This window comes from Capsicum annuum, chromosome 2 (assembly GCF_002878395.1).
Source record: "Capsicum annuum cultivar UCD-10X-F1 chromosome 2, UCD10Xv1.1, whole genome shotgun sequence".
Classification (NCBI taxonomy): Eukaryota; Viridiplantae; Streptophyta; class Magnoliopsida; order Solanales; family Solanaceae; genus Capsicum; species Capsicum annuum.
Genome location: NC_061112.1, coordinates 134,734,800 through 134,806,888, shown reverse-complemented (window position 1 = coordinate 134,806,888; position 72,089 = coordinate 134,734,800). Strand labels below are relative to the sequence as shown.

The 72,089-nt window shown below is 33.5% G+C and overlaps 7 protein-coding genes and 1 pseudogene across 12 annotated transcripts in view; 5 read left to right on the top strand and 3 right to left on the bottom strand.

The window, feature by feature from the left end:
- The first annotated feature begins 8,953 nt into the window (after positions 1 to 8,953).
- On the top strand, positions 8,954 to 9,361 carry LOC107858238 (stigma-specific STIG1-like protein 1). The gene has a single exon (XM_016702926.1). It carries the CDS (start codon positions 8,954 to 8,956, stop codon positions 9,359 to 9,361), a length of 408 nt encoding a protein of 135 aa, XP_016558412.1.
- A 1,700-nt stretch (positions 9,362 to 11,061) lies between these two features.
- LOC107861268 (protein GRIM REAPER-like) lies at positions 11,062 to 11,827 on the top strand. The gene has a single exon (XM_016706616.2). It carries the CDS (start codon positions 11,103 to 11,105, stop codon positions 11,619 to 11,621), a length of 519 nt encoding a protein of 172 aa, XP_016562102.1. The 5' UTR covers positions 11,062 to 11,102; the 3' UTR covers positions 11,622 to 11,827.
- Positions 11,828 to 13,240: 1,413 nt separating this feature from the next.
- Positions 13,241 to 15,292, bottom strand: LOC107859613 (pentatricopeptide repeat-containing protein At5g56310-like). Its single transcript, XM_016704668.2, has one exon. The coding sequence runs from the start codon at positions 15,169 to 15,171 to the stop codon at positions 13,486 to 13,488; it is 1,686 nt and encodes a 561-aa protein (XP_016560154.1). The 5' UTR covers positions 15,172 to 15,292; the 3' UTR covers positions 13,241 to 13,485.
- Positions 15,293 to 16,460: 1,168 nt separating this feature from the next.
- Positions 16,461 to 16,922, top strand: LOC107858237 (stigma-specific STIG1-like protein 1). Its single transcript, XM_016702924.1, has one exon. It carries the CDS (start codon positions 16,461 to 16,463, stop codon positions 16,920 to 16,922), a length of 462 nt encoding a protein of 153 aa, XP_016558410.1.
- Positions 16,923 to 34,188: 17,266 nt separating this feature from the next.
- Positions 34,189 to 37,970, top strand: LOC107859612 (high affinity nitrate transporter 2.4-like). Of its 6 annotated transcripts, none has more exons than XR_007052411.1 (5): positions 34,189 to 34,272; positions 36,077 to 36,151; positions 36,272 to 36,358; positions 36,548 to 36,930; positions 37,180 to 37,697. XR_007052411.1 is itself a non-coding variant. In XM_047407072.1 (2 exons), exons 1-2 carry the CDS (start codon positions 36,300 to 36,302, stop codon positions 37,436 to 37,438), a joined length of 318 nt encoding a protein of 105 aa, XP_047263028.1. In that variant the 5' UTR covers positions 36,208 to 36,299; the 3' UTR covers positions 37,439 to 37,970. The 6 variants fall into 6 exon arrangements, 1 of the variants encoding a protein (XP_047263028.1); XR_007052410.1 differs by having other exon boundaries at positions 34,190 to 34,272; positions 36,262 to 36,358; XR_001671422.2 differs by lacking the exon at positions 37,180 to 37,697 and adding an exon at positions 37,064 to 37,140 and having other exon boundaries at positions 34,190 to 34,272; positions 36,265 to 36,358.
- Positions 37,971 to 38,049: 79 nt separating this feature from the next.
- LOC124896286 lies at positions 38,050 to 41,901 on the bottom strand (annotated as a pseudogene).
- A 14,728-nt stretch (positions 41,902 to 56,629) lies between these two features.
- Positions 56,630 to 61,635, bottom strand: LOC124896035 (the record flags this gene model as incomplete). Its single annotated transcript, XM_047407071.1, is given in 8 exon segments — positions 56,630 to 57,046; positions 57,155 to 57,481; positions 57,483 to 57,517; positions 57,619 to 58,264; positions 58,340 to 59,822; positions 59,955 to 60,089; positions 60,260 to 61,022; positions 61,212 to 61,635. Coding segments are annotated over 8 exon segments (4,230 nt in total), but the record flags the coding sequence as incomplete, so codon positions are not given.
- A 9,964-nt stretch (positions 61,636 to 71,599) lies between these two features.
- LOC107861267 (probable pectate lyase 16) overlaps positions 71,600 to 72,089 on the top strand; it is a 2,004-nt gene continuing 1,514 nt past the window's right edge. Inside the window, exon 1 of the mRNA XM_016706615.2 lies at positions 71,600 to 72,089. This exon is cut by the window's right edge and continues 233 nt beyond it. Coding sequence (XP_016562101.1) covers positions 71,615 to 72,089 — 475 coding nt within the window. The 5' untranslated portion in view covers positions 71,600 to 71,614.

The following is a 72,089-nucleotide window of genomic DNA, read 5'->3' as shown; positions in this document are numbered from 1 at the left end:
TGAAGTATTTTTTATAAAATCTTCAAAAGTTTCAAGTTTTAAATTGAAAGAAAAGGTAAAGTCAAAGGTTGTAAATAGTTGAAGCAAGTTGTTAGCATGTCAGAATATATCAAAATCAGTTGGAAAATAAAGATAAATTTTGGTATCATCTCACCCAAATATAAGTGAGCAAATTAAATTGACTAGCATTTCACACAAGCCAAGGAACCTGTAGTACTACTCAAAGTCTGAATAAGTGCACATTTAACTGATAAATTGGAAAAGGAAAACTCTGAATTTTCTGTCAACTAATTATAAGATGCAAATTCAGGTTAACGGAATTTGACTACTCGCTTCATTCATCTACGATAAATATACTTCCCGACTTAATATAATTCTGCAATTCTCAACAAATTTGATATTATTTTATCCCACCTTTCATATAAATAAAATTAGTCCAAAAATTATAATTTCGCCATAATTTAATCCTCGAAACACATGATCACTTAGTATTTCATTAAGCTTTTGTGTGTATACACGCGCGCACACACATATATATATATATCGATGTGAAGTTATAAATATAATTTTTCGTAAACTTATAAAGTGTTGAATTCCCTTTAACATAAAGAAAATTTAGAGTGGTGATAAGAATAGTTGAAAATTTGCTTTAGAGGTGGTTTTGTAGAATTTATAATTCTCTTTTTGAAAATTCCTGGCTCTAGACTTTAAAAGCCACCACAATTTTAAGGTTCATCTCCTTATTTCCTATTTTGGAAAATATATGTCAATTTTCGAACAATTTCGCTCTTTCGGTCTTTTACCAAAATTTCATGACTTTTGTTTTTGTGTAACGGCTATCGTGACAAAGACCACCATTTACAAATTTCTACTTAATCCTCTCTATAAATACCACATCATTTGTAATCTTCCTCCATCTTGATCACATAGAGCTAGCTAGTCACAATTAAAAATATACAAAATCGAAGACTCAAAAAAACAAATGAAGTCATTCACATTCCTACTTGTTCTCGTATTATCAATTGGATGCATGACCATTACTCTTTTTCCTTCACTATCTAGCCAAGAATCAGTTCTTGATGAAAAAATTGACGCAACATATCAAAGAGGAAATGATTCTTTTCGTCGTTATAATGTATACACGTGTGACAAATACCCTAGGGTTTGTGCTGCCAAGGGAAGTCATGAACCAGATTGTTGTAGAAACAAGTGTGTGAATGTTATGAATGATAGATTTAACTGTGGGAAATGTGGTAAGAAGTGTAGGTATTCAGAGATGTGCTGCGAAGGATGGTGTGTTAATACATATTTCAACAAGAGGCACTGTGGAAAGTGCAATAATTCATGCAAGAAAGGAAGCTCCTGTTCTTATGGAATGTGTAATTATGCTTAATTAATAACCAGAGGGCTAATTAATAGCTAGCAGCTTATTCACTTGCTGCAAATATATGTATTATACTTGGTGTCAAGTTAATTAGCAAAGTATGTGTTTGCGTATATGGTAAATATACATTAATTATGTTGTATTACGTGATGTAGCCACATATTATAGATATCAGCTCTCATATACATGCAGTTTTATATAGGTAAATGGTTACTAGAATAAATGATTAAGAAAACTGTTTGTGCTTTGAATTCATATACTATAATATAAAGCAGACTTATTACGGCGTTTTCTTTCCCTAAGATTATAATTACCCTTTCCATCTCATGAATTGCAAAAGATCAAACTGTTATATTCCTTCTGCGGGTACGCAGAATCTGTATAGTAGAAACAACAACTTCAACTAAAGTTCAAGTATATAAACAAGAACACAATGAAGTATATCAAATACCCTCAACACAAGATCAAAATGACCTTTCCAAGAGGTGTATTTTATTTTTCAGAAAATAGATGAAACAGAAATGAATAAGACCAAGTCGTCCGAATTCACGGACTTTTCTTAAGGAATAATTCCCCTCACTGTACCCGAAGTTATGGAATCTTCCTCCCAGGATAAAATGGCCTTCAATCCGACTATAGCGGTACCTCAAATAGGCGGATTCGTCGAATGCACAGAACGTTTTGATTGATCACACAGAATATTTGTAAAGAAAAGAAGAGAGTTTTTATTTTGAAAATTTCATTTCAAAACCTGTGAAGGAAAGCAGGTTTATATAGCCTAGCAGATGCCTTTTCGAAAAGGTGGCATTGGTTCACTTAAATGGTGTGATGTTTCTGAAAATACATGTCTGCAGCAGTTTTGCTGAAGCAGTATACCATTTCACCAAACAGTGCACCTGTTCGTAATAGTGCATCACTTCATTGAAGAATTGCATCTGTTCAATCGAAACCGAAACAATATATCAGTTCAGTGCATGCATCAGTTCAGTTGAAAAGAACAGTACATCAGTTCAAAAACAGTGTATCAGTTTAGTCAAAACATTGCATCTGTTAATGTTACTGCATGCATATAAATGGAGTATTGATCAGATTTCGTCAAATAAAGTTTGTCCAAAAAGATAGATCTCATCGATCAATCCAAATTCAAATTCGAAGCCGAAGCCAAGCGAGCGACGACGACGACGGGGTGAGGCATCTCTTATTTCTTGCCTCACTTATCATGTGGAGTAAGTATTCATCATTATAAACACTCCAAAGTTCCTTTCTCCCACCAATGTGGGAGAATTAGTGAACTTTTTAATTTTGGGAGTACACTTTCTAAATTGGTGTCTCCTCTTCTCCACAATTTTTTCTCCATTTTTCATTCACACTTCTATGAACCCAACAGTCCCCCACATGAATGGGGAATGGTTATTTTTCATAAAATTTTTACGGACAAGTATGAGATCATCAAGCAAAGACTGATTGCATCTGGATAAGTGGCTTTCCTTTTGAACTTTCCGTAGTGAACATGTATCGGATGTACTCGGTCAATCGATAGATTTGATATCTTTGAACCGTCGAGCTTTAATGTACACCTAGACAACATATGTCACACAACCAGCCTTTTAACGTTTATGATTCTTATGGTTTTGTTCTTTTCAGCCATGAACACGTCTCAATTTTCATGAGAGCTTAGAGAATAGGCCTTTACTAACATTTTCCTTGAAGCGACTTCCAATTCGTCCTCACATAGGTGATTTCTAAACATTCAATCCTGTAGATTAAACTATTTGGTAAAATCTGCCAAATTTAGATAATCATTAAAAGACTTATTACCTGAAGTTTTATCCTTGTTTACTGAACATTGTCTACATCATGAGAATGGGTTGGGTATTTGACAATGTTGAATCTGTCAGACACAACTTTGTTTGATCTCCTTGAACCTAGCTCTTGGGATCTCCAGTCTTCTAGGTAGAGTTACTGTCATACTAACTCGTCCTAGGCCTTAAACCCATTCCCTTGGATGTTCTTTCCACTCCTTCTCTAGATAGGCCTTTTATAAGTGGATCCGACACATTATCCTTTGACTTTACATAGTCAACAGTGATAATTCCACTAGAGAGAAGTTCCCTAACGGTATTATATCTCGGTCGTATGTGACGAGATTTACCGTTGTACATCATGCTCCCTACCCTACCTATTGCCGCTTGGCTATCACAGTGTATACATACTGGTGCCACTGGCTTGGGCCAATACAGAATATCTTCCAAGAAATTTCAGAGCCATTCTGCTTCTTCACCGACTTTATCTAATGCGATAAATTCAGATTTCATTGTAGAGCGAGTGATACAAGTCTATTTGGATGATTTCTAAAAAACTACTCATCCACCGATAGTAAATACATATCCACTTGTGAATTTTACTTCGTTCGATCCGTTGATCCAATTTGCATTCACTATATCTTTCAAGTACCACAGGATATTTATTATAATGTAAAGCATAGTTTTGAGTGTATTTAAGATACCCCAAAACTCTTTTCATTATCATCCAATGAGTTTTGTTGGGATTACTCATGTACCGACTCAATTTACTAATTGCACATGCTATGTCTGGTCGTGTACAGTTCATTATATACATTAAACATCTCAATACTCTTGCGTACTTCAATTGTGAGTCACTTTCACCTTCATTCTTTCGAAGTGCAAAGTTCACATCCAATGAAGTCTTGGCAATACCGAATTTCATATCCTTGAACTTGTCAAGTACTTTTTCGATATAATGAGACTGTGACAATGCTAATCCTTGTGGAGTTTGATGGATTCTTATTCCTTAGATCACATCTGCAACTCCAAGGTCTTTTATATCAAACTTGTTCTCGAGCATTTGTTTGGTTGCATTTATGTCACAAATATCTCTATTGATGATGAACATATCATCCACGTATAAACAAACAATGACTTGGTGATTTGGTGTGTCTTTAATATATATATATTTGTCACATTCATTTATCTTGAATTCGTTTGCCAACATGGTTTGGTCAAACTTTGCATGTCATTGCTTAGGTGCTTGTTTTAGTCTATAAAGTGACTTAACAAGTTTACACACCTTATTTTCTTTTCCTGGGACCACAAAATCCTCAGGTTGTTCCATTTATATTTCTTCCTCCAAATCTTCATTTAGGAATGCGGTCTTCACATCCATTTGATGGATTTGAAGATCATATACCGCCGCCAAGGCAATTAACATTCGAATCGATGTTATCCTTGTTATTGGCGAGTATGTATCAAAGTAATTAGGGCCTTCCTTCTGCTTGAAGCATTTTAGTACAAGTCTTGCCTTGTATTTGTCAATAGTACTATCCACCTTCATTTTCCTTTTGAACATCTATTTAGAACCTAACGATCTATTTTCAAGAGGAAAGTCAACCAATTTTCATGTATGGTTGCTTAAGATTGAATCTATCTCACTATTGACTACCTCTTTCTAAAAGGATGAGTTTGACGACGACATCGCTTTTTTAAATATTTGAGGCTCATTTTCTAAGAGAAATGTTACAAAATCCGATCCAAATGAAGTTGACGTTCTTTGACGTGTTCTACATCTCGGATTTTCTTCATTATGTACATTCTCACTTGATTCATCTCGAGGTCGTTTAGATCCCCCACTAGACTGTTCATGTCTAATTTTACACGGGTAAATGTTTTCAAAGAATTCAACATTGTCTGATTCAATTACCGTGTTTTCATTAATATCCGGATGTTCGGGTTTATGAACCAAAAATCGACATGCTTTACTACTTTTAGCATATCCTATGAACATACAGTCCACCGTTTTAGGTCCTATCTTAACCCTTTTAGATATAGGAACTTGAACCTTCGCTAGACACCCCCACACTCTGAAATATTTCAAGTTGGATTTCCTTCTTTTCCATTTTTCGTAAGGAATTGATTGTGTCTTACTATGGGGAACTCTGTTGAGTATATGATTGGCCGTAAGGATAGCCTCCCCCCATAAGTTTTATGGTAAACCAGAACTTATAAATAAGACATTCATCATTTTCTTCAAAGTTCGGTTTTTTCTTTCCGCAATTTCATTGGATTGAGGTGAATATGGGGCCGTAGTTTGATGGATTATTCCATTCTCTACACATATTTGTGCAAAGGGAGATTCATATTCTCCGCCCCTATCACTTCTTATCATTTTGATCTTTTTGTCTAACTGATTTTCAACTTCAATTTTATATTGCCTAAACGCATCTATTGCTTCATCCTTACTATTTAGCAAGTAGACATAACAATATCTAGTGCAATCGTCAATAAAAGTTATGAAATACTTTTTCCCACCACGTGATGGTGTTGACTTTATATCACAAATGTCAGTGTGTATTAAGTCTAAGGGATTGGAATTCCTTTCAACGGACTTATAAGGATGCTTTGCATAATTCGATTCCACAAACGTTTGACACTTTGATTTATTGCACTAAAAGTTTGGCAAAACTTCTAAGTTAATCAGTTTTCGTAACGTTTTGTAATTAACATGACCTAAACGTTCATGCCATAAATCATAAGACTCAATCAAATAAGAAGAATTCGAACTTTTATTTATTTCAACAGTCATTACATTCATCTTATATAGGCCTTCGGCCAGATAGCCTTTTCCTACATACATTTCTCCTTTGTTAATTACAATTTTTCCAGAAACGGTTACACATTTGAATCCGTTCTTGTCTAGAAGTGAAATAGAAATTAAATTCCTACATAAATCCAGAACATACAAGACATTGTTAAGTGTCAAGACCTTTCCAAAAGTCATCTTTAAGTAAATTTTTCTTGTTCCTTCTACCTTAGCCGTAGCGGAGTTAGCCATGTAGATTATTTCTTCTACTTGAGCCGGAGAGAATGACAAAAATAACTCCTTGTTGGCACATACATGGTGGGTGGCACCAGAATTCATCCACCATTCGCGAGGATTCCCCGTCAAGTTGCATTCTGAGAACGTAGCGCACAAATCATCGCATTCTTTATTGGATTCAGTCATATTTGCTTGATCCTTCTTCTTGCCTTTCTCTGGGGAACGACAATCTGTGGACTTTTGGCCAATCTTGCCACAGTTGAAGCATTTTCCCTTGAACTTTTTCTTGGGTTGATTGCTTCCTTGTTCAGCTTTCTTCCTTTCTTGGAATTGTTTTGGTCATCTTCTACAATATGTGCTTCATTAATTGTAGAATTTCCCTTTGACCTTCTTTCGGCAGCTTTATTATCCTCTTCAATACGAAGTCGGAAAATAAGATCTTCAACAGTCATCTCCTTGAGTTTATGCTTTAAGTAGTTTTTGAAGTCTTTCCACAAAGATGGTAGCTTCTTAACTATCGCTGCTACTTGAAAAACATCATTCACAATTAAACCTACAAAACAGTTTATGTGAGTATTAAGAACATTTTTAATTTGTTCAACTAAAGTATTTTCAAAGATATACCTTCTACTAGGAGATCATGTATGATGACTTGCAACTCCTGTACTTGAGAGACAACAGCTTTGCTATCTATCATTTTGAAGTCCAGGAACCGTGCAACAAGGAATTTCTTAATTCCCGCATCCTCCGTCTTATATTTTCGTTCAAGTGCCCCCCACAGTTCCTTTGATGTCTTGGTTCCACTATAAATATTGTAGAGGTCGTCTTGGAGACCATTCAGAATATAATTCCTGCAAAGAAAGTCTGAATGTTTTCGAGTTTCTACAATAACGAAGTGGTCTTTGTCTGAGGTTCCCTCGGGCACTTCAGGAGTGTCTTCGCTAGTGAACCGTTGCAGACATAAAGTGGTAAGGTAAAAGAACATCTTTTGCTGCCACCGCTTGAAGTCAATGTCCGAAAATTTTTCGGGCTTCTCTTCCGGTGCCATTGTTAGCGGAGCATTTGTGCAACTTGATGTGGCAATATTAATTGCCCCCACAGACGTTGTCGCATCTTGCATTTGACTATCGTTTGTCATTTTTCCTGTCAACACAAGACAGAAAAATTTAGTATTTTTTAGAATACTATTTATAAAGTTAATTAACTTTTCAACTTTTCTTCTTGTTTCTAGTTAACGATGAAGTTTTTATAACTCCAAATCGTCAATCAAGTCAACTTTAACTTGTGATGAAGATTTTATGTCTTCTAATCACTAGTTAAATTCAAGCGGAGTAGTAAACTTTAATCTCCAAAACCAAGTTATACAGATTCTGAAAAATTATTCCTTAAGATTGTTATATTCCTTCTACAGGTACGCAGAGTCTGTATACTAGAAACAACAACTTCAACTAAATTTCAAGTATATAAACAAAAACACAATGAAGTATATCAAATAACCTCAACACAAGATTAAAATGACCTTTCCAAGAGGTGTATTTTATTTTTCAGAAAATAGATGAAACAAAAATGAATAAGACCAAGTCGTCCGAATTCACGGACTTTCCTTAAGGAATAATTTCCCTCACTGTACCCGAGGTTATGGAATCTTCCTCCCAAGATAAAATGGTCTTCAATCCGACTATAGCGGTACCTCAAATAGGCGGATTCTTCGAACGTACAGAACGTTTTGATTGATAACACAGAATATTTGTAAAGAAAAAAAGAGAGTTTTTATTTTGAAAATTTCATTTCAAAACCTGTGAAGGAAAGTAGGTTTATATAGCCTAGCAGATGCCTCTTCAAAAAGGTGACATTGGTTCACTTAAATGGTGTGATGTTTCTGAAAATGCATGTCTGCGCATCTGTTACTGTTAACAGCATGCATATAAATGGAGCCAGAGCCGAGCGACGACAACGGCGCAAGACATCTCTTATTTCTTGCCTCACTTATCATGTGGAGTAAGTATTCATCATTATAAACACTCCAAAGTTTTCTTCTCCCACCAATGTGGGAGAATTAGTGAACTTTCCAATTTTGGGAGTACACTTTTCAAATTGGTGTCTCCTCTTCTCCACAATTTTTTTCTCCGTTTTCCATGTATAATTTTTAATAGATCTTTAATACCAACTCAAAAGGTTTATCTTTTGAATAAAATTACCTTATATATTGCGAAGGGCTAGACATATCTTTTATGAAAAATATAAATTCTATTTGGAATTCTGGTAGTTTGATTTAATTTAGTTACAAAAGTCGCACAATTTTTTTTGTTCTCGTTTCAACTGCTTCTTAGTGTTCTAGTGAGTTGTGCTTAACATGGTTAGTTAAAAATTAAAATGGTGAAATATTTTTTACACAAAAATCCAAAATATATGTAATTATGCATCAACTTCTGCTACTTTCTAGATATATACCAATCTGGTTTTTTATTTTTTTTGGGTGAGCCACAATCTTTCCATCATAGAGAATGTTGTTCGTGTTTTCTTCATAATTTAATCAAGAACCTTAATACAACCAATTTCTCCATTCAAAAAAATAATCTATAAATACCATTAAACTTAGTTCTTCTCCACAACCCATCCAATATTCTTCTGGCTCATATATATATACTTCGCTCAAGAAAAAGGCACGTTAAGAAGTTGCATTTTCCCCTTAATCATGAAGAACATAACTCTCCTTTTCTTCTTCTTGCCATTTTCATGGCATTTGCTTGCAACCTTTCAGCATCAATTCAAGAGCAAACAATGTTGAAAGAAGACGAAGACAAAAATAACGAGGCTGAAGCAGTAAAAGACACACAAGAAACAACCGTTAAAGAGGCTACTACAAGTGATTCTGTTGCTATGGAAAAAATTCATTTCTGGAAAATTCATGAGAGAATATTTGGCAGCAAAATTATACCATGCAGCAAGAATCCTAAAATATGCCTTGCTAAGGGTAGTCCAGGGCCTTTTTGTTGCAAGAACAAGTGCGTGAATTTCTTAGTGGACAAAGAGAACTGTGGACTTTGTGGGATAAAATGCAAGTTCAATGAGATTTGTTGCAAAGGATTCTGTGTTAACGCTTTGTCTGGAAAAAAATATGCAGGACATTGTGGAATAATTTGACATAACAAATTAGGTAAGGCAAGAAAGGCAAGGGTGAAAACATCATATTTTAGCTATACAAATAAATGTGTGTGAACAAATAAATGCCGAGATTAGGCATGTAAACTTATTACAATTATGTTCTATACTCCAAGGGAGCCAAATCCCTATTCAATTTCCTATATTATTATATACTGTGGTAATTAAATGATGGAACTAATTAATAAGGAACTTTTATTTGAAGAAAGTGCTCACAACCTTTTTGCAATCTTTAGAGAAACCCCCCCCCCCCCCAAAAAAAAAAAAACCCCAACCCAACTACACCTTCGCTTCCGTCCTGAATTTGCTATGATATTATGGAAAACAAAAAGGAAATGTAAGCATTTACTTCTAGAGTCTAGAGGAGTTTAACTTTTATATGTAGATAGAGTAAAAGAAATTTTCACAATCAAAATCACCTAAAAAATAAATGATTGGTAATGTACTATATAATAAGCATCGTTTGGTTGGATGTAGTAAAGATATATATATATATATATATATATATATATATATATATTATTTAAGGTATTATTTAATTTTTGTATGGTAGAATTTTGAGTCTTTGTTATACAACCTATTCAATATTATAGAGCGTATAACTAATACATATAAAGTCATGGTATTAACAATACAAGGGTAACTAATGCATGGACAAACATGATTAAAGACAAATCTGCCTTTAGTATACTAAATTAAATTATGAATAAGAAATAATCTCAACATAACTAGCATCAATATTACTTATCACAGTATCACTAATATACTCTATTTAATAGTATTCTTGTGAACTCTATCAACGACCTCTAAATGTATAAATTATAACCTGAAAAGTTGAACAAGAAAATTTGTCACAACAGATTAAAATATAGGGATAGATGATAGAAGTAAATTCTTTAATTTACAATGGTAATGCATTTAATTAAGCTAAATTCTTCCAAGTGTTTTTAACTTGGGGAGCAGACAATTAGTGGGTCAATTAAATATATGTCACAATAGTATAACTCCGACCCCTCCCCCCACCCCAAAAAAAAAAGTTACAATAATGTAGTATATTATTTGGCAAGTCAAAGTGTACACGCTGAAGAAAAAAGGTGGAGTATATACCTTTGGCACTACAGTGCTTCTATACCTGATATATTACTCCCTCCGTTCCATTTACGTGACATTCTTTGATTTGAACTATATTTAATTTTTTATTTTTTTTTTAAATTTACGATCTAAGATGATCTTTGAATAATTGTGTGATGTATGTTATTTCATTAAAGGTAAAATGGGAATTTTAAAGTGGAATAAATTATAGCAAGATGATATTTTTTTTTAAATAAACTAAAAAGGAAAGTGTGTCACGATGATGAAAGGATTATTGTATATGTAAAAGTCAAAACGTCAAAATTAAACCTTGCCTAACCTAAAACTGCAGAAACTCTTATGGCTGCCATTCACATAGATTTAACAAAACAAAATGTTGCTTTTACTATTAAATAGAAAGAACTAATTTGGAACACATTGTGTTCAAGGAAGTGCCTAATTTTGGTAAACTATTTGACTTCACATGTACGTGCCCGTAAACAAAGACCACTCCACTAGAAAAACAAAAGTCAAAACAGTTCCTCTATGCAATTCATTTTTCCTCTATATATACTCTCTCAATTCCTTCTCCAAATCCCATCCAAACATTTCTCTCAATATCTACACACATTTCATAACATCACAAGTAGCCATGAATTGCTTGAAAATTTTCCTTTTGCTAGCCATTATAATGGTTTCAGCAACTATACTTTCGGCGGCTTCATCAGTCGATAAATTAGAAGAAGAAATGCCCGTAATAGATGACAAGAATAATGAAGTTGACGATATGGTTGAATCATTTGAAGCCCCTTTGAATGAAACTGATGAAAGTTCATCATCCATTCGAGGGGCTAGTCGTTTTCTTTTAGCACATGAATCTCCTTATTACAAGTCCAAAATCATAAAACAGCGTATGACATGTAACAAGAACCCTAGAATATGTCGTGCCAAAGGTAGCCCAGGGCCATTTTGCTGCAAGAAGAAGTGTGTAAACGTGTTTGCGGACAGGCATAATTGTGGAATTTGTGGGAAGAAATGCAGGTACAATGAGACTTGTTGTAGAGGGAAATGCGTTAACACTATGTTTCACAAGAGGCATTGTGGAGGTTGTGGTAACAAGTGCCAGAAAGGAAGTGCTTGTGTCTATGGAATGTGCAGCTATGCAAATTAATTAGAGGATCCATGCATGGAGTAGGGAGGACGATCATTAAATTATTTATTTGGTTCTCTAGATATTACTGTTCAAATTATATCATTTGATTGTAGGTGGTGATTCATTTTATTGCATAGCAAATAAAGGCTATTCCATATTAGTTGTTTAAGTTGTTTCATTCTTCCATTGTTTTAAATAAAATTGTACACTTAATTATTGTTATAAAAGGAGTTGTTTCTTTCTTACATCTTTTTGAATTTTCTTAATTTCTTGGAAGTATCATTTTATACCAATAGTTGTTCAATAAATAATTATCAATGAGATAAAAAGAAATAAAGCTACCATATGCATGGAGGTTACGTTCATGCAATAAGCTTTGTGTTCTTCTTTAATTATATGTTGGATGACTAGAAGTGTTACGTTAAATTGGATTATTATCTCTCGATATATAACCGAATGGATATGGGCGTGAGTCAACATTAAACGTTAGTTCATACTGTGAGAATTTCCCAATCGTATGGACAAGCATATTGCTCCATTTCACACCTATATAGGACAAAAGTTGGATATCTAAAATATGAGTAATATAATGTCATGATATTGTGACCGCTCGAATTGTAATCTCCCTTAAGATCAAGATACAGACATGAATTCTTTAGCTCAAGATTTTTTACAAAGATAAACTCCAAATCCGATCCATAATCATCATTTTAATTAGGATGGGTCTTCTCCTCATTTTCTGTTGTCTTCATTATTTCCTCATATTTTTACTTGGATGAGAAATATGTGTAATTAATTTTTTATACGGAAATGCAAAACATAATCATACATCAACTTCGCCTGCTAATTTCTAAATCTCTACCAGTGTTGCTTTTTGGGTGAGTCACAATCTTTCCATTCATACATAGAATGGTTGTCATGATTTCTTAATAATTTAATCAAGAACCTTAGTTCAACCACTAGCCCCATTCAAAAAGAAATTTATAAATATACCCTTTCACGTTCATTTCTTCTGCACAACCCGCATATATATACTTCCCTACAAAATTAAGGCACGTTAAAAAGTTGCATTTCCCCCTTTATTATGAAGAACTTAACTCTCTTCTTCTTTCTTGCCATTTTCATGGCATTTGCTAGCACCCTTTCAGCATCAATTCAAGAGCAAACAATGTTGAAAGAAGACGAAGACAAAAATAATGAGGCTGAAGCAGTAAAAGACACACAAGAAACAACCGTTAAAGAAGCTACAAGTGATTCTGTTGCTAAGGAAAAAATCCATTTCTGGAAAATTCATGAGAGAATATTTGGCAGCAAAGTTATACCATGCAGCAAGAATCCTAAAATATGCCTTGCTAAGGGTAGTCCAGCTGGGCCTTTTTGTTGCAAGAACAAGTGCGTGAATTTCTTAGTGGACAAAGAGAACTGTGGACTTTGTGGGATAAAATGCAAGTTCAATGAGATTTGTTGCAAAGGATTCTGTGTTAACGCTTTGTTTGGAAAAAAATATGCAGGGCATTGTGGAATAATTTGACAAAGCAAAATTATACAACAAAGGCAAAGGGTGAAAGCATAAAACTTTAGTTTTAGAGAAATATAACATAATAATGTGTTGTGAACAAATAAATGAAGGCAAGGGGTGAAAGCATAAAACTTTAGTTTTATATATTGTGTTTAGAGAAGTACAACATAATAATGTGTGTGAACAAATAAACGCCCATTATATTAGGCATGTACGCATATGATTATGTTCTGTTTAATTTCCTATATACTCTGTGTATTTTTTTTACGTGAATTAAAGCTGTTAAACATTAGTTGAGTTATTTTCTGAAGCTAATGGTCCTTGAAACAATCAGTCAAGTTATACAAAATTCTACCCCTAGTCTTATAAGTGGCCCTCTTGAGGGTTATCAACATCAAGCAGCTCTTCATATCCCCAATAATCTTCATGCAGTACCGTCTTTGACTCCCTGTTTAACAGTGATAGAACTCTGTACATCCTCTCACACTGAGAATGTGATCTGTCTCCTGAATAGAAATAATTAACCGTGTCTTTCACCTTGATAAAGCTACCACCTGGCAACTTTTTGATTCGTGTGTCTCTCATGATCTTTCTTGCTATCCTCGCTTCACTCCACCTGCCAAGAGCAGCATATGTATTTGACACAAGGGAATAATTCCCACTATTATGCGGTTCAACTTCAGTGAGATGCTGCAGAGCTTGCTCCCCAAGTTCAACATGTCCTTGGTTCCTCGCTGCGGCAAGAAGTGATCCCCAAATCGCTGCATTAGCTTCAAACGGCATCATTTTAACCATATTTGCAGCCTCATCAAGGTAGCCAGCGCGCCCTAAAAGATCAACCATGCAACCATAGTGTCTGATGTCAGGACTAATACCATGTTTTTCTTCCATTGTCTTGAAATACAATCTGCCCTCCTCCACGAGTCCCGCATGGCTACATGCTGATAATACTGCTATTAAGGTGACAGCGTTTGGCCTAATTCCAACCATTTCCATACGAGAAAACATGTTAAGCGCTTCTCTTCCATACCCGTTGACAGCCAATGCAGAAATCACTGTTGACCAAGTAACAAGACTCCTAGTTTCCATGCTCTCGAACAATTCTACCGCCTTCTTTACATTGCCAGATTTTGCATACATATCAATAAGTGTATTGTTAAGAGACACCGTTCTGCGTAACCTGTGTTTTATAATATAACTATGGATCCATTCACCCAACTCATGCTCGCCCAAGTGGGCACAAGCTGAAAGTGCAGCTAACATTGTTACTTCATCAGGCTTGGCGCCACCTTCAACACTCATCATTTTCCGAAACACACCTATAGCCTGAGAAAACTGATTCCCTTGAGCGTACCCCGCAATTACGGTAGTCCAAGAAACCACATTCTTCTCAGGCATATTATCAAACAGGTACTTGGCAGTATCCATGTCATGAGCTTTAACATAGCCCACTATCATGGCATTCCACAAGCCCACATCCTTGTTGCGCATTTCATCAAACACCTTACGCGCATCAGAAATGCACCCAAAAGAAGAATACATTCGTACAACCGACGTTGCTACGTGTACATCATTGCTCAATCCAGTTAATATAGCTTGACAGTGAATTTGCCTAGAGGTGATCAGACAAGTTACAGCAGCATTCAACACAAAAGGGATAGAGTAAGTATCAGGATATAATCCAATGGCTCGAGCTTGTTTATAAAGGCAAATCGCATCGTTAGATAAATGTTGTTGTCGAGAGAAAATACTGATCAAAGTATTGTGAAGATCTATGTTTGGATTGGGGTTGGAAGTCAAAATTGAATAGGCATAATTGACAAAGCCAAGGGCGGAACATGTATGGAAGAATTGGCTTAAAATGAAGTTGTCTTGATCTAAACCATGGTGTATCATGAAGCCATGAGTTTGATAAATGTGATTTTCGTTGGAACAACTTTTAAGCAACCCTAAAAATGTGTCTTGTAGATGAACACCGGATTTGTGGTAGGAGTTATTGGAGTTGGGTTTTGGTAGAGCATGAACAAGTTTACAGGATGCCCGCACCATTTGCTTCTATGGTGCTTAAATGATGGAACTAATTAAAGAATTTTTATTTTGGAGAAAATATGCCCACGGCCTTTTTGCAATCTTTAGGGGTCGTTTGGTTAGCAGCAAGATATCTCGAGATAATTAATTTCGAGATTAGTTATCCCATTATATATATAGAAGAAAAAATATCCCATCAGTAAGACATAAATGGTGGGATAAGTAATCTATTGATGGATTTATCCCATCAACCAAACATAAAATAAAATTTTATAATTTATGTAGAGACTATTATAACTTATATCTCATACCAAACAACTCCCTAAGAAACACCCCCGCCTCCACCCAACCCACAACCACCACTTTCTAACATGAATTTGCAATGATATAAAGGAAAACGATAAAGAAAAAGTACGTATTATGGGGGGGGGAAAATCTCTATTTGCAATCTTGAGAAAATTCCACAATAAGGGTAAAAATAAAATTTCTTTACAATGGTAATGCATTTAAGTTAAATACTTCCAAGTATTTTTAACTTGGGAAGCAAACCGTTAGTGGGTTAACTTGATCCTAAATAAGTTACGATGGTATATTATTTCTTTTGTTCTTTTTTAGTAATTTATTTTGAATTTTACACACCTCATAAGATACAATGATTAATATGAGTATTGTATCACAACACACATATTAGTTAAGAAACTAATTTTCTAAAAAGTACATTAATGTTGAGGGTAGAGCAACGGAGGGAGTATGTTGCAAGTCAAGGTGAATTAGCTTAACAAAGAAAAAAGGTTCATATGCTTTAGTGCTTCTATACCTGTTATGGAGTATATATTGAAGTCAACACGTCAAAGTTAAACCTTGCCTAAATTAAATACATAAAACTGCAGAAAGGCTTCGAACTGCCATTCTCATAGATTACAAAACAAAATCTTTCTTAATTAATTAAATAGGCCAATAAGAGCAGAATCATATGTTGTCAACTAAAATGCGAAAGGCTTTTAGTACTATAATAATATTAAAATACGACTAAAGAGAAAGTAATTAAGAACACGTGCCTTAATTTTGGTTTAACTATTTGACTTCACATATGTCGTCTTAGGTTAGCGGTGAACAAAGACCACCCCACTATCATAAAATATTGATTCAAATAATTTCTATGCAATTCACTTCCTATATATATACTCGTCCATTCCTTCTCCAATTCCCATCCAAATTAACATTTCCCTCAATATTTGCATTCTTTAATTTTCACCCCTTTACAAGTATCCATGTATTGCATGAAACTTTTCATTTTGTTAGCCATTATAATGACTGTACTTTCAGTAGCCTCATCAGTCGATAAATTAGAAGAAGAAACACCGATAAAAGATGACAATATTATGTCAGAATCATTTGGAGTCCCCTTGAATGAGACTGATGATGAAAGTTCATCATCCATTATTCGAGGGGTTAGTCGTTTTCTAGTACATAAATCACCTTATTATTACAAGTCAAGGATCATACAAAAACGAATGACATGTAACAAGAACCCAAGGATATGTCGTGCTAGAGGTAGCCCAGGGCCATTTTGCTGCAAGAAGAAGTGTGTAAATGTGTTTGCGGACAGACAAAATTGTGGATTTTGTGGGAAGAAATGCCGGTACAATGAGACATGTTGTAGAGGGCAGTGTGTTAATACTATGTTTCACGAGAGGCATTGTGGGGGTTGCAATAATCAGTGCCAGAAAGGCAGTGCTTGTGTCTATGGAATGTGCAGCTATGCAAATTAATAAGAGTACTGTTCATAGAGTATAGCAGTATTTACGGTTAAATTATTTATTCGGTTCTCTAGAAACTACTGTTCTAATTATTTTTTGTGGCAGGCAGTGATTCCTTTTAATTGCATAGCAAATTAAGACTGTCACACATTAGTTATAAAATTTGTTTCATCTTTTTTTTCGGTTGTTCATTCGGTGTCCGGTACCCACATTGGAGTCCGACTAATTTAGATTTGCGCCAGGTAGGGCCCCGTTCGAGGGTATCACTCCCAACAAAGTTTTTTCCATACCCAGGATTGAACTCTCGACCTCTGATTAAGGATTGAGCAGCTCCATCCGCTACACCACAACCCATGCTTGTAAATTGTTTTCATTCTTGTTCTCATATAATTGTAATACTGATCGAATAGAATTTGTTACTTTCTTAGTTTCCTTCTAATCAAATAAATAAAATCAAATTTTATAATTACACCTAAATTACTTTACTATTATAAAAATATAAGTGTCATCAGCAAGCAGCTCTGGGTTGTGCTCCTGCTTCAGCTGCGGCGTTACTTTGTGATTTTACTATATCATCCCTAATTAATTATTATAAATTATTTAAATATTAAAAAATTAATATTATTTAATAAAAAAATAATCATTATATTAAAAATTAATATTATTTAATAACAAAAATAAATAATAATTTATGACATTTTTGTTTCAGCTGCTTCAATCCGTAATTTTACTATATCCCCTTAATTAATTATTATAAATCATTTACACATTAAAAAATTAATAATATTTAATATAAAAATAAATAATTATTTATGACATGTCTACTTCATCTGGTTCAACTCATGATTTTGTTATATCACCCCTAATTAATTATTATGAATCATTAACATATTAAAAATTAATAAAGTAACATGAAATAAAAAAAGAAAATAAACATTCATGACATTACATATTTGTTCCAGCTGCTTCTACCCGTGATTTTAGTATATCATCACAATTTAATTTTTATAAGTCATTTATTTATTAGAAAATTAATAATATATAGTAAGAAAAATAAAAATAGACATTTATGACATGTTTGTTTTAGCTGCTTAAACTGTTATTTTACTATATCACCCTAATTAATTATTATAAGTCATTTAAGTATTCAGAATTAATAATATTTAATAAGAAAAATAAAATAGACATAAAATGATAAATTAACTCTTGATATTTTATATTAACTTGGCGTTTTATATGAACAACAACAACAACAACAAACCCAGTGTATTCCCACCTAGTGGGGTCTGGGGGGGTAAGATGTACGCAGTCCATACCTCTACCTCTGATGAAGTAGAAAGGCTGTTTCCGATAGACCCCCGGCTCAAGGCACGCGATACCACACAAACACATAGTGCATCACAGAAGCAGATTACATAACATAAATACGGCACCCATAAGTAATATAAAGCAGAGGAAAGCAGGGGAAAGCACACAGATCCGTAATACAACATGAAACACGGAACACGAAATCATGATAAGAATAAAACCCCCACCAAGTAATTCCCTACACTAGCGACCCGAACTGGCCCTAATCCTCTGCCGTAATTCGCGTCCTCCAGACCTTCCTATCTAGGGTCATGTCCTCGGTGAGCTGTAACTGTTCCATGTCCCGCCTAACCACCTCACCCCAGTACTTCTTCGGCCTACCCCTACCCCGCCTAAAACCATCCAATGCTAGCCTCTCACACCTACGGACCGGGGCATCCATGCCCTTCCTCTTCACGTGTCCGAACCATCTCAATCGTGCTTCCCGCATCTTGCACTCCACTGAAGTCACACCAACCTTCTCCCGGATAGTCTCATTCCGAACTCTATCCCCTCTAGTCAGTCCACACATCCAGCGCAATATCCGCATTTCTGCCACCTTCATTTTTTGGATGTGGGAGTTCTTAACTGGCCAACACTCCGCTCCATACAACAAGGCCGGACGAACTACCACCCTGTAAATTTGCCTTTAAGCTTAGGCGGCACCTTCTTATCACACAGCACCCCCGACGCGAGTTTCCACTTCATCTATCCCGCCCCAATACGGTGCGAGACATCCTCGTCAGTCTCACCGTTACTCTGGATCACGGACCCAAGATACTTGAACTTGTCCCTCTTACATACCTCCTGAGCTTCCAGCTTCACTACTACCTCATTCTCCCGCCTCACGTCATTAAACTTGCATTCCACATACTCTGTCTTGCTTCTGCTCACCCTGAACCCTTTAGACTCAAGAGTTCGCCTCCACACCTCTAATTTGTCATTCACACCCCCTCGGGTCTCATCTATCAGAACTACATCGTCTGCAAAAAGCATACACCACGGCACCTCCCCTTGAATACGCCGCGTCAACACATCCATCACCAACGCAAACAAAAAGGGACTAAGAGTAGATCCCTGATGCAATCCTGTCAGGACAGTGAAATGCTCCGAGTCTCCTCCCGCCGTCCTCACCTGGGTTTTCGCTCCATCATACATATCCTTAATTACTCTGATATATGCCAGCGGTACCCCACTCACCTCCAAGCATCTCCAAAGCACCTCCCTAGGGACTTTGTCGTAAGCCTTCTCCAGGTCGATAAACACCATGTGCAGATCCTTCTTCCTCTCCCTATACTGCTCCACCAACCTCCGAACCAGGTGGATTGCCTCCGTCGTCGAGCGGCCGGGCATAAATCCGAACTGGTTCTCCGAAATAGTCACTATCCGTCTCAGCCTCACCTCGACCACTCTCCCCCAGATCTTCATCGAGTGACTCAATAACTTAATCCCTCTATAGTTGTCGCAACTCTGAATCTCCCCCTTATTCTTATAGAGAGGGATCATAGTACTCCACCTCCACGCCTCGGGCATCTTTGCCGTCCTGAAAATTTCATTAAACAATCCAGTCAACCACCTTACACCAGCCTCTCCAACGAACTTCCAAAACTCCACCGGTATCTCATCCGGCCCCGTCGCCCTACCCCTTCGCATCCTGCGGACAGAGGGAGTAACATATATTATTTGAAAAATAATAGAAAGTACTATAAATTACAATAATTAAAAAATGAAAATGTGTAGAAACTTTATATAAAAAATTTAGTTAACTCTCTAAATTTTATTAATGCATATAAATTGAAATAGAAACAACAAATTATATTATCCAAAAATTATGTTAAAGGATTATAAATTACAATAATTAAAAACTTAAAATATTTAAAAATAACATGGCAATTTAAAAATTATATTAAAAATTTCATTGACTCTCCAAATTTCATCGGTGTCGCATAAATTGAAATAAAAAAAGTAACACATATTATGTGCAAAATTATAAAGTATTATACATCACAATAACTAATAACTTAAAATATTTAAAAATTATTCAAGAATTTTAATTAACTCTTAAAATTTAACAATATCACAGAAATTAAAATAAAAAAAAATAATCTACGTTGGGCCGTGTTTGCACGGGCTCTGTGCATCTAGTTTTCTTAGATATGCCATTGTGTCCAGTACTTTATTTGAAGGATTTTAATTTGAATATGATATATAAATAAATATTATAGTAATTGATACATATACTCTTGCTGTGGAGAATTTGAAGTAGAAGGAGCTAAAAAAAAAAAAAGCTACATTCTTTTCCTTTCATTTTCCTATGTAAAGATAAGTTCCTAATAATACGCCAATGAGCTTTTCACCCAAGCTGCCTAATTCTCGGGGCCTAAGAAAAAATCTCATGTAAAAAGAACAGAAGACTAAAACTAAAGTTTGAAAAAAGCCACAAAATTATATTTCTCTATTCAAACTATATAAATTTTGATCATTATTTTAAAATATATTGTTTCATTACATTAAAACAAGAAAAATTACAATTATAGTAATTTTTTTTATGTATTTTTCATTCGCTGTTGTATATTTATATTAGACCCCGACTATAAAAATTACAATCTATATTATTTTTTTATATATTTTTTATTCGGTATTCGATATCTGCATTGGAGCCCGACTATATCTAGATCGTGTTTTGCAGGGGCCATTTTGGGAGCAATGCTCGCAACATATTTTTTTCCACACCCAAAACTCGAACTCAAAACCTCTAATTAAGAACTTAGAAACCACAACCATCCCACTACAAATCATAACTGCGTCAGTATTAAAACCTTATACACTTTAGTATCTTCTTAATAGATGTGTTGAGTAGTAGTTAAAATGGGATAGAATAGTCAAGAATATCTCATAGATTAAAAGTATCTTACCTTTTATATAAGATAACGTATTCTGGTGAAATAAAATATTAAGTATGAACTATCAAATATAAAATAAAATAATTTCATAAAATGATCCAACATTATATCCCACCAACAAAACTATGCCTTTGAAGTGTGTTTAAGTAAAATCCTTCAAGGTGTTTTTGTCTTGGGGAGCAGGCAAATTCTCAAGGGGGTGATTTTGTACTTCTCTTGGCTGCCTATAAATTATCAAAACAGTTGTTAGTGTCAAATTATGTGTTCTGACATCTATAGACGTCCAAACAAGATAAAGGATACACTAGTGAGTCAACTCCTAAATATTATGCTACAATACTACTTTCTCCGTATATGTATGACTTGACACTCGAAATAACAAATAAAATATTAATAATTTTATTATATCACTCTCTAATTATAATAAGTCATTTAAATATTGAAAAGTGAATAGTACTTAATAATAAGGGTACAATAAATGTATAAATTGATCAATTATTTATTATTATTTTTAATTGAAAAAATAAAAATAAATATTTATTTTGAGTATAATGAAAGTGGACGGAGTTATTAATATATTTTGCAAGTCAAAGCTTATACCTAAACACAAAGAGGTGCATAACTAAGCTTCGGTACTTTAGTGCTTCGATACCTGTTATTATAGATGTAGAGAGAGAGAGAGTCCAAAAACGTCAAACCATTGCCTAACCTAAAACTGCAGAAACTCTTGGGGCTGCCATTCACATAGATTTAACAAAACAGATTGTTGCTTTTACAGTTTTACTATTAAATAGAAAGAACTAATTTGGAACACATTGTGTTCAAGGAAGTACCTAATTTTGGTAAACTATTTGACTTCACATGTACGTGCCCGTAAACAAAGACCACTCCACTAGAAAAACAAAAGTCAAACAATTCCCCTAGAAAGGCGATGCTTGGGTCTATGGAATGTGCAGCTATGCAAATTAATTAAGTAGACTACTGTTCATTTATGGAGTAGTAGTAAGGGCGATTAAATTATCTATTTGGTTCTACAAATTAATTCCTGTTTAATTTAATTGAATTTGATTGCAGGTAGTGATTACTTTTATTGTGTAGCAAACAAAGGATATGCCACATATATAGTTGTTTGTTTCATTCTTGTTCTCATATGATCTCCTTAATTTTGATTCTAATATGGAAATACAGTTTCATTTGTTTAATTAAATTGTAGTACTTAATTATTGTTTGAAAAGGAGTTGTTTCTTTCTATTTTATTTTTTATTTTTTTAACGTTCTTCTTAACTTCTACGAAGTACTTAACAATTTATTCCAATAAGAAATTAGGGTTGTTTGGTGTGAGATACTAAAATATATAATTTCGGGATAAAATAATAGTCCCGGGATAAATTTTTTGATGCATTGTTTGGTTGCCAATATCCGAGATAACTTATTTCGGGACTAATAAATAGTACCAGGATAGGTTATCCCACACGTGGTGGGATAACAATCCCGTCACAATTTATCCTTGAGATAAACTATAAAATGACAAAAAATAATTCATGAATTCTTTGATTATCACTTTATATATATTACTTTACTTTTTTTTTTTATATATATATATAAAATATAAGGTATTTATATAACGAGATAAGTTAGGTTTTAATGCGAATGAATATGAAACTTATCATATGAAGTTCAAATTTTTAGATGAGATGAAAAAATAAACCACAAAATTTTGTGTACAATATTTTGTTGTTTCTACACAAGTTTTCCATCATTTTTATTTTACTTTTTCTACCAATTTACTCAAATATTTTTATCTGAAAATTCAAAAAAAAAAAAAATCTAACTACTACAGGATTCATCGTTATATATATTTTGGAGAAAATAAAAATTTCAAACTTACAAATAAAGAGAAAAATCATATGAATCAAATAAATAATTTTTGTATGTTTGAGTAATGGAGAATCTAGCTAGCTATTATTTTAAAACTTTTTTCAAAACTATAGCTAATAGCATTTTTTTCAAATGATTTTACTGATATATATATATATATTACTTTACTTTACTTTACTACTATATATAAGAGAGAATGTGAGATTTTAGTAGTCCCCACATCAATTTTTTTTTTAATCATTTTATCCCTAATTTAAGTTTTAATTACTCTACAAATTCTCATTCATTTTGATAAATTTGAACAATTATATGAGCTTATTTAACGCTACAAAAGTGATGAGTAATGAAAAAATAATAGTGACACCATAAAAACTATTTATACAATAAGTCCAAAATTGATGCAAAGATTTATTATCTTTCTATTTTGTAGAAATATTTATTAATTGTACTTTAGATTTTCATTTTTCCTAACAAATTTATCAGGAACATAAATTTTTATTTTTTCTAACAAATTTATCATGGACAAGTTATTAATGTATGTTGACATTCCCTTTCTAACTTAATACATGCTTAATTATTAAATAAAAAAATATTTTTATATTTAGCTAAATATATTTGAAAATTTATTTTTTTAAAAAATACAATTTGACTCTCCAAATATTAATGATACTAAATAATGAAAAATGAGAGTAATTTTTTTCACATTTTTTTATGATGAATTTTTTTGACAAAAAATGAGATTATCAATATTTTATGAAATTTAGAACAAAAGAAGTAATTTAACATGAAATATTAGAGCTTCATACACATTTAAGAAATATAAACATAAATTTCTTAACATATATTTTTAGGAAAAAGAAACTAATAAAGTAAAAAAAAATTAGTAACGTTTTAATTTCTTTTGTATGATTTAATATGAAGGAAGATAATTAAGATAAATATTGTGAAGGGTATTTTAGTAAACAAATAATGTATTTTTACAAACGATGCATTACATATTATTTTTAGTACCACAAATCAAACAACTACTAAAAAATAATACGAGGATAACTTATCCCATACAACTAATTCCAGCATAACTTATCCCAGCATAACTAATTCCGGTATAACGGAAGCTGACATAGGGAGGCTCAAAAGAATTGATCCATATTGCCTTGCGGCCCAAACTCACTTATTACGTTCAAGTCTAATCCATTTTCAAGCTCTGTACTGGTCCACTAGAAGGACAATTAATCTTTATAAAATGAAAAAACAAAAAACGTTATGGCAACTCCAAATATCACATATGTTCTCATAAAATATCATATTAGAAGTAGACTGCAGATGGTATGAAGTTTCAAAACTCCACGTACCTCCATTTACTAGGTCCAGAAACATCACAAGTATGTTGGGCACGTCACTCAGTTAAGAACTTACACCAGTGAATTTAAAAAACCTCGTGTGATTCTGATTGTGTTAACCATATTTTTTGACGTAATTGATTATTTCTTACCTCATGAATAGCTAGACAATAATGAGTTGTTATGTTTGGCTTCTTGGAAGTCAAACTATATGAATTCTGATCCATATTTTAAATGTATTATTCAATCAAATTGACATGAGAAAAGTTATAACCTGGTTGTAGTACTTTTTGTATAATTATGTTCTTGATATCAAACTTTCAATTATAAAATATTGATCAGTTTGATCTGATCTAATTCAGTTTCAAAGACCGCTCAAATTAACTCTCGGTATGTAGCCATAACTTCCGTTGAAGATATTTTTCAAAGAAAAAAGACTCCAAATCCATAATCATTATCTGGATATACATAGGCGGATCAAGAATTTAAAATTTATGGATTCTAAATTTAAAGCTTATGTACATGTGCAACGGCTTCTCAGTAATATAAGAGGTTTAAATAAATATTTTTGGTTTCTTCCTAACTCTCACTTTTCAAGCTATAGTTCCTCGCCCTTGATTCTGGTTTTGCTTTTCTGCATTGAACGAGATTATCTCCGAGTATTATTTTGCTTTTATTTTCTACTTTCTTTGTTTAAAAAAGAATGACCTAGTTTGACCTCACACAAAGTTTAAAACCAAGAAGATTTTTGAATCTTGTGGACTTAAATTAAAGTTGTGTAGGTCATTCATTTTTAAACGGAGGGAATATTTTTTTATCTTATGTTAATTGTCCAAATATCAATTTACTCATCTTGAGCCAATTAATCGTTGAAATCGTCCCTGTTCACTACTAAAAAACTTGACTATTAGCTACCAAGGTTAATGAGGGACAAATTGTACGTAACTATTGTAAGGGGCTTTGCAACGTAGTCCCTTGCACGAGTCAAATATTTTAATTTTTAATTTTTTGTAAAAATAGAGAGGGACGTCCCTCGTTAAATTATAATGATAATAAAAAATTGACATTAAACTAATTATGGCGAGAGACTCTCTCTCGGTAAATAAAGTAACAAATAAATTAATATTCCAAAAAAAATTAAATATAATTTTATTATTTTTTTGGTTGGTACCAAAAATGCATTAATAAAAAGAAAATAAAAATAAAAAATAAGTTATCCAAGGAGTCCCTCGGCACATATAATAATTTTATGATTTTTTTTCAATGCAATGAAAGTATCTCACTAAACTAAATATGTAAAATTTAGTATTTAATAAATAACTTCATTATATATTTACCAAAAAATAATAGCAATAATATCAATTTTTTAATCCCTCAATAATTCCTTTAATTTTTTCTTTCTTTTCATACTTTTATATTACATTCTCTTTCCTTGAATTTCATAATGTACCCAATTTGTGACAAATTATTTTTTGTCTTAAAATTTGTTAAATCTTGAACACGAATAAATTATCCCCAAAAACTTATGCAATGGACAATCATCGAAATTAGCACCATTTAAGTAAAAGGTAAATCAATAAATTAAAATGTTTAAGTAGAACCGTCATAATGACGTAATTTCCAAAAAAAAAGAGAGAAGAAAATATCATATAAGAATAATGTTATTAATTATATAGGCAAATACTTTATCCATTTATGTCTACATGTCTACAATTTAAAAAATACATTTTCACATTTTTATTTGTTTTTTAACATATTAAAAATAATAATTAATATTTTTTTCATATTTCATTTTTCGCATTAATTACTTATTTTTCAATCTTTTCTAAGATCTAATACTAAATATTGATTAATATTGACATTATAATATAATACTCATATCAATCATTAATTTTTAAGGACGCACGGATCTAAAATGGAAAAGTAAAAAGTGAAATGATGGAGTATAATATATATATATATATATATATATTTATTTATTTATTTATTTATTTATTCTCCAATATTAGAAGCCACAGTGTGGCAGGTGAAGCGGAGAGGAGATCGTCGACATGTTTGCTTGCCGACCTCTCTATGATTTTATTATATTACCCTTAATTAATTATTATATGTCATTTGTATATTAGAAAAAATAATAATATTTAATAAAAAATAAAATAGATATTTATGATATGTCTGTTTCAGTTACTTCAACTGTAATTTTACTATATCATCCCTAATTAATTATTATAAGTCATCTAAATATTAAAAAATTAATAATATTTAATAAAAAATAAAATAAACATAAAATGATAAATTAAATTTTGATGTTTTGAATTAATAACGGTATATCACTTCTACATGGTTATTATGAGTCATTTAAGACATGTCTGCTTCGCTATTTCAATCAAGATATCTGGTTGACTCTCAAAATTTTTATCAGTATCGCTTAAATTGGAATAGAAAAAAATTATTATAAATCACAATAATTAACAATTTAGATTATTTTAAAATATATTTGACTATCAATGCCACAAAAGTTTGAGCAAGAAGAGTATTATAATATAGGTAACAACTTAAAATAGTAAATTATGATGTCAAAAAAGTTTAATAAATTATAATAATTAACAACTTTAAATATCTAAAAAATAATTAATTTGCTATATATTTTAAAAAATAAATTATTTAAAAATTACATAAAAAGTATTGTAAATTACAATAGTTAACAACTTAAAATATCTAAAAAATAATTAATTTATTATATATTTTTAAAATATATGTAAAAATACATTAATCACAATAATTAACAGCTTCAAAAATTTAAAAAGTATAAATATTTGATTGACTCTCGAAATTTCATGGGTGTCATATTAATAACTTAAAATATTCTTATATAAATTTCATTAATTTATAATAATATATGTCTAACTAAGAATTTATCCACTAAATAATTGAAGGTTTTAACTAAATAAAAATTACACATAACATAGAATTTTTAAGTTCAATATTGGGCCCGTGCGTAGCATGGGTAGCCAACTAGTATATGAGAGGGAGTTAAAGATGCCGGAGCAGGCACGAGATCGATATGTTTGTTTCAGCTGCTTCAACTGTAATTTTACTACATCATTCCTAATTAATTGTTATAAGTCATTCATGTAGCAGAAAATTAATAATATTTAATAAAAATAAAATAAACATCTATGAAATGTTTGATTCAACTGCTTCAATCGTAATTTTATTATATCACTCCTAATTAATTATCACACCCCTAATTAAATAATATAACTCATTTACATATTAAAAATTTGATAAAAATTTAGTTAAAAATAAATAAAATAAACATTTATGACACGCCTATTTCAACTGCTTCAACCACAATTATACTGTATCACCCTTAATTAATTATTCTAAGTCATTTAAGTATTAAAAATTAACAATAGTTAATAAAAAAAGGTAAAATAGACATAAAATAAAAATTAACTCGATGTTTTAAATTAATTGACGTCTTATATGAGACCCTCTTAAATTTTTTCACAGGTATTTTTTTAGAGTAATTTTGATAGAGGGAGTTCACTAGCTGAAGCAGGCAACAGGTCGACATGCCTGTTTCAACTGCTTCAATCGTAATTTTACTGTATCACCCTTAGTTAATTATTATATGTCATTTACGTATTAAAAAATTAAAAATATTTAACACAAACAAGTAAAATAGACATTTCTGACATGTTTGCTTCAGCTGCTTCAACCGTAATTTTACTATATGAGGTCCACATATTTTTTTGACAAGTATTTTTATAGTAATTTTGCTATATCGATTTTAATTAATTATTACAAGTCATTTAAGACATGTATGCATCGCTTCTTTCGTCGTGATTTTACTATATCACCCATAATTAATTATTATAGTAATCGAAACATTAAAAAATTAATAATATTTCATAAAAAGGGTAAAATGGACACAAAATGATATGTCAACATAAAAAATTTGATTGACTATCAAATTATATTAGTGCACATAAATTGGGATGAGACAGAGGAAAACATAAATTAACATATATTATTTGAAAATGAGATAAAAATACTATAAATTACAATGATTAAGAATTTAATATAAGTGTGTGTGTGTGTGTATTGATTGACTGTTAAAATTTTATTTGTGTCAATAAATTGAGACAGAGAGAATATTCATATATTATTGAAATTATGTAAATAATATTGTAAATCACATAATTAACAACTTAAAAAATTTAAAAGATATAAAATATTTGGCTGATTTTTGAAATTTTATCAGCAACACTTAAATTGGAAGAGAAGAAAAAATATTATAAATCACAATAATAAAAAATTTAAATTATTTTAATAATTGGTCATTTAAATTTTATTTGTGTCACATAAATTGAGATAAAAAAATTATATATATTGAGTCCATGTTAGCACGAGCTGTCAATATCTAGTGTATACACAAGTATGACCATATATAATAACAAATTAAGAACATGAATATTCTTTATTTCATCATAATAGGTGTTTGTGTTAAAATATATAATTTTGACATATAAATTTTTGTTGCCCTTATCTATTTAGAAATTTTATCAATTTTACTATTGCTAAATGTATTTTATTGTTGGAGAAATACTTAATTTCTGAACAAGGTAATTAATTGGAAAATAATTCAAATATGTCATCGAACTATTATAAATGACTCATCTACATCATTGTTAATAAAAGTTTGTCTCATCTATGCAACACATGTTATAGAAAATGTTTATTCGTGTCATTATTTTTAACGATGATTTTGCAAAATCATTTTATCATATGACCTCTAATTAGAAATCAACGTCATCAAATCTAAATCAATCAATGTTATTTAAAATTAAAATTAAAAATTAAATTCATTAAAATAAAATCTGATCCATATTGTTAGTATAAAAATTGGACTTTTTAAAATAAGAATCGAACTCATTAGTTAGATAGGGTGTAAGTCAAGTTATATTGTAAAGGATTCAACATTTAATCTTAAATTTTAATTAATATTGATTGTTTTGGATTTGATGGAGTTGACCTCTAATAAGAGTCTGTCACATGACAAAAATGTTTTATCACAAATAAATACTTTTTGCAACTATAATGATATAGAGGAACTAAATAAGCCACTTTCAATAATTCAACTATGTTATAAAACAAGAAAGAACAAGAATGGAAAGAGTAATTCTTATTACTTCTTGAGGGATGAGAGATCATAAGATTGTTAATACAATGAACAAAACCCCTCTATTTATAGGGGAAATTTACTCCTAGTCTAAGTAAAAGACGGATGCTTCAAATCCTAATAGATATCAAAGTAGATCTTGATAGACATTCACTATAATGTAAATACATTTATAACACTCCCCCTTGAATGTCTAATTGGTAGATAATGTGCCTCGTTAAAACCTTACAAGGGAAACTCAGTGGGACAAAACCTCGTAAGGAAAAAAGAGTACAACGCGTATTAACTCCCCCTAATGAGAACATCCTTGACCTTTGCATCTCGATCTTGTGCAACATCTTCTTAAAAGTTGCAATTGGAGAAGATTTGGTGAAAAAATCAGTCACATTATCAGTTGAACGAATCTGTTGCACGTTAATATCATAATTCTTTTGTAGCTCATGTATGTAGAAAAGCTTTGACAAAATGTGCTTTGTTCTATCTCCATTTATGAATCCTCCCTTAAGATATGCTATGTATGCTGAATTATCTCTGTATAAAATTGTGGATAAATTGTCATATTTCACACCACATTTTTCTCGAATGAGATGTATCATGGACCTTAACCATACACATTATCGGCTTGCTTCATGAATAGCTATTATCTCAGCATGATTCGATGAAGTGGATACGATAGACTGCTTTGTATATCTCCAAGATATGACAGTACCACCACATATGAACACATAACCTATTTGAGAGCGAGCTTTATGCGGGTCAAATAAGTACCCAACATCAGTATGACCAATACGATCAGGACTGCAATCTTTAGAATAAAACAAGCTCATGTGTTTTATCCTATTTTGATGTCTAACAAATTGACTAAAAATGCTATAGGCCTTGTAGTATTTGCAAGGTATATGAGTGCATCAATTGCACTAAGATATGGTACTTCATAACCAATCCAATTCGATATATTTCGAATTTCAGCAAATAATCTATTGCTTTGAAAACTCTCCAAGAGCTCCAATGATATTCAAGCAATAAGCTTATACAATATAAGGATTATAACTAAGTTTCCCAGAAACTTTTATATGCTTCAAGCAGTTTGAATCCTTAAAAGTTTTCACATAAGTTTTGTCAAGTGACAATATTCAACATTTCATGAGTGACATCTTCAAGTGTCTGAACTGCAAATCAAATAAGTTTTACACTTACCAAAATGCATTCTTTTATGTCACTTGATAAATGTTTCTACGCCAACATGCTTAAATAAACGTAGAATTCAGATCCTCATAATCTTTCACAATATTGCGCCAATATTGTGTCAAATATATTGATGATATATCATTTTGTATCGGTTCACAATGCGACATAACATTTGAGATCTCATCACTTCATTATTTTCAGGTACATGAACCTCTCATAAGGTTTCATGAAGTGTTATGTCGTAGGCTCTTCAAGAGCTCATTGTCTTCTTATTATGATTATTTGCTCCTTATTTTTCAAGGACTATTTCATTTGGAATCGATCAGTCTACCACGCTTCACGCATGCATAGACTTTGTCCTTTAGGAATACAAAATAAGAGCACTTGCGCTTAATATGAGATACTTTCAGCATTTGGCTTGAATTATCTTTTGGATGAGGATATGGTGATAATTCCTAACATATTTCATAGCGCTTATAATCTCCCCCTTATGTTAGGAAAACTAACATACATCCTCTACTTCTTTGAGGAATCCATCGTTGTGCATTATGGTATATTCATTAATCGTATACAGCACATCAAAATTATTAGATGGAATAATTGGTTTTCGACCTTGAACCAATTGAGGGGGAAGAAATAATCATAATTTATTGGTCCAATGCATACAAATGCTATTGCAATATATCATATTTCAGACCAATACATTAAGTTTTGTTCTCATTAACAATGGTTTAGATATTTATCGAAGACGCTCAATGCTAAACCATCATCATCAAGATGAATTATCTTGATTAAAAAATCTGAAAATTATGCTCAATTTATATTGAACAAGTAACTTTATGAATGTTAAACGTAGGTTGACCATGAATGTACATGTGATCATCTTATTGATGCATCTTTTCAACATATCATATGATAGGTGAACGGACCCTTATTCACCATTTATAATTTTCAGATTTGAAAGGATCCAATCCCAATATTAATTGGTCCAACCAACTTGTCATGAGAACAAATGACATAAACAATTATTGAAGAATCTTCTAGTTCTTCAATACATGCACATTTTCGAGATGTCACAATCGTTTATATCAATTTATGAACTTTTATTATAGTAAACTCCAAATTTATCATGACATGTACTTTTTCTTTAGTAAATTTCAGATTTACTATTGCATGAATAAATTTCAGATTTACTACTTCAGAAGTAGATTTCAAAATTATTCAACCTCTTTCGGAGGTGAGTTGTGGTACAACCACAATCAGGTGCACGTTTGCATTAATAATTTTCTCATTCCCCAGGAATGGAATATAATCGTGCCTTAAGCCTATCAAATTATGATAGATTATAACCTCTTTTAAGATTTTGCTACTTCAGAAGCAAATCGAGGCATACATATGATGTAGAGAATTTTTCTCTAGCATATTTTATAATCATATAAGTGTGTGAAAATATCATCACTTTTGATGATCATTATTATATTCGTGCATTCAATCACTTCTATTCTTTCAGACATATTATGCACTGCTACCACATACACCTCAAGAATGAAGTAAGTTGTCATATTTCAGACTTATCATGTATTGCTACCACATTCACTTCATGGAATGGAGCATATTCAATGGGTCAAATTTCATGACTTTTCACCAATACCCATTATTTTGCCTTAGCTATCACAATATCATTAATATGGTGTATTGAGATTCAAACTCAATATTTTATCCATATAAAGGCGTCTTAGGCATAAATCGGTGGGACTTGAGCCTTAATATTATCACCCCTTTTGATAATATTGTTCTTGAGGAATGAATTTAAAACATAAATGGTTCCAAACCAATTATTTTTCTTCAAATCCAACAATAATTATATCATTAATAGAAAAATACAAATAACATAAGAAATTACTAACCTTGACCTTTAGATTTATAATCTCACCTTATTTGGCAGAGTCTCGTGCTGATAACGTGTTATAAAATAATAAAGAACAAGAAGAAGAGAGAGTAATTCTTATTACTTTTTGAGGGATGAGAGATCATAAGATTGTTAATACAATGAACAAAACCCCTCTATTTACAGAAAAAATTTACTCCTAGTTTGAGTAAAAGATGGATGCTTCAAATCCTAATAGATATCAAAGTAGATCTTGATAGATCGTGATAGACATTCACTATAATGTAAATATATTTATAACAAATTGCATATTTTAGTCTTTTTATTAATTTGTTGCCTAAAATTTTTATTAGTTTTTGCTGGAAAAGCAAAAGCGGGAAGTTCTCCCTTCATTATTAAAAATAATTTCTCAAATATTTTCCTAATTCAAATTTTAATACGCTTCTAGGTTTCCCCTTTTCAACTATTTCACAGAACTGCTTCTACTTGGTGCATTCCTTCGCTCTAATGCTTCAGGTGCGTTCTCTCGTTATCTGCATTGATTTCGATCTATTTTAATTAGGTTTGCATAAATGTTATTCTTCTTCTTAATTTATGGATCCTGTACTGACTTTTGAGACCACTGATTATGTCTTCTGTTGCTTTAATGATTTGATGTTTTCAGATTCTCGAATACAATTTATTGGTTGTATATTCTCGTGTCTAGGATATTTTTGAAGGGTCCTATCTAGTTTTCTTGTAAGTGCTAAACTAGTATATTACCCGAGCGATGCGTGGGAAAATAGTGTAGCATTTTAAATAATTATAGATTTCAATGACATTCTATTTTTAAAAGTAATTGTTCATTTATTTTTAGTATAATAGATTAAATTATTTGTATTTGATTAAGAAATTGTTATTTGATTTAGAAAAATGGGAGAATGGATGTAATTAAAATGTGGATTTGAAATTATTTGACATTTAAATAGTCATTAAATTCTTATTCAATTTTTTGTAGGCATTTAGGACATTAAAAATACCATTAAATAGAATGGTAAAAAATGAAGAATTTTTTAAAAGGAGTGGCATAAATGAATAAAATTATTTATAATAATGACATAAATATTCATATATTTAACGTATGAAATAAATATTTAATATTTCTATGTTCATTGACAATTATTTATTTTTAATTAATATTAAATTATTCTTACATTAGTTATTTATAAATTTTAATATTTTCTTATTGAATGTAATAATATATATTTTTATAGTTTTATGATTAAGAAAATGAGAAAAAAAATCTATAAAAAGATTAAAGAATGATAAATCTAAAAAATTATATTAAATAATAAAGATTTATACGTGAGTGCCTGCATATTATTATTTTGTTAAAAGAAATAATATATTAAATGTTTTTTCTTCTTTAAGAAATGTTATAAATGAGTTAAATTGATAAAAGTAAAATATAAAGGTCAGGCCATACACAATTATAAAATTTATAAAAAAATCCAGTCCAAAGGATAAAATATATTAAAATAAGATTATATTCATATAGATTTTTCTAGATTTGGGAAAGTACCTTGTCAGCGTTTCTTTTTGTCCAAAAAGTTTCCTTTTCACTTTCATCACAATTTGGAAACTCCATATTGTAAGATAATTTTTAGCAAATATGTTATTATTTACTCATTTGGAACAAAAAATGGTAGCTGAAAGGTCTAAGAATTTTCTTTCTTCTTAGTTATATCGAAGTATTCCGAATTGTTTATTTTGGTTCTTTGAAATAATGCAAGCTTTTTATTGTTAAGTTTCTATAAATCTGTAAAAATAATCACCATTTATGTCGTTTGGTATCTGATTGCAGACTTTGTAATGTCTGATAAGTTCTCCTGTTAAGTTGATCTTTCTAGATTTGAACATTTAAGTGAAATCTATGGTTTATTAGTTGTTGAATTAGTTGTAGATGTCGAAAAATAAACTCCAGTCATTTGTTAGTAACTGATTTATGGTCTCTGTAAAGTCTGGCAAATTCTGCTATTTTTGTGATTTTTTTCAATTTTAATTTCAGCATGCAATTGAAATATATGATTTATGTTGTTGAATTTATAGTAGTTGTTGGAAAATAATCTTCTTTTATGTCAGATTTCGCGGTCTTTATAATGTTTGGTATGGTCTCTTATCATTGCAAGATATTCTTTTCCTCTTTAATTAGTACATGCAAGTGAAATTGGAGATCTGATGCATCTAAGCTGATAAAATATAGAATGGAACAAAATTTTTTGATTAAAATATAGAATGAATCTAACCTGTTATTGTGGTCTTAGCAATATCTAATAAGTCCTTTTCTTCCTTTGTTATTTTTATTCATTCCTGATTTGAACATGCAAATAAGATCTGAGTTTGATGCAACTGAAAATGATCATTATAAGTTGGAACGAAATGGTTAAGTTATCAAAATTTGGTGTGTTTAAAGATTTTTCAGGCATGTGTTGTACTTTTCTATTTTGTATTGAAGAATCTATGGTAGATATTATGTAATTTATATCTATAATGGTCTAATGTGTTGTTAATTGGGTTTTGCTTTCTTGTTATTGTTGTGACTGTTGGTGTTTTGATTAGCTTGGTAATCATCTATGTTGATTTATTTTTTCATGTAGTTATGATTCTACTGAAAATAGTATAATTGATCTGCAAAACTTTCTAGTATTGTGTTGTTATTCACATACGAAACAGTAATATTTATATATGTTATTTATATATCAATTATATACTAATTCTAATGAACATGGTTTTGATTTGCAATTCACAGTATCATTTATTGTGCTGTGATACTCGAGTTTTTTTAGTGAATCTTGAGATTTATTTGAGCCTTGTTCATGTAACATTGTAGTTTCTTGTCCTTCGATTTCTTTTACCTAAATTATCGTACTATTTTGTTATAGTTTCTTTTCTGTTACTATCTGATCCTTTGCATAATTATCTGCTTTCTTTTTCACTCCCATAACTTTTCTCGAAACTGCTTAGGGATGTTTTCCTTTAGCTGAGGGTATATCGGAAAAAATTCTTAACATCTGAAATACTAGTAACGATTGTGTACACTGTACCTTTTTGAGACTCTATTTTGTGGGACTGTACTATATATGTTGTTGTTTTCTTAGATTTTGTTGCCACTGTATTCCCATTTCTGATGATTATGTTGTGTGATTCTAAGCGAAGTGCTTAGTCGTTCTGATTTTGCAATAACACATATTAATATTTTGGTTTATATGATATAGTGCAATTCAAATGGAATTGTGCATGGATGTGGACATACTATTAAGTCTCATGGTTTATTTCAATTTTTCGTTTTGTTGATTCCTGCTCCTTGATTGCATTTGCTGCCCTGCAGTAAACTTAATGATTGCTAAAGAAAAATGTAATTGAGTTTAACTTGTCTATGACACGGCTATTTTCAGAGATAAAGCTTGTAGATGTTCTTGAATTGAGTTATACTTCAAAAGATGAGCCTCATCCTCGTGGAGAGATTTGTGGTAGATTTCCTATTGTTTTTGAAGGCTGTTACAAAGATTAAGTGTAGATGTACAAATCTTTTGCTTACTGATATATTTTTTTTCTCATTGATATGTGTTTATTGACCTAGTAGTTAACAGGAAGGAGGTAATTTATGATTACTATTGGATGATTACTGGTGTTATTGGAGTATGGTCACCTGGAGGCAATTTGAAGATTATTGAAAGGTAGAATCTATTTGACATGATTAGGAGAGACATCATTAGATATTTTTAGATTGAGATACAAAATAACTTGTTCCTTCCCCACCGTTATATATTAAATTATATAATGATATAGTTACATTGTTCTTAACTTTAATTTTCCCATTTTTGAATTAAGAATATATAACTTTATCAACTTTGCTCTTCTTCCAGGGTTGAATATTATAAATGCTTATTGAGGACAGGAAGAAGAATAATGTATTAAAGTTGGGTTCTCACTTGTAACGTTTGTGTCATGTCAGTATTGAATGAGTACGATGTTTAATAGCTAGATAATTGGGCTTGTTAATTGGACGACTGCTGGATGGGGGAATATGGGTGGTGGTGCTACACAACTCCTTATGCCTTTGATCTATGATAGAATTTATAAAGTTGGGGAAATTCCATTTACTGCTCGGAGAAACGCGTTATTTATTCCTGGTTGGCTTCATTTTATTATGGGAATTTTGGTTTTAACTCTTGATCAAGACTTGCTTGATGGTAACCTTGCTTCTTTACAGAAGAAAGGTGATGTTACTAAAGATAAGTAATCCAAGGTGAGTACTATTTAACGTTCACAGAAATATGTTAAGATCATCATATCTGAGAATGGGTCAAGGACATATTAACTGTATATCTCTAACAGTTTCATTTAGCTGACGATATAATATTTCATTTGTCTTTTCGTAGATATTGTGGTATGCTGCAACAAATTACAGGACATGGATCTTTGTCTTGCTCTACGGATTATCCATGGGAGTTGAATTGACTACAGATAATGTGATTGCTGAGTACTTCTTTGACAGATTTGATTTGAAGCTTCACACGGCTGGAATCTTCGCTGCAATGTTTGGTAAGGTAAACCTATTAACGCAACCATTTGGAGGATGGATATCAGATTTTGCAGCCAAACATTTTGGGATGAGAGGCAGATTATGGAGCCTATGGATATTACAAACAGTTGGTGGAGTTTTTTGCTTACTTCTTGGAAGGGCTAACACACTTCCCGATGGTGATTGTTTGGATGATCATATTCTCTATAGGCGCACAAGCAGCATGTGGTGAAACGTTTGGTATTATTAAAGTTGGCGCAGGGTGAATACATTGCTCCTCAGAAAATTGAGAATTTTATGCTTAATGCAGAGTTATTGCACAATGCTATGTCTATGGTGAACAGATAATACAATTTTTTTATGGAATCATTAAACAATGTCCATTACTTATTGTTGCATCATCACATGTGATAGGTTTAATTCCTCATTAGTAGTAGTTGTTTGTGTAAAGACAGATATCTTGAAGGAACAGGCATCAACTGAGAAAATCAAGGTAGGTCTTAATTTTCAACATTGAATTAACATCCTGTGAAATGCTTCACTAAAAGCAAACTTGTTTGGAGGTTATCATTATAGTTTCGTATTGCATTACATTTACCTTCAATTATGAGTGTGATATCCTTAGAATCTTTGCTAAATACTTGAATAAAACGTACAAAGAGAATAAGCAAAAAGGGTAAACAGTCATAAATAGCTTACATAATATCTACCTTTCTGCTATTATACTTGCTGCAACAACAAAGAACTTTTATTATCTATTTGACAGCAGAAAAAATTCAAGTCTAACCATCAACAAATTGATGATATTGTTGATCCTATTTTGCACTTTGAATCAGATTATCTTCAATCTACACTCAAATTACGATAAACTTCTTTAAACACTACATTAGTTGCTTCATTTGAAATTTTTCCTTCATCATCATATGTCAAAATCTTTAATCCCTGCCTTTTTGTTACCCGTGAAAGTGCAACATAGAGCTAGCCATGTGTAAACACAGGTTTCTTCAAATATAGCCCTAGATGAGATAAAGATTGTCCTTGACTCTTATTGATAGTCATGGCAAAAGAAACAACTATTGGAAATTGTCTTCGTTGAAACTTAAAAGGTATTCTTACATCAGATGGACTCAATGTCATTCTTGGTATGAACACTTTTTGTCCAGTCAAATTTCCTGATAGAACTTTTGCTTCAATAACTCAATTTTCTACTCGAGTGATAATTAATCTTATTTCATTACGCAGTCCTGAAGATTGATCAATATTTCTCAATAACATCACTGGTATACCAACTTTCAAAGTGATAGTATGATTTGGTATTCCAGAACACTTTATAGTGCTTAGAAACTCAGGTGTATGTACCTGATATAAACCTGTATTTGTGTCTTCTGACATACAGATTTTAGCAGAACTAAAAACGGTAGTTCCTTCATTATGATTAAGTGAAATCATGTGTTCATTGATTGATTCTACCATTTCAAAAGTAGGAGCAAGAATTCCTCTATTTTGTAGGTATGTCATATCACTACAGTGACATAAATAATCAGGATATGTGTTTTCTACAATGACAGAAATTGGGTTGTCTGAATTATGAATAAGAAGATCATCAGGTATTTGAACTTTTTCTATTCCATCAATTGAATTTTCAATTCTATCATCCCCAATCTCTAAAATCCAATCAGCAAATTCGCTTAGATCATTAAACTGTGGACTCACATGATTACCTTGTAGCCTCTTATTTTGTGTTAACTTTAGTAATTGATAGTTAGCCCACAAATAAGAAGAATTAAGCGTAGCATTAACTATATCTTGTCTGTTACCTTTTAGAATGACCGGTAGAATTTGTCTAAAGTCCCCACCAAGAACAATTATTTTTCCTCCAAATGGTTTGTCCAAATTAGATGTATCTTCAAATCTAAGAATATCTCTTAGTGTCTTGTCAAGGGCTTCAAAACAATATCTATGAATCATAGGTGTTTCATCCTAAATAAGTAACTTTGTCTTCACAATTAAACTTGCAAGATGACTGTCCTATTTTATATTACATGTTGACTCTTCAGTAGCATTTGGTGGAATCACAAATCTTGAATGAGTTGTTCGACCTCCAGGTAGTAAAAGTGATACAATGCCACTTGATGCAACTGTTAAAACAATTTGTCCTTTAGATCTTATTATCGAAGACAAAGTTTTCCAAATAAAAGTCTTTTCGGTTCTTCCATGACCATACAAAAAAAAAAAAGAATCCTCCATTGTTTTGTTCCACGGCTGTTAAAATTCTGTCATAAATAGTCTTTTGCTCCACTTTTAATTTAGCCAACAATTCTGAATGTTCCTTGGTCAAAGAGCCTTTATCATAACGCAATTCATCTAGGATGAGTTTATTGGTTATGTCTACTTATTCCACATTATAAATTGGTGTTGGCATTGTTGGAAAATCTTGAAAGATTCTTTCACAATCTTTTAACAAATTTTTCAATTTTTGCAAACACCAATTTTTCATTTCATCATATGTAAGCTCAGCTCCTGTAAAATGAACAATTATTCAAAAATTATTTTTCTTTAATACATAGTAACCTATAAATACAAAAGCTAATTATTATAACATAAACATACATGTAACATATGAATAGATTATTGATATTGTTATGTTTAAGGTATGTGTTATTAGTTAAGTCTTATGATAGTTAGAAAATCTTAATATTCTGTCATAAATGATTTTGCCTTATAAATTAAAATGATTAAAATTTTTTACTGTATAAAATAAATATACTATTAAAATATATAGAAATGTTTGATGGGTACCTGGATTTTTCATATTTCTTCTTACTTCATGGTGGATGTCATCTGATAGTAAAGTCCATGTTTTTTCTCAAACAAATTCTAGACTAGACATTGAATTTGATAATAATAGTATAACAAATAACTGTCTTAAATAAGATGGCATTCCCCAGTTACTTGCCTCAATTATGGCATCCACATATTCTTTGTCATCATCTAATAAATCCAATGCATAACACGCATCTCTGAAAGTTAGATGAACGTGATTTTTGATTGTGCATAGATCCTCGTAGCACTTTGGACCTTTAATGATATTCAACAACATCCTAAGATAATATAGCTCTCCACTTTCAGGCGGAACAAAAAATATTCTACCAATAGAAAAAGCAGAATTATCTCTTTTTTTTCATTCTTTAGTAATTTTATTCCAAACAAATTTTAGAGAAAATTCTGCATAAGTTAATTCTCTGGCTTCTGCATTTGACTTATTTTCCTCAAACCAACTTAAAAATTGTGATTCCCTTACACTTAGTTTACTGACAACATAATCAATTGGATCATTATTAGAGAAAATAACTGGTTGTTCATTAGGTGAATTGGGAATCCAAAAATTATCCAAGCTGCTTCACAGGAAGAAATATGGCGACAATCATAATACCTGTTGATTTCATCAACATTTGTTGAATCTTTCTCATGCACACTTTGTGAAAAAGCCGTTGTTACACGATCATTTTTCTTATTTATGTACTTAAATAAGTACTTTATCGATTTGGCTTGATTGCACCATTCAACATTAATATGTGCACCATATTTCAGTAGCAAATATCTATTGTGTGGCACCACATACCTGTTATCCAAATAAATATCCTCTCTCTCAATAGTTCTTCCATTCTCCCTTCTTCTATAAATTGGATATCCATCTTCATCAACTGTAGTGTTTACTACAAACTTCTTTGAAAAATGTTTTGAACATCGACCATTATGCATGCATGGAGATGTTTTTCTAGCAAAACTGCACGGGCCATGCATCATGAATTTTTCCACAGCCTTGTAGTAATCAGGATCAATATTTTCATCCAAAATTTCAGTAGAAATTATTTTATCAATGTCTCTCACATTTGGGCATTTATTATGAAGAAACAACAATATGTGCGCATGAGATAACCCTCTTTTTTAGAATTCTACAGTATATATCACTACATAAAAAATAATACATTATATATAATTTTAACTAACTAATACAACAATACATATAGTTAGAATTAGAAATGTAAGATAATAAATGAAAAAAATAATGAAAATTCTTAGTAAGAAGAACTTGTAAATAAAGATTAATAGTTTATGTACTGAGTAATACATGTTTTGTGATTAAAATTTATTATTGTAAAAGTGATTATCATGAAAAAGGTATTCTATACCTGATTTAACTGCTCCAAATATTTGCTTCTCTTTCAAATCCTTTATTAAATGATCTAACTTCATTTTGAACACCCTAGATAAAATGTTCGGACGATTTTCTGGTTGTAAGCCTCTAATCTTTAAGAATCTGATTATCTCAGGCCATTTTGGATTGCAAGTAAATGTAATGAAAAGATCTGGATATCCAGCCCATTTGCAAATTGCCATAGCATCTTGATAATTTTGAATCATGTATCTTGCACCTCCTGTGAAGTTTGATGATAAAATTACCTTTTTACCATGAGAAGAAGGATTTATCTCTCCATGTAAAACAGCATCTTCTAATCCTTTATACATTGCAACACACAATTGTTTTTGATGAGTTCTAATATACTTCAACCTGGATGATTCAATCATTGTAAATGTATCTACCAAGAATTGTTGGAACAATCTCTTTGCATTTATAATTGTTGGTACTTCATCATTCCTCTCTTGAATTTTGTATGAAAAAAATTCACGCATGCTAACAAATTTTCTTCCCCGGCTTTATTCATCTTTTCCATTCAAAAGATGTCCTCCCTATATTCATCTTCACTGTATGAAAAAAGTAATGGATATTGTAGAGATAAATATGCAACATTCAACTCCCTAATTCTTTGAAGTTGTCTAGTTTGGGTTTTAAGAACAATGTCTCTATCATATCTTGATACTTCAAAATCTCCAACCACTAAAGCTGCAACCTCTAAAATAGATAGTAAATTGTATCTTCTGCCAGCATAGTTTCGCTTTCCAATCAGTCTAAGTCTAACATTAGAGTGAGTATCTTCTTGAAATCTATCTCTTACCATTCTGAATGATTTTGTCAAAGTATTTTGCTCATCAAGCATTTGCTTCAAATCATGAACAATTTCAGCATGAAAATGATTTATGCTTTCACCCCGACTGAATAAGAACAGATGGTATAAAATTATTTCATGTTAGTTATTTTATTAGAGTATTCATAAATTTTATAAAAAAGGAATTATTCAATACTAACCTCAAAGCTTGAATTCTATTCTGTACTTCATTTTCTGTATCATAGATATATAATTGTGCAAATTTTAGAGTGGATACTTGGGGGGAAATAAACTACCAATTTGATGATAGTTTTGTCCAGAAAGTTTGAATGTTTTTGGTCCCCTTTTTCGTTTAATAGAATTATCAACTTTTCCTCTCATTGACGTAAATGAGAACATTGAATTATAAGTTCTAATATTATCTTTGAACATTTTACTTTTTGGACCTGCATAATTAAAATTTCATAAATTGATATGATTCTTATATTTGTTAGTATTATTTAAAATTGAAAAAAAAATTGTTACCTGATCCAAATAATAACTGTCTTAAAATTAGAGGACACACTTTTGATTTTGCTAATTTTATCTTACCATGAAGACAACACAAAGAGAATTTCGATCTTTTAGATTTTATTTTCTTGTTGATCCTTTCTTCATATCAAAAGTAAGCACCACAATGCTCACATTCATAAGTTGGATCTCTTATATCCCAGTAATCTGTTAAAAATATAGATAAATATAAAATTGTTTGAACTATTAAGTTTTGTTCACATTATTTTTTGCTTATAAAGGATAATATTAAATATACATACCTTTGTTATCAATACTTGCATATCCTTCATTAACCTCTATAAAGTAAAATATTAAAATCGTAGAAATCCACTTTATATAAATAGTATTTGTTTGTGAATACATTTTTATTTTTTGATTCAAGACATACCTTCATACTCATCTTCATCTTCACCCATATTATTAGATGCTGCACTTGTATTGAGATAACATTATTTTAAGAATTCAAACAATTAAATCATATTTTAATCTTAATTTAAGAATATGTATGACAAAAATATTGATTAGTAAAGACAAACCTGGTACATCACTATCACTACTGACACCTTCATCTGCAATTTATATGTTGTAAAAGAATATATTCAGTATTTTAGCGTTTTATTAAATAATGTTAATTTTAGTAATCTTGTAGTAAAGATAGCTCAATTATACCTTGAAAAATATGATTTGGCTGCGTACTTGAAGTCGATGCCAAATATCGCATATCATGTACTTGTGTTAGATAATGATACTGTTGTTTCAATGTATTAGCATGATCTAACCTCTTCATGGATGTAATATGTGATGCATAGGAACTTTGATGATATGTTGTATCTATTAAAGGCTTTTTTCCTTTCCTTTCCCTTTACCTAAAACATTTTCTTTAAAATGGTAGTATCAATAAAATAAGAATAAATACTATTATGCAAAAGGGATAATGTCAATAAATATATTAAGAAAATGTAATAGGCTTTTTTCCTTCCCTTTACCTAAAACATTCTCTTTGAAAATGGTAGTATCAATAAAACAGAATTCCTGTATGTACATAATTATGTTGAAAATAAATAAAAGTAATATTTAATGTACATCTTTGTCTCTTATGTATGGCATAAATTAAAGAAAATAAGAAAAAACAACAAATATTGATAAAGATCATACCATTATTGTTAGAGGAATATTTAGTCCATTTCTGTTGCCGTATACTTATTCTATTCTTCCTTGCAAGTTTCTTATCAATATCCATATCAATATTCATGGAATCTGAGTTTGGTATGATAAGGTATAGAGTAATATTGATAAAAAAAATAACAATTGAAAAAAACAGTGTGCTTGAAATAACAGTTGAAAAATTCTGTTGAGCAGTTGAAATGCCAGAGTGAAATGACAGGGTGGTTACAAAGTATACTTGATAAATTTTGTCAATCAGAAGATTTGAATGTTATATTTTATGTAAATTATATATTTTACCACAATTAAAATTATTAATGAAATAATAATAATTTTGCATAATAGAAAAAATCATGTATAGAATAGATGTTGAATTGTGGTAGTCTAATCATATTAAAGCAGGCTGATAAATAATTGTACGTTAATGAGTGGATTTAATATTTTATTTTTAAAATAAAATACTTTTTGGGCTGACGAAATTTACATATATGCATGGTCTGCTGCATAGACAAAATAAAAATATTATTATTTTTAAAATAATGTGATGAGTGGATTCAATATGTAGAGATAGGAAATAACTCTTAGCTTAATAATCATTCGAAAGGACAAATATTTCTGTATATTTCTATTTATTGTGTCATTATTTTGGTTTGAATAAATTTATATATATCTATAGTTTGCTGCAGGGTTCGAATTGGAACCTCCTTCAAGATCGGGTTCTAGTCAACCTGTGGCTTAACCCATAGGCAATGTACAGAGTTATGTCAGTGTTTCTAAACGTTTGTTTCATTTAATACGCCAACCATTCCCTCCTAATTATATGCACTCTTTACATAAGTGGTTATCCAATCTTCTAATGCTATTAATGTGGCACCTACGCATGCAAAAATTGATAGTAGTAAAATAACAGATGGAGTATAACATGAATCCGTGGAGCTTGAGAATAGTAACATCCTTTTAATGGGGTCAACAAATTCAGGTAATCTTTATAATTGTCACTGCTCTTATTGAGGTCTAAAATGTGGTAAAGAAGCATTTTAAAATAACATACCTTTGAAGTATGGAACTTTAGATTCTTCAATACAGAAATTCCCCTTCCCCTCTCACTTTTCTCCCGCTTTAATTTTTTTGTTTTATTTTTATTTTTTCAGAAGTTATGGTGAGGTGTTATTCACTTATAGTGGTTATATGATGCATTCATTATCCGCTTCATAATGTCAAATAACTCTATACATGTTCACTGATATGTAGATAATATTTGACTTTGTATTTAAAGTTTAAAGTCATTTGGGCATTTGAATTCATTTCATGATCTTGAAACTTCAGTTTCACCTGATCTGAAGTTTGGGCATTTGAATTCAAGGACCCCATGGTGCTGAGTGTGACTCAAAAACTCTTTCAAACTGCAGCTTTATCACATGCTAAAAGAGTTTGAGGTAATAACTATGACAGAGATGTAGGGAGGAGTGAGGCGAAAATGTTACTCCCAATTGACACATAAACCTGTCAACTCTTGTCCACACTCTCCAACTGGAACTTGGTTTGATCCTTTACTTTTGATTTAGATTTGATCCTAATACTTTTGATTCAGATTTGATCATATACACTCTTGTCTAATGATGGAGTCGTATTTCATGATCTAATGAATTATATATTTTCCTGCTGTTTTTTAGGGCCGGGAGTGTAATATATGGCAACAAAGAAGAGGGCATGGTTAGGGTGAGAACATTTAAAAATGGAAAGATCTGGTCTCAGGAGATGGACTTCTTGAACATGATGATAAATGCACTCCAATATCCGGAGATGTTCGAAACCACTGGGCAGGCTGCTCTCTCTTGTAGGCCTTGTTTGTGAAGGAACATAATGCCATATGTGCTATGCTGAAAATAGGTTAATGAAGTACCGAAGATTCTCTTTTCTATGGTCATATTTGCTGAATGGAAATGAGAAGTTTAATTGTGGATGAAAATGAGCATGTATTCTAAAATTTTACAGTTAGTCATGCTAATTTTGTACCTAAATGAACTTTTGCTTAAAAATCTGATTTTTTTCTCAGGAACATTATCCTGAATTTGATGATGAAAAGCTGTACCGGCATGCAAGATTGATAACTTCAGCAGTCATTGATAAAATCCACACGATTAATTTTTCGATTAAAATTGTTAAGACTGATACTCTCAAAGCAGGAATGAGGGTCAACTGGTAAGCCCACTGCTGTTAGTACTTGATAAAATCTATGTCATCAAACTTGTGTCTTGATCCCTAAAAAGTAATGCACTTTTGATTGATCTGACACGGGTGCTGCATCATTTTTTGGAGGATACCAGCAAAGATAGTGCAAAAAACATGGGGGAGGATAAAGTACTGAATGGATATTACCCCCAAGCTATCTGCTATAACTGTTGTTGAACTAACAAATAGCTCCCGATTTTTATTTTTCAATGAGTTGTCATGATAAACCAAAATATTGTGCATCATGCTTGTCTTGTCTCAGTTGATTTCTTGATTTCTTAATCAACCAAAATCTGCTTGATTTCTTTGAATCATAGAGGGTAAACATCTTGCAATATCTATAATTTTGTCACGTTTGCGGACATCATTTTCATTGTTTCAAAAATTCTCTTGTACAATTTGAATTTTTTTTTGTAAATAGTCTCATTTTCTATAACATCTAGCCACTTAATGGAGAAGGATACTATGACCATTGTTGTCCCCCAAACTTATGTTATAGCTCATGTGGTATCAAACATTGGAAAGAGTTGCAGGTCCCTCTATTGTCATTTGCAGCCACAGACCCCACTCTTTCTTCGCTTCAGTACCAATTTTTTGTTAGAATTTCCCCAATTATAAGTTTCAGAGGGAAGTAATAGCTGATATGGTTTACTTTTATTTTTCTAACTATAGGAAAGCCTAGATTTGGTTCAAACCTACATATATTTATTATACTATGCCTATCATGAAAATTTATAGGTTATAGTAGCATATTTGATATGATTGAACAATTGTCTACTCCGCATTAATTTTATTTTCTTTTGATTTGTCAGCTATCATGAAGGCTTTAAGTAATGGTGGAAGTTGGAAATTTTGAAATGAATAGTCTTGAATGCTATTTTTGTCAGAAAATTAACAGTTAACAGGTACAAATTAAAATTTAATATAAATATTACTTTCTGTTTATTATAAATATTACTTTCAGTACTTATGCCTTTTTGTACAAAGTGGAAGAAATTCTTAAGATGTGAAACACAATTTACATAGGTGAGAACATACATTTATTTCTCAAGAGTTAATAAACATAATAAGATTAACAAACTTATTAGGATACAAATCCCTAAATATGAAATCCACAATATCTAATTATTATCTAGATTACTATTTATATGCTAAAGTACAGAAATAATATGACAAAAGTCATTTAAATGCAGCAAATGATGGCTTCTTTTTCTTTTTAAAACATCTGCGAACTTTGTTGCTTGAGTGATGATATTTGGCATCTTCATCATCTATGATTGATTTACCCTTTTTTGATGATCCAATCCTTTTTACAAACGTCTTCAATGGAGTTAACATGTCAGTGTCAAACATGGATTCCTATTGAAAATAAAAAATTCGAAAGTTATATAGAATAATATATAATAAAGATTTTTCATAGGTATTTAGCAAATACTATATTTATCAATATGTAAAAGTAAATTAAATATGTAATTACTTTGAATTCCTTTTCTTCAACTGAAACTTGACTATTGAATTTTTGGTCCTTTACAACATAGTATAAAAATAAAATAAAACATAAGTATAAAAATACTTGTAAATAAGAAGTTTCTGATAAGAAGTTTCTAAGGAAAGTTCACATACAGAGTATATATCTGATTCTTTAGGAAAATATTTCTTGATCAATTCTTCATCATCTAAAATCTTAACAACACTATAAACCTCATCGTGGTTATGAATATTTTCTCTCTTGACAATCACCTTAAAAATAAATTTTCTTAGTAGAATATTATTCAGTTCCGTCGGATAAAAAGGGACATCATCATTGGCAGTATTCTAAAATGATATATTTGTTAGTATTTAAATAACGAATGTTTGTATTGTAATTTATATAGTATATATATATATATATATATATATATGTATGTATAAATATATATACCTAAATTAATCCTTCCTTCAATTCACTTGAGGACTTGCCAATTAGAGAAGTCGCATCAGTGTCCCATATGATCAATGAAGTAGATCCAGTATCGTCCATGACCGTAACTTGAATCCTGTACCTAAATAGTATTGTTTTTCCTTATATAAAGTTGTGTTTTAATTATGAAATAAAAAAATTATATGTTTACCTGGAAATAGAAAGGGGATCTTCATGATTGCATATTATGTTTGTGCAAAAATAAGTGTTTTCCACTTTTTTTGTCTTCTTACGACACTTGGTGCATCCAGTATAAGACTATCCATTGGCTAGGTTTAACAATTCAATAGTGGCAACTATACAACAATGAGAACCTTTCAGTTTATTTGTTAATAAAAAATATAAATTGGTAAGCATATATATATGAAACATGGGAACATGTCATACATAATATACCGTAAAGGGTTTACTAACTTCCATAATCTCCGACAATTCAGATATTGTCTTGACTTCAATTGTGCCTTTATATAATTCATCTGATACAGAGGAAGCTTGATGAGAGATGTTACTGATGGTACTTGTTACTCTATCTGACTTGCTATCACGAACAAAAAGTAATCTGTATATGTAACTCAATAAATTATTGTGTTATTTGAGAAACATATATATATATATATATATATATATATATATATATGACGGTAAAATGTATAAAATACCATTTTTTAAACTCAGCATCAGTGGGATTGATCCAAAGCTTGGAGGCGTTCTAAGTATTTCGCACAGTATAGGCATCTGTCAAAAATTTTAAATTTAGGTACGATATTCTAATTTTATAATAAGTAGATAGATGTAATTAAAAAATATTACCTTGAAATTTATGTGCTTGCATAAGTTGCATAGCAACAACAATTGTTTGGTTGTCAGAACTTAGAAGTTGTGGCACAATTTGATCGACAAATTTGCCCCAAAACGTTGCCGATATTTTGTTGTTTCTGAAAAATATTTTTAAAAATTAATGTAAAAATAACAATATAATTAGATAAATACTCTCAGAGTGTGTTTTCTTACTCATCATCTGCTAGATCGATATTAATGAACTTTCTAGAATTGCCTTCCATATTGTGAGTTTGTATCTGATCGAAATTTACAATTTTCTCAATAATGTCTATAAAATCAAAATATGTTATATTAGTATTACTGTGATTCTTAAATATGAAAAAGTTTAGGGTAATTAATTTCTTACCAAATAATTCTGTTTCGTCAACAGAAATCTTATTTATCAAATATGTGAAAGGCCGGAAGTGAAACAACGTCAACGGAAAAGATGGATCAGAAAGTGTAACTTCAGTTACACATGATCTTAGAGTAAAATTAAGCTTTAATTTATTAATTGTGGGTCGAAATTTGAAAGTATTTTTGCAAACAATAAAGTTCTGCATAAAATATAATCCATGCTCTTTGATTTCTGATTTAAATTGTTTAAGCACTGAACAACTAATAGAAGCCTGTATCCTATCACCCTGAAAACAGAGAAAAACCAAGAGAAATTGTAAACATTAATAAATTGTAACATTTTGAAACAGTAGAATAAGGTTCTAAATAAAGTTAAACATTCTGTGTAAAAATAATATGAACAATTGTAAAAAAATAATAATACTTTTTTATCCTGAAGTACCATTTCAATTGAGTAAACAGAGTCCGGATTAAAGCGATCTTTTACTTCCTCAAGCCGAACAACCATGACTTTCAACTTCCAATTCATTTTTGTGATTGTTATGTCGTTTATGAAGTCTGGCATTTTTGATAAAGTATGAAGGTATATGTAGATTATGATAAGGATTAAATGAATTGAAGTAGCTTACAAAGAAATCATTGAATTGTGGTAAGGATTGAAATATTAGAAGTTTATGAAGGAATCGGTGGTTACAATAATATTTGAAGCTTTCTTAGAGCGTGGTAAGAAAAGAGTTGTAGTGGTAAATGAAAGAATCAATGGTTTCAATAGAATATGAATTTAATTTATAGATGAAGGGAAAGAAAAAAATCGTCAGTTAAAAATTAACGATAAGAAGGAATGCAGTTTTGTATACGTAGGAAACCACAGGACAGTCATGGATAAATAAGATGATAAAAGAGTTATAATTAAATTGATTTATTGAAATAAAACAATTATCTATAAATTAATTTACATATTTGCAACCTTAGTACTTACTGAAATAAAAGAATTTATGCTATAAATGATATTAAAATATATTTATCTGTGTGGAAACAAAATTTTTAAAAGATAATATAATAATATAAATTTCTAACATATTTCTGTATTTTCAATTCAATGCAGATGAACATTATATATGATGGCATATGGTTTAATTAGGTTTCATCAAAAGCTCAAGGCATCAAAATCTGCATTTGGCTATAGTGATGCCAAAATACTCAAATTATAAGCAATTTATGTGATATAAACAGTGTATATTTCTTTTTGTAAGTTGTAGTTAAAAATACTCGAACAAAACCTTGTTTAGTTTGTGTTTGTTTTTTGCCGTAATAAGGGGCAAAATGAAAGAGCTTGGCATTGTGGAATTGTTTCAATATAAAACTGAATTTGAATTTAACAGTTTTTTGTGGATAGTTTATGGAAGTTGATAAAAGTTCAAAAAAAAATCTATCCGTTTAGTTATTGTTTCAAAATGTAGTTTATGGAAGTTCATAAAAGTTAAAAAAAAAATACATCCGTTTAGTTATTCTTTCAAAATTAACTGTTTCAATTTAAAAATAAAAATAAAATTAAAATAACTAAAAGGGATATTTTAATTTATGACACTTGGACGAATTAAATTATGTTATTTGGGTGAATGAGAGGGCTGCATCCTCTGTTATTAATAATATATAGATTCTATATTTTCTGATTGGTTAGGTTACATTTCGTTTTCTTTGAAATTGGTTCGAGATGATTTCATTTCACATCGAGATCTGAAAATATAAGGCAGGAACTGTATTTAGGTTTGTAAATTAACTCATCTATGTGCACCTTTTCTGGTTTCTTGTGTATGTCCACTCATTACAGGGAAATTTAGCCTGCAAGTTTCCATCTATGGCATAGTTGGACTATTAATGAGTATCTCTTCGATTTATGCCTACAGTTTGGAGGGAATTTTGTATGTGAAATTAGTAGACAATGAATCCTCATGATTGTTAAAGTTAGTAGATACAAATAAAAATTAGCTCTTCTTATTTTGTTAACAATTGAATAGTGCATTTAGAGAATATAACCTTGGTGCTGAATGTGAGTTATCTGATTCTTAATACAGTGAATGGTCTCACTATTGACAATCTTCATTGGTTTGTGATTTAAAATTCATGAGAGTTCATTAACATAGCCTAAGATAGGGTGGGATCTAAATCCTTTACGTGCCTAAGTTTGAGATTTTTCCTACTTCCATTTCTACTCAATCTTCTGTACTCATTTTTTTAGTCCTTTTCTTTTTTGGTTTCTTTTGAAATTTTCTTGTGACTCTTAATTTTGTTCATCACTAGTAAGTGGAGAGCGAGAATGAACTTATGCCTCATCCAAATTTTACTTTTGCCCTGCATTTGTTACCTTCTTGTACTCTCCGTGATGAGCATATTTATTCAGCACTTCACTGAAACTAAACAACGTCAAATGCCTTATTTTATTCTTACCTTTCTGCTATTTTGAAGAATTACTTTCCCATTCGATATTTTGCGTGTGAGTTTTACTCTCTCCTTTGCCGGTAGTTTCTCCCAATTTCTTCTACACAAGTGAATTTTTCCACAGGTTGTTGATGTTCTTCCTCTTTCTCTATGTCCATTAATACGAAAGCATGATTATACAGCTTGAATGTTTTGCTACTGATTAGAAAAAAATTGTAATGTATATTGCTTTGGGTCTTAAGAAATTAATTAGAGAAGAGGGTAAGAATGTTTATGTTCTACTGGTCTTACAGACTTAATTTGATACTTTGAAATGTTTAGTTTACCTTTTTCAAATTATGAACTGCTAATGTGAACCTATGATCACAAAATGTGTTGGCATTATTTGAATGTTAAAATATGATCAATGGTGAGGTTCCAATATCTCTTCGATTATTAGTACAACCTCAAAATCCCCTTGAAATGTTATGTCCCAGTGCTAGCTACCTGATTCTACACTTTTGAGCCTTCGAGATTTCTTCTGAGGGAAGAGATATCCAGCCAGATATTGCCCACTTGTAATATGCCAAGTAATATGGAATTGAAAGAGTAATTAAGAGAGGAAAAAAACTATGCCAAATTCCGAATAGAAGACCTCTATCGGAAAAACTCTCAAGCTCGGTATCGCCAAAATTGAAGCTCTAAACTTGATAGACTGCTTTCGTCGATAATAGGGAAATTCCAAAATCCAAAATCCTCGAACAGAGAACCCCAATGACGAATAAACCCAATCAGTGTCCCGCAATCGCCATCCGAACAGATTTCAAACCAATAAGAAAACAACAAAATGAAACCCAAAACTAAATGTTGAATTGACTTTTCTCGAAAGATCCAAAACACTATATCGATAATAATTCTCCAAAAGAAAAAAAAATAGACAAACCCGAAGCACCTTTAAAATCCGATAGACAACTGACCCCGATCGAAATTCTATGTCGCTTTCAAGTATTATTCGATTAAATGAGATAAAATCAGCACCGGAACCTCGAATCGAATCTCAATCGAAAAAATCCATCTTTGGTATCAAGGAATTGCGACCTAAATAGATCCAAAATCTAACGGAAAACCTTAATCCGAACCCCCTAAATCTCAGATTTTCAAACCAATCATAGAAAACTTCGATGGAATCAGAATAGGGTCGCCGTCTATGCCTCACCAGAGCTTCGGCAGATCGCACAGTTAACGAAAATGACGTTTCCCGGCCATATTTCACCGAAAAAGATCAGAAAAACAAGGGTGGGTTTGGAGTCCGTTGAACACTGGTCCCCGGTGGTATTATTTTTTTTTTTGATCGGTTTCCGATGAAGTGATGGCAACAAACACACACACAAAAAAAATGATTAGAGGTATTTTTTGATGGAAGATTCAGTCCAGTTTTCGGTGGAAATTCACCGAAAACAGTCAGATGCCTACTTCCCTTCCCCTATCTCACTCGATTTTTGCTTTCGATTCTCACGATTTTGACCTCCCTTTTCTGATCGGGTGCGTGTGGCGGTGATTATACATGGAGAAGAGGGTGATTTGTGGGCTTCTCATCTGTACCTATGTGTTTATGAATGAAAGAAGAAGGATCTTCCAATGAAAAATCCTTTTTTCTTGTTTCTTCCAAAAATAGCGTGCGTATTGATGATGGAGTAGCGTGTTCTGTAGGTGAATGGAAATTTCAGTGATGATGTAGTATAGAATCTGTGCCTCTTTTTCTTGTGATGTCAAGAATTGTGTGAAGATAAAAAAAAATGGCCTCCCTCTTTTCTTTTGGTTGCTGATATATATGGATGATGATGATGATAATATGGTTAAAAAAATATGTAAAAAGGGTGGGGGGTAGGGTATGGGTAGGGTAAGGTAGTGGGGTGGTGAGGTGGGGTAGGGTATGGGTTGTTAGAATGGATAAAATTTGTTATCAATTTTCTTAGAGTTGGTTGTTTTGTCCTTTTGTGTGGAGGTTATTATATGGGGTAGTACACATGGTAAGACGAGGGTAAAAATGGATAACTTGGGTCTTTGGGAGGGATAAAATTAGGCGTCTACATTATGCCCCCTTTGAATGTAAACGCGCAGTGTTTTCAGACAAAGAAGTAGACAACAAGATAGAATTTTGTCCCGACTATTATTCAAAGGAAGAAACAGAGAGAAGAAGAACAACTGAGTTCTGACTTATGAAATCCTACCCACCCAAGTTATGGAGGAATTAAGTGACGGGTATTTCAAAAGATTTGAAAAAGAGGGACAATACCGATTTGGAGAGTCGAGTGAGGTTCCGTCGAGGTTCCGGTCCGCGACTCTGTTATTACATCAAAAATGAAAATTACAAGTTGAAACATAAATGAAATTACAAAATCCTATCTAACAACTTCTGTTGGTTCTTGACTTGACTTTCATCACCCTATTCTTCAGACGGGCTCCTGACTTGCAATTTCTTTCACGTTGTTGCTTGGCTTTCAATTACTTTGCTTTGTTCTCCCGGTGGGCTCCGGACTTGCTATTTCATCACCCTGTTCTTCAGGCGGGCTCCTAATTTGCTATTTCATCACCCTGTTCTCCAGGCGGGCTCCTGACTTACTATTTCATTACCCTGTTCTTCAGGCGGGCTCCTGACTTGTTATTTCATCACCCTATTCTTCAGGCCGGCTCCTGAAACCTAAAATTAAAACTAGAACGAAAATTATCCCAAACAAGAATTATAATGAAGTAGTATTTCATTTTTGAAAGCGTTGTCCCATTTTCCAGGAGGGTCTTGAACAGAAAGTAAAGTTCCATTTTTCAGGAGGGTCCTGAATTGAAAGTAAAATCCCATTTTTCAGGAGGGTCCTGAACATAAAGTAAAATCCCATTTTTCAGGAGGGTCCTGAACATAAAGTAAAATCTCATTTTTTCAGGAGGGTCCTGAACAGCAAGTAAAATTTCATTTTTCAAGAGGGTCCTGAACATAAAGTAAAATCCCATTTTTTCAGGAGGGTCCTGAACATCAAGTAAAAATCCCATTTTTCAGGAGGGTCCTGAACATAAAGTAAAATTTCATTTTTCAGGAGGGTCCTGAACAAAAATTAAAATCCCATTTTTCAGGAGGGTCCTGAACATAAAGTGAAATCCCATTTTTAAGGAGGGTCCTGAACATAATGTAAAATCCCATTTTTCAGGAGGGTCCTGAACATGAAGTAAAATCCCATTTTTCAGGAAGGTCCTGAACATGAAGTAAAATCTCATTTTTCAGGAGGGTCCTGAACATAAAGTAAAATCCCATGGATGTGCCTTTCCAATGGTAGCTAAATTAAGTGAAGCGAATTTGCCCCTATTTCAACAAAGAAAATTTGTCAGTTAAAAACCTAGTGGTGGGTTGCAGATCTTGGATTCTCAGGTATCTGCCCCAGCAATTGTTCCTTTCATCTTTGCTCCAAATCACTAACACTCGCCCTGTCTTGCCGCATCATTGACCCGGACCCATATTGAGGGAAATGAGCTCTGACTCAAACAACGGGTTTCCATTTTACCATGCCCCTGAGGTGCACTCTTTTCCCAAATCTGAATGTTTTCTATGAATCCAATAGCCTGTCGGTTGATAGACTTCCTTTGCTTCATGTTGAATTACGATCATATTTCTTCTTGTGCTGTTCCTTGGCTTTTCCTCATATAATTGGAAAGACTGGTAGTAAATTTTGAAATCCTTTCTCGCTTGTTTTGACACAGAATTGACTTAAAATGTAAAGAAATGATGGGGACTTTTATTTTTGATAAATGACATAAAAAGACAAAAAGCATGAATAGGTAAATTAAAGAAAAGGGCAATGTCCCATATTCAAAAAGAAAACTTATCTGAATATAACAACCAACTCCAATGAGTATGACATGCATTTTGGATTGAGCTGCCTGATCTTTCTATCCAAAATTCCCATTTGTTGTTGAGTTCATGCCTTTGCTGCTGAGCCGCTACTTCAAATCCATTGGACTCATACATCACATTTGACTGACGACATCTTAAAAGACTTTTGCCAACAAATCTCTTTCTTTTCCCTTTTCGCTTTTCTCTTGAACTCTCCATCGCCTTACGGTGCCCGTGAGGGTTTTCACCAATAAGACTCTCTCATTGTTATTTCTCTCAACTCACCATCGCCTTATGGTGCCTGCAAAGGTTTTCACCAATAAGACTCTCTCATTTTCATTTTCTCTCAACTCACCATTCATTTTCTCTCAAATCACCATCGCCTTATGGTGCCTGCAAAGGTTTTCACCAATAAGACTCTCTCATTTTTATTTCTTTCCTGATTTCTTATGCTGAGGGAGACAAGCGGTACTTCACACTGTATCATCATATCCATTGCATGCTTAGCCTTAACATTATCAAAAATTGATCCGAAGGGCTTTATTTGGTTGTAACTTGGTTTTTGGTTAAGGTTAGAAAAGATGGTAAGAGGCTCAAACGATACTTGAAGTGGGGGTGGGACTTACAACTTTTGGAATCGACTCAAACAACTCATTAACTTATGCCCCAGTTTTGTTGACTGGGTGAATCTTAGATCTTTATTTGGTTGGACCGAGCCCGAAATTGGGCAGCCTACGTATCTCACTCCCGAGAGAGGAGAATCAGGTCAGACGTAGTTCTATCAGCTTGTTCTTTGTTTTGATTGATTTTTTTTTGAACTCTTTCTTTTATTCTTATTTTCTCGACATTTATTTTTGACTCTATTTTGATTCCAAAAGAGGGATATGAAAGAGAAAAAAAAATAAAACGAAGCTCAAATGGGTAAACAAGGGATGACACAATGTTTGGATAGAAGAATAAAATGTCTTCATCATATCAATCTTCAAAAATGCAAGTACTAAACATGCAATAAACTCAACAAAGGATCAAATATCATACATAGTATCTTTTGACCGCATCAGCATTGATAGCCATTTCTGCCATTTTGCCTTCAATATCTGTCAAATATAAGGCTCCATTGGGCAACACTTTCTTCACAACGAAGGGACCTTGCCAGTTAGGGGAGAACTTGCCTTTCGCTTCACCCTGGTGAGGAAGGATACGCCTCAATACCAACTGACCAACTTCAAAATTCCTGGGACGGACCTTTTTGTTATACGCTCGAGCCATCCTCCTCTGATACAGCTGGTCATGACACACAGACGTTAGCCTTTTTTTCTCAATCAAACTTAAATGTTCCAGCCGGGTTTTTACCCATTCATCATCATCAATCTCTGCTTCTACAATGACTCGAAGAGAGGGAATTTCAACTTCTGCAGGGATGACCACTTCTGTCCCATACACTAATAAATATGGAGTTGCCCCTGTTGAAGTGCGAACAGTGGTGCGATAACCTAGCAATGGAAACGACAACTTTTCATGCCACTGTCTAGACCCTTGTACCATTTTTCGCAGTATCTTTTTTATATTCTTATTGGCGGCTTCTACAGCACCATTGGCCTTTTGGCGATATGGAGTAGAATTTCGATGCGCGATCTTAAAATGTTGACATACTTCTTGCATCAAATGACTATTGAGATTGGCAGCATTGTCTGTAATGATCATCTTAGGAATTCCAAATCTACAAATGATATTGGCATGAATAAAATCTACTACCGCTTTCTTTGTCACTAACTTGAAAGTTACTGCTTCTACCCACTTTGTGAAGTAGTCAATGGCTACCAAAATGAATCTATGCCCATTTGATGTCTTCGGTTCAATCGGTCCAATCACATCCATTCCCCAAGCCACGAACGGCCATAACGCAGCCATTGCATGTAACTCAACAGGAGGAGAACGTATCAGATCACTGTGTACCTGACATTGATGACACTTTCGAACAAATTGAATAGAATCTCTTTCCATAGTAAGCCAGTAATAACCTGCCCGAAGAATCTTCTTTGACAAGACATGACTGTTCATATGAGACCCGCATACTCCAGAATGTATTTCAACCATGATTGCTGAGGCTTCTTTTGCGTCTACATACCTTAAAAGTCCCAGATCTGGGGTTCTCTTATATAAGATTCCCCCACTTAGGAAAAATCCGCTAGCCAAACGCCTAATAGCCCTCTTTTGATCGTTGGTGGCATATGATGGGTATTCTCCTGACTGAATGTACCACTTGATATCTAAGAACCAAGGTTCTCCATCGAGCTCTTCTTCAACTGCATTATAGTAAACATGCTAATCATGACTCTGTATATGCACTGGATCGATATAAGTTTTATCAGGATGTTGGAGCATTGAAGACAGAGTGGCTAAAGTATCAGCAATTTCATTATGAATCCTTGGAATATGGCTAAATTTCACTAACACAAACCGTTGACATAGCTCCTGCAAGCATTGTCGATACGGGATGAGCTTCAAATCTCGCTTCTCCCAATTGCCTTGAATTTGATGGATGAGCAAATCCGAATCTCCCAACACCAATAATTCTTGGACTCCCATATCAATAGCTAACCTCAAACCAAGAATGCAGACTTCATGCTCTGCCATATTGTTAGTACAGTAGAATCGAAGTTGTGCTGTTACCAAAAAATGTTGTCCCGATTCAGAGATAAGAACCGAACCTATTCCAACTCCTTTCATATTGACAGCTCCATCGAAGAATAACCTCCAACCTGGATCAGCATCTATAACAACTTCATCGATACACGACACTTCTTCGTCAGGAAAATATGTCTTTAATGGCTCGTACTCTTCATCGATGGTATTCTCAGCAAGATGATCTGCCAAGGCTTGGGCTTTCATGGCGGTTCGAGTCACATATACAATGTCAAATTCGGTAAGCAATATTTGCCACTTTGCCAATCGACCCGTTGGCATAGGCTTCTGAAAGATATACTTCAAAGGATCCATGCGGGAGATGAGATAAGTAGTATAGGATGAGAGATAGTGCTTCAACTTCTGTGCTACCCAAGTTAGGGCACAACACGTCTTTTCAAGAAGAGTATACCTGGCCTCATATGCGGTGAACTTCTTGCTAAGATAATAAATAGCCTGCTTCTTTTTGCCTGTGACATCATGTTGACCCAGGACACAACCGAAGGAATCGTCCATGAATGATAAATATAAGATCAAAGGCCTACCAGGCTCTGGGGGTACCAGCACGGGCGGATTGGACAAATATCTTTTGATTCGATTAAATGCTTCCTGACATTCTTCAGTCCATTTTACCGCAGCACTCTTTTTCAGCAACTTGAATATGGGCTCACAAGTGGTCGTGAGTTGAGCAATAAACCTGCTAATGTAGTTCAGTTTACCAAGCAAACTCATCACCTTCGTTCTATTCTTGGGCGGGGGCAAATCCTGAATGGCTTTGATTTTCGAGGGATCCAATTCAATTCCCCGACGGCTGACTACAAACCCCAACAGATTTCCAGATGGAACTCCAAATACACATTTTACCGGGTTGAGTTTGAGATTATACCTGCGAAACCTTTCAAAGAACTTTCTTAAATCTTTAACATGGTCGGCCTGACTTTTTGACTTAATAATCACATCATCCACGTAGACCTCAATCTCCTTATGCATCATATCATGAAACATAGTGGTCATGGCTCTCATGTACGTTGCTCCAGCATTCTTTAAACCGAACGGCATCACTCGATAACAATAAGTTCCCCATGGTGTGATAAAAGATGTCTTCTCCGCATCTTCATCATCCATAATGATCTGGTGATATCCGGCATAGCAATCCACAAAAGAAGCGACCTCGTGTTTAGCACAATTGTCTAACAAAATATGAATGTTGGGTAGTGGAAAATCATTTTTTGGACTGGCTTTGTTCAAATCACGGTAATCAACACACACTCGAATTTTGCCATCTTTCTTTGGTACGGGAACAATATTGGATAACCACATGGGATGGCGAGCCACTCGAATTACTTTGGCTTCAAGTTGTTTCATGATTTCCTCTTTGATTTTAATACTTACATCTGTTTTAAACTTTCTCAACTTCTATTTGACGGGAGGGAATGCGGGATCAGTTGGCAATTTGTGAGCCACTAATTCAGTGCTTAAACCAGGCATATCATCATAAGACCATGCAAAAACATCCTTATAATCAATTAATGCTTGAATCATTCCATCTTTTAGCTGTGGCAAAACATGTACACTGATTTTAGTTTCCCTAATATCTTCTTGATCCCCTAGATTTATTGGCTCAGTCTCATTCAAATTAGGATTTGGTTTGTCTTCAAACTGTTCCAACTCTTTGCTTATTTCTTCTAGTGTTTTTTCTTCATCATATTTCCCATCCTGCTTCATTACATCCTGATTAGTTTGGATTTTAAGATCTGGCTGAAAATTCCGCATGCATGTCATGTCATTAGAATCAGCATAAAGAGAACTATGTAAAAAAAAAATATATTAGACACGAAACAAAAGAGACATTGCATTTTATTAAATAAAAGATAGAAAGGTTTAAACATAGATACCAACATAACATAAACAAACTAAAATCCAAATTACAACCCTGAAATAACTCGGATAAACAGAAAGAAAAACAAAATAAACTACCAAAACTCCCTCCTGACGGGGAGAGGAGTGACTTCCCAATTATTGAGCCGGACAGCTGGAGCTATGAATTGCGCGTCTGCCATACTGGTACCTTCTCCTGCTTCGACCATATCAACTTCAATAAAAAGGTTCTGGAAGTCATCAACCAATTCAACTTCAAATTCCACATGCTTCGTGACACCGCTCTTAACAAATGACTCACTGAGTAGTGGAATTGGGCGAGGGAGTGACCATGTTTCCTTTTTCCTTCCCTTGGCTTTCTTCAGATCTTCAGCTGTAGGCTCAAATCCCAGACCAAACGTGCTCACGTTCTCACTCAGATATATGGGATGAACTATACCGTGCAGAGATGCTCCCAAACCTTTTCCTGGCTCAAATCCGTATTTCCAAAGTTCACTCACCATCATGATAGAAGCAGAAGACAATTGTGGTCCCAGTATAGCCTGCCATTCAGGGATACGACTCACTGGCACTGTATCAAAAATTTGATAGACGAATGTCTCTTCTACGTTATTTGCTTCAATAAGAGACAAGGGAGAATCTTCGTAGGCTGACAAATCTCCTTCACCATGAATAACTACTTCTTGCCTGTCATGCTCAAACTTAATCATCTGGTGCAGCGTAGATGCAACCGCCTTGGCCTTGTGGATCCATGGCCTTCCCAACAACAGATTATAAGAGGATTCTACATTCAATACTTGAAACTCTATGGCGAACTCATCAGGACCTATGGTCAACATTAGTTCTATTTCGCCAATGAAATTTGATTTTGCACCATCGAAAGCCCTAACACATACATTGTTGGGCCTGATCCTGTCAGCACCAATATTCAACTTTTGCAAAGTAAAAATAGGGCAAATATTTGCACTTGAAACTCCATCAATCATAACATGAGTGATGTAGAAATCTTCACACTTCACTGTAATGTAAAGGCCCCGGTTATGCCCTGTACCTTCATCAGGCAATTCATCATCCGAAAAGCTGATCCGATTGACCTCAAAGATTTTTCCAACCATTTTCTCAAGATGGTTGATTGTAACCTCCCTTGGGACATATGCTTCATTTAACACCTTCAATAAAACATCACGATGCTCCTTGGAGTGCAACAACAAAGATAAAAGGGAAATTTGAGCAGGGGTTTTCTTCAGCTGGTCTAATATTGAATACTCTGGCAATTTCATCTTTTTCAAAAATTCTTTGGCTTCTTCTTCAGTGATAGGCTTTTTGATAGACGACGGTCCACTCAACGTTGGCTTGGATTTTCTTAAGCTTTCAGGCACGAAGCATCTTCCTGACCTAGTCATACCCCCTACCTCATCTACATCTTCAATAACTTCTTTCCCGTGATAGGTCATCACAGTCCGCCCATAATTCCAGGGAACTCTTTTCATATCAACTATCAGAGGTTGGGTCACCGGTTTGAGGACAATAGGCGCTTCCAGCGCTCCTTTCACCTCCAAGATGGGCTGACTCAGAGCTCCCACCACTGTCAACTTAGGTTTATCCTGGCTTAAATCAACATACCTTCTGGCATCTTGTACTGTGATCAGGGGTTTCTTTGTGTTTTCTAGGGCTTTATCTTCTCTCATTCCTTTCTGGCTCAATGACATTGCTTTCAAAGACTCCGCTACATTCATCGATTTCTCCTCAATGGTCTGTATCTTGACAATAGGCTTATAACCTTTCGAAGACTTTTTCCTATCATATATCAATTCTAACATATTGGCTTCAGCATGGGTTGGCAGCGGATTCTGGTTAATGTTTGGACCCTCCGGGGCCTGGACCAGCATCTGATTTGTGTCAATTAAATCTTGGATAGCCCTCTTTAAATGCCAGCATTTCTCAATATCATGGCTTGGCATATCAGAATAGTACACACAGCTTAAAGAATAATCGAGATTCCTTGGCGGTGGATTTGAAAGCCTTCCTTGAATTGGGCTCAAAACCTATCAAACAAGCTGGCATATGACTCCCCAAGAGGTGTGAATTGATTTTTGACCGCCTTCTCCTTCTTATACTCGGGCCTAGGCTGAAAACTGGGTTGGAGCGGTTTTGGTAATTTGGTGGAACGAAGGGGCAATTTTGTGGAGCTTGCGCGCGCCACTGCGGGTAAGAAGGGGTTTGGGCATATGGCTGCGCACTATGTACTGGGTACGGTGGTGGTGGAATAGAATACAAAGGGTTTTATGGAGGGTAGTAATAGTGGGGAGAAATATATGGAGCTTGGGTGTAGACTTGGGCTTGGGATTGGGGATAGGGGCGAGGTGGTCTTTTGGGATAGGAATGAGTTCCAGCTACGACAGTCGCCATGTCCTCTTTCTTCTTTCTACCTCCAAATGCACCAGATCCACCTTGAATTGCTTGTGTGGTAGCTTTTAATGCGGCAAAACTCACTATTCGGCCGGTCTTAATTTCATCCTCTATCATCTCCCCCATTTTGAGAACTTCCATAAAAGATTTTCCCATTGCCGAAAGTAAATGCTGAAAATAGGTCTCATCCTGTGCCTGAATGAAAACTTCTACCAACTTACTTTCTTTCATTGGAGGCTTTACTCTGGCGGCCTGTTCACGCCACTTTATCGCGTATTCCCTAAAACCTTTAGTGCTCTTCTTCTTCATATTGACTAAGGATTTTTCATCCGAAATCAGGTCGATGTTGTACTGAAAATGTTGAACAAATTCAGAAGCCAAATCACCCCAGCTGTTCCATTTATCGATATCTCGATCGATAAACCATTTTGAGGCCAGATCTGAAAGACTCTCGCCAAAGAAAGCCATGAACAGTTCTTCCTTTCCTCCTGCAGCCCTCAACTGGTTGCAATAACGTCTTAAGTGTGCCACAGGATCGTCGTGTCCTGCATACTTCTCGAACTTAGGCATCTTAAAACCGGGGGGAAGATTGATGTCTGGGAAAATGCACAGATCTTTATAAGAAACACTCCTGTAATCTCCGATCCCTTGCAGATTTCTCATAGCCTGCTCTAAACTCTTCAGTTTCCAGGCTATGATATCTTGTTCCTCTGTTGCGACAGGTTTCTCTGTATCAAATGGAAATGCAGGCGGCTGAGTGTACCCATACGGCTCATTCATTTGCAAGGTAGGCTCCGGGGCATAATACTGACCATCTGAAACCTTCAGTACTGGCTCACTGGAAGACCTAGGAAGCCTCATTGTGGGACACGCAGCATATATGGGAGTTTCATGTGGTGGCGGAGCCACGAATACTGGTGTGATCGGTGGCGCTGGCTGAGCAGCGGGTCTCGATTGGGGAGCTGCCAAGGGCACACTAGAACTGCCAGGATAATAATGTCGTGGAGTGAATCCTAGCGCGTGGTCGGGTGACTCAGTAGGAACAGAGAATTGCGCCTGAGAGAGCAGTGGGCAATTAGAGCTATTTCCAAGACCTTTAGGGAGCGGAGGAGGAGGCATTCCGCTGGCCCATGCCCATTGCAAATCTATCAGTTGTTGCCTGAGCCTTACTACCTCATCATTGTGTTCAGAACTTTCTTCCCTGTGATCCTGATTCGGGTCAATGAGCGAATTTTCAATCTCCCTGCTAGCCATGGCGAGCTTTGCTTTGGATCTGGTGAAGTATGGGTGACTAGCCAGAGTGCTGCAAACCTACCACTGTTTGTCTGAAAGAACATGCTCATCAAAGACGACATCCGTTAGGTTTAGGGCACACAACAAAAATGGGAATCACATTGGTAAAATTGCCCTAAATTCATGCTTATTTCTACCAACTTTTGAGGGTAGCGAGGTCATTTTAACATCATCCTGATTTTTGTCTACACTATTTTTTATCTACACTTATTATTATTTTTCTTTCCTTCTCTTTTCTCTCTTTTTTTTTTCTTCTCTTTTTTTTTCGTATCAATCTTTGTTCTCTTCTTTTCTCTTGTTATCTACCTTTATTTTATCATTCTTTATGGCTTTTGTTTTTCTTTAAAAGTGGAAAAATAATGAAAAACAACAAAACAAAATGATTAGATCGAACCCAAAAGTAGGTTGCCTACGTATCATGTTGTACATGAATCAGATCTTGCGTAGTTCGGACAGCATGTGCATAAACGCTACCCACCTTTTTTTCCGAAAATAAACAAACAAAGGAAAGACGTAACAATAAAACATTTTGAAGAAAGAAAACAACAAAAACGTACAAAAGTTTGAGACCACTTTAAAACTAAACAACAAATACGAAACAACATTATAGACCCCTAAGACGACACAGGTGAAATTACTAGTAAAGACTCTAATACCCAAAAACAACTTGACTTCGACTTAAAACCGACACCACCCTACAAAGACAGACACATAAAAGACTCAAACTGAATAAAGATAAGAAGTGGTTTTTCAGACTGGTGCTCTGCGTGATGACCCTGACTAATACGGACCTGCCTCTGAAGTTCTCTTTCTCCCATTTAAACTTTGTAGTATATCTTGTAAAGACACCCTGATACCGGGGAAGAAGCTTCGGGCTCGTATTCCTGCTTCATGAGGAGTGCACTTGGAAAGATTATTCTGCCACCTTTCTACCGTTTTGAACAAATCTGCTAGCTGAACCCTCAGTGTTTCCACTTTGGACCCTACACTTTCATCCTGATGATCGTCTACTATGCATTCTTCCTGTACTCTCCCTCTAAGCTGCGCTGGTAAGGGTAGATTGATTCCCCGAGGGATAGATTAAAGCCAGACCCCATATCCCTGAGTGTACCCCGAATTATCCAAACTTTCTTTGAGTGTGTCCACACCTAACTTTGTTTCATGCTTCCAAAGCTTCTCGTACTTGCTCTCACCTAAGGCTTGGTCCTTGAAGTACTCAATATCCTTCAGAAGATCCACTGCTGGTGGTACGTCCTGTAGCCTACCCTACTGGCGCATTACCTGAGAAGGATTGTATGGTCTAGTGTAATTGAGCCCTAACATAACTAAAGGGAATTGCGTCTGACAACCCAACAAGATTGTCTTCGGACGAAGCCACACATAGGTCCACAAAATGTTATCCCCGGTTCTTGATTCAAGAAATTCAATCCAACCCTCGACTCCCACGGGTAGCGAGAATTTGTCCAAACGCAACCTGGAATCCATGGCTTTCACTCGATTGGGAATACAATGATCTAACACGTCTGGTCTAACTAAAGAAGGTGCATGCAAGTGCTCCATCATCCATAACTGTAATATCAGGTTACTGCCCTCGAAAAATCTCCTTCCCCCCTTCACTTCGGTTAAAGCCTTATATATTTCTGTTAAAATCATGGGTATGAGAGTGAACCTGCCCTTTTGATTAATGCCCTTGTCGTTTTGATCTTTATGAAATAGGGCCAACACCACAGATTGCAAACGGGTATTAATACGTCTTTCTTCTAGTGGAAACACTAAAGTTCCTAGCAAAGCGAGGGTGAAGACTTCAAGAAGCTTTTTCTCCCACTTCTCCTTAGTCACATGAAATTCATCCCAAAAGCAATCAAAACCTTCCGAGGGCCCAAATCTATCGAACAAAAAATCTAGGGAAACCCACGAGTCACTTAAACAAACCAAACGGATACCCTTACTTTTTAAACTACAAGACTGCAAAAATCTCACGCCAGTATGATTTCGCGCTCGGATCATATCCTTCTCGATATAGGGCAAATGCAACAAACCGGATATTTCTGCCAAAGAAGGAGTCATTTCACATTCCCCAAACCTGAACACCAAACTACTTGGATCCTAAAAGGTCAACAAAGCCTCTATTAAATCTAGACGAGGGGTAACATGCAGAAGTTCCGTAAGATCACCTAATATTTTAACCAGTTTCTGTTGATCAACATAGTTAAACATTTCCCACCATTTGATTATCTTTTTAGGCACCTTGACAACCATTAGAACTCTAGACTTGGTGGACAAATCCATCCTGTAATAACACATAAGACGTTATCTCAAAAATTCGACAGGAGCAGAAGATTCCCAACCCTTGGGATTTTTGACGCAACATATGTCGATGGGACAGACCATATCCATGACTCCAATTTGCCGAACAGGAGTACTGAGCGAAATCAGTCTACTTGGCAAATAACTCTAGATTACAGGGTGAGAGACCTAGGCTAATACTAAGACAAAGGCAGACACAAAAAATTTACCGGAACCACCGAGGGTTGCCTACGTATCCCAACCCGAGGGAAGGGAATCAGGTATGCGTAGTTCATTCAAATTGGACAATTAACGATTAACTAATAAATTGACCCTCACTTAAAAGGCACAATCAAAACAAACGAATAAAACTTTTTTGGATTTTCAACTAGACATTTCAACTAAGACTGACACCACCAATTATGAAGAAAATCTTTTTGGTATTTTTGTTTTTTGACAAATAAGTAGAAAAGGCGAAGAACAAAACTTTTTTTTTTCGCAAAACGTAAAAAAAGTCTTTTTGAGTTTTTGAATTGTGAAGAACAAAAGCCATAACGAATTCTAAAATAAACTACGACATTCCTTTCTTTTTTTTCTTTTTTTCAAAAATCAGTCTGTCAAATGACTACGTTACCCTTAAAAAATGCAACAGTTAGCACGTAGGAATGCTTTAGAGGAGAGTCTCCTACAAAGGTCCATGTGGGTCCCGCTAGGTCCGTATGATACACATAAGCATGACCTAAAGGCTGACCTACGTTGTGGTTCACTAACAAGGCTGTTCGGGGGAGCGTATGGTCGATAGTGGCTGCTTTGCTTTCCATCTACTCCATAACACCGACGGGTCCCCCCCTAAAATAAGGGTGACTCAAACTAGAGGTTGTGTACAACACGTGTACTACGGACTTGTTGCAGAAAGAAGGCCGGGGGATGGACTCATGATGACAGATATAAAGCGGTAACATATAGGATAAATAATATAAACAAAGAGCACGAAAAAGCACAACAAGTGAAAATAACACAAACAATAACCACAAACAATGTTTATACACTCGTAATGCCAAACAAAGCCGATACGACTCCAAAAATAGCTCGAATTCTGAAAATTTGTCATAGTCCCCAGCAGAGTCGCCAGAAGCTGTCACACCCCTTTTTTATGCACTCCAAAAAATGGTTATAATTTAATGTTCGAAAAGGGTTTTATTATTTAAGTGACAAGAAATAAAAATTTGTTTCGAAAAGGATTATTTACATTTTTTACTCAGAGTCGCCACTTGGCATAATCTGGTGTGCCAAGTCACCGTTAGATAATCCTTTCCAAAACCATTTGACTCTTTAAACTGGTTTGCGAACAGAGATTCCGGCTGAGGAGTTTTGTTGACCGAGGGGAAGGTGTTAGGCACCTCTCGATCCCGTGGTTCAACCACGGTCGCTTGATAGAGTGTATCGACTATTTTTGGCACTAAGAAATGTATAAACCGCACAAAAGCATGCAAAATAATCAAACAAAACAAAACAATCCGAAATGTAAAGTCCAGTCCAATTATTACAATCCGAACTAAAAAGGGACTGAAAGTAAACCTACGCTAATCCTAAACTAATGCTCTACCCAACGCCTCGGGCCTTCACCACGAACCTCCTCCGGGTACATGATACCTCGGGGCATTCCTCGGTGAATAAATATATATACAGATACTTCGGGGCATTTCCCAACCAAATTATACAATTGAATTAAATACGATAAACTAGAAAGAAACATTCACACGCACATTCCAACATCCAACCAAAAAATCAATCTTAAATTCTTGCCTACCCGAACTTATATTGCCTATTCATTTCAACCTAAACACGATCCAATCATGTTCACAAATTTAAAATTTTATTCCGGACTAAACAGACCAACCGACGAACTAACATTAATCTAAAATCATTCTTTTTATCAATTTCTCGATCCCGCCCCGCGAACTTCCTTTTTTATCAATCACATTATGCATATAATCATCACATCAGAACTTCAACAAAAATCCACCAACCATGGTCGCATCAACATAATCAAGACAATTCAACAAAATCACGGTAAAGAAAAGGGAGTTAAGAAAGTGGACCTTTCGATAATCAATTTCAGTTGAATAATGATGTTAAAGAAGCCTGAATTTCGAATTCCGAATAGAAGACCTCAATCGAAAAAACTCCCAAGCTCGGTATCGCCAAAATTGAAGCTCTAAACTTGATAGACTACTTTCGTCGATAATAAGGAAATTCCAAAATCCAAAACCCTCGAACAGAGAACCCCAATGATGAATAAACCCAATCAGTGTCCCGCAATCGCCATCCGAACAGATTTCAAACCAATAAGAAAACAACAAAATGAAACCCAAAACTAAATGTTGAATTGACTTTTCTCGAAAGATCCAAAACACTATATCGATAATAATTCTCCAAAAGAAAAAAAAATAGACAAACCCGAAGCACCTTTAAAATCCGATAGACAACTGACCCCGATCGAAACTCTATGTCGCTTTCAAGTATTATTCGATTAAATGAGATAAAATCAGCACCGGAACCTCGAATCGAATCTCAATCGAACAAATCCAGCTTTGGTATCAAGGAATTGCGACCTAAATAGATCCAAAATCCAACGGAAAACCTTAATCTGAACCCCCTAAATCTCAGATTTTCGAACCAATCATAGAAAACTTCGATGGAATTAGAATAGGGTCGTCGTCTATGCCTCACCAGAGCTTCGGCAGATCGCACAGTTAACGAAAATGACGTTTCCCGGCCAGATTTCACCTAAAAAGATCAGAAAAACAAGGGTGGGTTTGGAGTCCGTTGAACACTGGTCTCCGGTGGTATTTTTTTTTCGATCGGTTTTCGATGAAGTGATGGCAACAAACACACAAAAAAAAAAATGATTAGAGGTGTTTTTTGATGGAAGATTCAGTCCAGTTTCCGGTGGAAATTCACCGAAAACAGTCAGATGCCTACTTCCCTTCCCCTATCTCATTCAATTTTTGCTTTCGATTCTCACGATTTTGACCTCCCTTTTCTGATCGGGTGTTTGTGGCTGTGAGTATATATGTAGAAGAGGGTGATTTGTGGGCTTCTCATCTGTACCTATGTGTTTATGAATGAAGAAGAAGGATCTTCCAATGAAAAATCCTTTTTTCTCTTTTCTTCCAAAAATAGCGTGCGTATTGATGATGGAGTGGCGTGTTCTGTTGGTGAATGGAAATTTCAGTGATGATGTAGTGTAGAATCTGCGCCTCTTTTTCTTGTGATGTCAAGAATTGTGTGAAGATAAAAAAAATGGCCTCCCTCTTTTCTTTTGGTTGCTGATATATATGGATGATGATGATGATAATATGGTTAAAAAAATATGTAAAAAGGGTGGGGGGTAGGGTAAGGTAGTGGGGTGGTGAGGTGGGGTAGGGTATGGGTAGGGTAAGGTAGTGGGGTGGTGAGGTGGGGTAGGGTATGGGTTGTTAGAATGGATAAAATTTGTTATCAATTTTCTTAGAGTTGGTTGTTTTGTCCTTTTGTGCGGAGGTTATTATATGGGGTAGTACACATGGTAAGACGAGGGTAAAAATGGATAACTTGGGTCTTCGGGAGGGACAAAATTAGGCGTCTACAATGTGTAGGATATTAAGATCATCTTTTTCCTTTTACTTTTAGGTTCAATATTGACTGAGAAATCTTGCAAATAGAGGAATGACCATCATGTCCCCAACCATGAACTACTAGAACAAGAAACACGAAAGACATCATAGTCAAAAATACATGAAATTTGGATAACTCCATTTTTGTTGTACATTCAAACTCAAAAGTAGTTTAAATCTTACTTATGATTTATTTTATACCATTTACTATATACTAATTTTACTTTTAATGTAGAATACTTTCAAGCAATTGAAGAGCTCAAAAAGAATCAACCGATAGATGATCAAGGCAATCCAATCATGTTATCAAGAAAGAAACTCTCTTTTGCTGGCTGGATGTAGCTAGTGGCGTGTATAAGGAAAGGGCGTACGACCTTTACTTCAAGAAGAACCTTCATCGCCTCCAGTGTGAATTGCAAGGTATAGGGGGTTTGTCATCATGCTAGATGAGTAACTTGATAAGATGCGACAGGAAGTTCAGGAGTTTGCTAGGAAGTAAGAGAAGGAACGAAAAAGAAGGATGGAGGAGGAGTGACGGAGGACGACACTTGAGTCAGACGTCTAAGAACTCAAGGTTCAAGTAAATACGTTAATCAAGCTTCCTCGTTCTCCGCCCCTAGCTCTGATGATGATGGTGGAGAGGATGAGGATGATTGAAAGGATGAAATAGAGTATTAGGTGGTGATGTTATTTTAGTTTTGGATTTTGTTAGTTTAAAGTTTTTGAAAGACTTTCTTTTGCTACTTGTTTGCATGTTTTTTTATATTTGTTTGCATCTTGTTTAAGTTGGATGAATATGTATGAAGTTTAGTTGCTTAATTTTATGTTTTAATTGTTTTGAAAGCATTCTCCTACTGTTTTGCTGGTTGTTATTGATTGTACGTTGATTTTCTATTGAAATATGTAGTTTTGGTGTAGCAAAATGGAGTATCATATTAGCAAGGGTCTTAGGGAGGGATATCCCTCAAAATACCAAAATATTAAATTATTTTTTTTATTTAATCTAGCGAGGGATATCCCTCAATATATTTAAATTTATAATTTTTATTATTTTTCACATACCAAGGGTTGTCCTTTACTAAATAATAAATTAATATTATATATTTTTTTAATATAGCAAGGACATCTCACTAAATAATAAATTAATATTATATATATTTTTAATATAGCAAGGGACGTCCCTCACTCTATTATATTTTTCGAAAAAATTGTGAGATTAAAATAACGATGGTTGAGTGTTGGAGTCCGTCACTAATTTGTAAGGTCTCCCTCACTAATAATTAGCAAGGCTCAAATTAGAAAAATACCTTGTAGCGATAACTATCCTCACGAAATCTTAATTAGTGAGGGAGGTTCCTCACTAAATCACACGGCTAAAACAAGATTTTTTTAGTAGTGGTTGAAGGAGCCAGTTTCTGTTCTTTCCATGCATTTGGCTCAAAATAATGCATAATAATTGAACAATATTCAGTGTCAGTGGATATTTCAAATTTTACGTTTTTCTTTATTCTTGATCAAGTCAAATATTACTATATATACTTTATAAAGAGGTCAAATCCCAGTTAAATTAAGTGTTTCTAAAGAAAAAAAAATCTTAAATCTCTCAAAAAGTCAATCATCCAAAGCTCGTGCAATCACGTCTATTAATGCTCCCCAAAATCTTAGCCAAAACGTTGACCATATTGCAAAACGAATTAGTCTCAATATTCTATATCATCGTGGGCACCACCTTTGTCACGCCCTAATATATATCAACAGTTCTCCATAGTTCGTATAGCACTCACCCTCTAACTTCCCTTTTGTCATCATGGTTTCTTTAGCACTTGTACTTGCTCTTCTTTTTTTGGGTGTCTCAACTTTACAAGCGGAGTACTATGCACCTTATACTCCTAAAAAAAGCTATGCACCTACATCTACTACTAAAAAGACTATGAACGTGATCGATTCTTGTTGGCGTGCCAAGTCAAACTGGGCCAAGAATCGCCAAGCATTAGCGGATTGTGCTGTTGGCTATGGCAAAGCAGCCATCGGAGGGAAAAATGGTGCGATATACGTAGTTACTAATCCGTCGGACGACCCGGTAAACCCTAAACCAGGTACACTAAGATATGGTGTAATCCAAACCAAACCACTATGGATTATTTTCTCAAAGGATATGGTTATAACGCTAAAGAATGAGCTTATGATGAATAGTTACAAGACTATAGATGGAAGAGGTGCAAAAGTGGAAATAGCATATGGACCTTGTATAACAATTCAACGTGTTAGCCATGTGATTATAC

What these genes read in the sequence shown, in the direction of transcription:
- LOC107858238 (XM_016702926.1), top strand. Translation starts at nt 8,954, where the DNA reads ATGGCATTTGCTTGCAACCTTTCAGCATCAATTCAAGAGCAAACAATG.
- LOC107861268 (XM_016706616.2), top strand. Translation starts at nt 11,103, where the DNA reads ATGAATTGCTTGAAAATTTTCCTTTTGCTAGCCATTATAATGGTTTCA.
- LOC107859613 (XM_016704668.2), bottom strand. Translation starts at nt 15,171, where the DNA reads ATGGTGCGGGCATCCTGTAAACTTGTTCATGCTCTACCAAAACCCAAC.
- LOC107858237 (XM_016702924.1), top strand. Translation starts at nt 16,461, where the DNA reads ATGACTGTACTTTCAGTAGCCTCATCAGTCGATAAATTAGAAGAAGAA.
- LOC107859612 (XM_047407072.1), top strand. Translation starts at nt 36,300, where the DNA reads ATGATTACTGGTGTTATTGGAGTATGGTCACCTGGAGGCAATTTGAAG. An exon ending in AATTTGAAGATTATTGAAAG is followed by an intron (nt 36,359 to 37,179) that starts GTAGAATCTATT and finishes CTTCTTTGACAG; the next exon opens with ATTTGATTTGAAGCTTCACA.